Here is a 72089-nt window from a genome sequence, read left to right on the forward strand (position 1 = left end):
AAACAAGCGCCTGAGACGCTTTGCTTCAGCACCTTGTCTTCTGAAGGGCTGCGTCCTTTGGGCGCTTGACACAATTTGCTGTGGGATAGGCATGCTCCTGAACCTTTGAAAGACGTCCGACTTATCTACTACGCCACAAAACTCCGCTCGCTCCGGCCGCCGTTTATTAGGAGAATTGCCGAAAATTGGAGTTAAATGGTCCTCTGTAGGCTCAATTGTATCGCGTTCTTCCGCTCCATTAAATCCGGTTTGTATGCTGGCATGCAAGACCGTTTTCAGTATTGGATTGGATGGGATTGCGAAACCTCATTATTATTGCATCTAGTGAGACCATTGTTGGTGGGTTGATTGATTGATTGATTGTAGCGTTTAACGCGCCGACGCAGCGCAGGCGATGAGGCGCACCGTAGTGGAGGGCTCCGGGTTAATTTTGACCACCTACGGCTCTTTAACGTGCGCCGAAATCTCGAAGGCACGGGCATTTTTGCTTTTCGCATCCATCAGAAAAGCGGCCGCCGCGGCCGGGAATCGATCCCGCGACCCTGTGCTCAGCAGCGCAACGCCTTCCATTGTTGGCGGGTGAACTCCGAGTCCTGTTCACGCTAGGCTGCAGCGGCCCAGGCGCGCGTCAACAGAGACTCCTCATGGGTGAGCTGGCCACTGCCCCATTGGACAACAGACGTCCATCGAACATCCGTCAGACATCCGGTGTCGGACATTTAAACGACCGTCCGATATCCGCAGAAAGCCGGTGGACGTTTTACGGACGTCCGTGGGATGGTCCGAAGGAAAATATTTGCTTATCCTACGAACGTCCGAGTGACGTCCCAGCCGGATTTTTCGACATCCGGCGGATGTTCAAAATCGGACATTTCCAAACCGAAATGTACAGGGGACGTCCAGGGGATAACAAAATGCATATATTGAATGTCCGCCGGACGTCCGTTTGTAGTCCTAAATTTTTTAAATCAGGCAGAACCTGTACTCGCTGTAAACGTCAGTGCTTTGTTGATAACATGCCTTGAAGCACTACTCCTTTTTAAAAATACTTGACATAAAAGCCGCCTCTGTTGCTTGCTTTGGCACAACACTAATTATAAATGCTTGCACCATGCACTCTGTTAAACACCTCCACACCCTATTCATATTTGTCTTGACAAGATTGGGAACAGTGATGTTACAGAAGCATAATACAGTGAATCGTTGCAAGCTTATCGTCGCGACTTTTCAATAAGGACTATGCATACACTGCGGGCTGTTGTCTCAATATAAATATGAATAAGTTGTAGTAGGCAGTTACCACCTCGGTAACAGGATGCTTCAACATGACACCCCGCAGTGTACACGTGGTTGCACATTGAAAAGCGGTTACGACAATAACATCGCAACGTTCCACTGTATTATGTTGCTGAAAACATCATTGCTACCACTCTTGCAAAGAAAGATATGAATAGGGTGTGAAGTTGTCGGTTTACGCAGTGTGTTGTACAAGAATTTATAATTAGGGTTTTGCAAAAACAAGCTGCAGAAGGGGCTTTTGTATCGAGTATAATCAAAGCAGGAGTAGTACTTCAAGGCATGTTATCAATAACATACAGAAATTTACAGCAAGTAGGGGTTCTCTAGTTCACTCGAAAACTGAAACTATTTCTATTAGGTTTAATAATCTACGCCGAGTATGTTTGGGATATTTCCGTTAAATTGTTTCAGACAACACTACCAGCAATGCACGCTAAACAACAAAGAGCTAGAAAAGTGTAGTACTGAACAGTTACGCAGGCTGGTGAAAACAAATATATTGAATGAAATAGATTACATGTTGCAAAGTATGGCATGCAGAACCGGTGAGAAAATGTCGCAATGCTTGAAAATTCTTTATTTAACGATTTATAACCTCCTATTTAAGTACAACATTTCATGTGCCCATCGCGCTTCATGCTAGGAACATCTTGGCTAAAAACGATTCCCCATGCAACTCCTCTGTCAGCACCTGCAAAACCGAAAGCAACAATTACATGTTTCTTTTGGGAGCAACCCTACAGAAGAAGTCAGAGCGGGCCAGGCAGGCGGGCGCTTCACGGTGTCTAACTACTCGCCCATTCAATGCAGGTATTTCGTCCCTACATGCACACCCCTCTCTGGACCATTCTTGGTGCCTCCTGGAGACGCTGACAAGGCAACGCGCAAGCGCACCTACGTCAGCGATTGACAACACGTGGCATCACACGGCATTCCGTGCTCTGGCGCACCTCGCAGCATCCGGTACGTTCGGCTTCGACTGCCTAAGGGGAACTGCATCTACCGAAGACACATCAGAGCGGGCCAGACCGCCGGGCGATTCACGTTGTCTAACTGCTCGCGCATTCAATGCAGGTGGGCTTTTTGGACGCCTGTATTCTTTCATGGTAGTCACTTAAGGGCGCTTGCTGGCCTGCTCTGAAAAACTCTAATGCCTCTGCTGTTGTGAATTGTTCTTGCATTTTAGTTGCTGCCATGGGTGATGCTCTTGCAGATTTTGCTAAGGGTTTGGGAGAAAAAACGCCCGGCAGCATCAAGGAAATAACAAAGGTTTTGGTTGAACTGACAACTCGATTCATGGCACCTTCCAATGTTCCTTCGGAGTCGTTTTTTGTTTGTCTTTCGGCATTGGAGGGAGATGCATAATATTCATATTTGTGAATTTGGCAGATCATTTTGTGAATTTTTTCTCATTTTATCGTTAGCGGTTCTTGAAAGTTCTGTTGGGCACATTATACCCATTTCGCTATTTTAAGGGTTACAAGTGTTTTTTGGGCTAAATCTGCATTTTTGTGGACATGCAGCGCACTACACGTGGTTTTTTGCTTTTTCGCCGTTTCTTATTTCTGTTCCGAACGTCTATTCGGGGTATCTTTTTTGCTTATTCTTCGCTCTTTGAGAGATATATAAGATGCACATTTTTTTTGTCAGAATCTTTTCTGTATACTTTTTTATTTTTGAATTTTTTGAAGTTCTGCTTGACAAATCATCTCCATTTACACTATAATTACTCTCACCAAATCATAGTTTTTGCGGATATAGAGGAAGTTACACGGCTCAGACTGCGGGGATACTCGGCAGAATACTACGCAGTAAGAGAATCCATAACTGTGCGGTCACCATGCCTTTAAGACATGAGCAGATGCACACCCGGATTTTTGTGTTTTAATGGCTCGCGATTCAAATCCACGCAGAGACTCGTGATTGTTTTTAGGAGACAAAAACTACACTCATCTCAGCTATATAAGCTTCACGTACCAGCTTTACTAGGAAAAATGTTATTTCGTGCAATAGTTACACTTGCATAGACATCATTATTACTAAAGCCCGGGGTTTATAATGGTGCCGATTATAGATGCAGTAAATGAACTCGTCGACATACGGCACTTTGTGGGTGGCAATGGTTGTAATTGTGGTATAATGACTCATAATGGCTAGCGAAGAGAGCAATTCTTGAATAGAAGGCGCTTGTAGGAATGGGTCTGGCTCCCTACTGCATCGCTTTTCCGTGGAGCACAGCGGACAAAGATAAAGTTCAGTCGGAAGCTGCAGCTACTACGCCGGTCTGGCCCCACACTGCTACAACAGCGCTTTTGCTCGGCGTCACGGCACTGCATCCGCACCCAGCTGTTCACGGGCGCGCCTCCAAAGCCAACCTTGTGCAAGCAGATTAATTTTCTCAATTAAAATCTTCTTTTTTTAGAATCAGTCACAAAGGATGTATTCTGAAATTAAAAATAAAAAGGAATAAAAATGTACCATCCTCAAAAGAAAACAACGCAATTTTGTTCCGTTTGATTTGCAAAAGCGAACCATAAAGCTTTCTGAAATGAATTTGAATGAGAACGTATCAAAAACACCACAAAAATGTATTTACTGGGTGTATTCTGCAATCATTCTATATCTGTGTGCACAAAGCAGGCCCAAGTACTTTTTAATTATGTGAACGGCATTGGTAAACAACGTGAAAACGCTTGATGATCGTTAGAATGCTCAACCCTCTCCTCGACTAGCGCTTTTTCTTTCATTTCTTCCATGCTTAATTGGTAGTATGTTTGTAACAAAGGCATTTCGTAATTACATTTACGCAGGGTACACTTGAGCAGCAGCCACTTCGGTGACCGCACGCACCCATGACAAACTGTATGGACTATGACTCGCAGATGCCAGGCTAGGTGTGCACGCGAGATCTGGCAATGCTTCTTTGGTTGCCTATTTCTCTCCGACCTCTTTGCAAAGGCTGCACCGGATGCCGACTGATAAATCGACAGTCTCACTTCCAGTTGGCTTGGTCGGCTCCGCAAGCTTGCTGGGTTTCCCCCCGTCGTTATGGAAATGTTTTTTTCTGGATACATTCTACGTGCCTTTTTTAGTGTCTGGGAAGCGAGAGCTTGCACTACTGCTGTGCGCACCCTGTACGCCTAAACTTAGGGTTGTGTTGCTACCGTACCGGGAGTGAACACGTTTATACAACAGCGTGCGAGGGTTCATTCCTTACATACCAGTTTACAGGAACCACCAGCCGCATTGCATTGAAAACGTGCATTAAACATTGCAGGTTGTTGACATCGCAAGCAAAACAGCTGCTTCAAACATGAATCCCCTTGCGGTCGAGCGGTTGGAGCTGTTATGAAAATTTCTGTACACGTGCTACCATCGCTGGCGAAAACTTCCTGTTATTCTAAAATAAATATGCGGCATGAACAGACAAATGGCCCTGTTCGAGCAGCGTGCAGAAAGTTTCATAAGGCCCTCGTTCACTGTCCTAACCAGGCTGTTTATTTTCACTACACGACAACGTTTTAATGCATGGATTTACAAGTTCTCGAACTTGAATACGCCTGAGTTTATTCTTTGCCTTACATTTTATTATCTCACCTATACATCGAATTTATTGTCTCCGTCCAATTCTAGCTCCACATTTCATTCACTAAAGAATTTAACGTGTTTTTCCGCTGCTGTTTCTCCTCAGTGCTAAATGCTTGGCTTATCCACACTTGTATCGCTTAATTTCCCCGAAGCTGGATCACCCAAGGTGGTCGTCTCATCCATGAGGCTGGCTTTATACCTGTAATCATTATTTGCATAGATCATCTCGGCGCAGTTACTTTTCTTTCTAAGTGATGAATAATGCGAACATTTTGTACCTGATAAGTCATCACTCACTGAACGTCGTGGTTAATACCTTTTTTGTGGTAGGAAGAGTAGCCTACTCGCCATTACATCAGAGTAAATTCTGCCTCCGCCGGAGTATTTTTACTTCCAGGCCGCTGTTCTTGATAAACGTGGAATGCGCAAACCGTGTCTAGCGAAAGGAGGTTATATCTTCTACTGGGGGAGCTCTAAAACATTATGTTGAAATTATCTGGTTAACTGAAGTTAGAAGATCAGGAGAACACTTCATGAAGCTTAGTAGCGGGCATATTCTATGCTGCTGAGGGCCTCAAGAAGAGAAAGAGCACGAGCTTGGATCCCTAATCCACAAAATATAGCAGAAAACGGGGAGAAATTTTTGAGCATGAGCAAAAGAGTCGTAGTCACTATGATGAAGCCTATATTCGAAGAGCTAGCTACGAAGATTGGTCCGTAGAAATTTTCTTACAAAGATGTCTTGTGCCATAATGAAAGGAGCAACGCAGTTCCCGACTGTGATAGGAGACTTTAACGTAAAAGTCGGTGAGTGCCAAATAGGAGCGCGGTCATTGGGAAAGTTCAAAATATCCAGTCACAACAGTCGAGGGGTACCTTTTTGAGAATCAAGAAAGGGATAACCTGAGAAAAAGAAACATTTCCGCAAACGAAAGAATAGTAAATTGTTGATGCAATGTAGCAACGCATCAAAAAGTGAAATTGACTTCATTTTAGGACAACGCTTCTTCCGTGCATGCAGTAGAGGGGGAAAGTTTGAAATAAGCAGTCACAACACTCGCGAAGTTACAAGTACACTCCTGGGCTTTTCAGAAAGGAATAACCTGAGAATATTAAACACAGTCTTCCGCCGACGAAATAGCAGGGAATTGACATGAAAATGCAGCAAAATCAAATTGACTCCATTTTAAGTGAGAACCTTTTTATTGCTCTGGATGTACCAGTGCTAGTCGTCATTACAAGCACCGATCATAGCATGGCTAGATGCAAAGTAAGACCTAATTTCAAAAGAGAAAGAAGGAAACTGTGTAAAGTAGAAACCCCCGCTTGACCTCAGTCAGAGACAAGAGGCAGGATTATATAATAGCCTTTCAAATCAAATTTGCACTTCTAAACGAGGACAAGCTAAATTGCAACATAAAAAAATTCACAGCATATCCACGGGGTGAATGATGATGAGTGGGCGAAGCTCCTGGGGGGAAATCATCGGTAAAACCGTGACTCTTCAGTGAAAGTTCGCCCACTACATCTGTGTCCGAACGTAACGTCGAGAAAGTCTCGCTTAAACCGTGCGTCGGCACCTTGGGGCTGAGCTCGCCTGATGAGTTTTGCAGACGCCTCACGAGCTCTCACTGCATAGGGGTCTGCCTGCCGATACGCGCGCTTTCTCACCGCTTCCCGTTCTCTGACGTTTTGGAGATCCTCTTCGCGCCGCAGCCGTGCCGCTTCGCGTACGGCAGGGTCCTCGCGCCGTTGCCGTGACGCTTGGGCCTCTCGTTCTCGAACGCTGGGATCTTGGCGGCGTCGTCGTGCAGCCAGACGACACCCTTCGGCCTCCCGCTCTCGTACGGCAGGATCTTGGCGGCGGCGTCGCGTAGGTTCACGGAGCGCTTTTGCCTCGCGGGCTCGCACATCTGCAGCCTTATCCATCGGGCGACTCCGAGCGCGCACCAACAGCGAACGGATTTTATTGCAACGCTCCCCGCCATCTAGTAAACAATCCAAGAACTAAACTAAAGGTAGCCACGCCATCTAGTAAACAATCCAAGCGCATCTTTTCGTCATATACAAGTACCGCCATCTAGTAAACAATCCAAGAACTAAACTAGAGGTAGCCACGCCATCTAGTAAACAATCCAAGAACTAAACTAGAGGTGGCTACATACATACGTCGAGGATGGACAGACCCACCACTAAAATGGCCATTATAGATTTACCCGCAGCTGTGGAAGAACAAACATTGAGAAAATGAACCGGCAAACTAACTCAGAAAGTGAAGGAAGCAAATGTAAAACGTAGGACCATGAACGTGTCGAGTACGACGGAATAAATAAATAAGCAGAGCTGTCGAAATTGATTAGGAGAATAACGTGCTTAAACATGGCAGTGATGAAGGAAACGCAACAGATAAGAGGAAGTACAAAGTCATCTTAAAGGAAGCTGCCTATCGGCAAGGACAAAACGAATGCACCTAAAGACGATAAACCAAACATTCCGCACAGCATACAGTAGATAATAACCGCACCAGAACGATTCTACACCAGGCAGTACGTAAGCTCAGAAAGCCTATGGGCAACGCCTGAGAGTAAAAGCTTAGCCTGCGATATCCCACTAGTAAATAAAGAGGAAGTCGAAAAGGCTCCCAAGAGCATGAAAACAGAAAAAGCTGCAGGTGACGACGGCATAACCTTAAATCTCTTAAAGGGGGTAGAAGGTATTGTACTGGACATTTTGTTGTACTGTTTTCAGGTGTGCTTAAGAACTCTAAACGGGCCCATATTCTCAAAAAACGCCAATGTAATCCTCATTCGCAAGAAGGGAGGCAATGAAAGCCTTAAGAATTAGAGACCTGTCAGCCTATTTTCAATAGTATGCAAGATGTTTTCCAAAGTAATAAATAAGCGCATAAGTAACAGCCTAGACTCTAATAAAATAGATACCTGCTGGGTATAGGAGAGGATACTCAAAAAGTGATCACATCAATTTTGCCAATATAATGATAGAAAAATGTTCAGAGTAAGCCAAAGCCCTTTAAAATGCATTTGTAGGCTACGACAAGCGTTTGATTAAATACACACCGCAGCAGTGCTGGAAGCATTAAAATACCAGGAAACAGAGGAGACCTACATAAGACTTCTAGGCAACATTGCAACATATAGAAAGGATGTACGGGCAGGGTAACTTCTTCCAAACACAGCGACAAATTCCCCATCCGAGAGGGTGTACGACAGGGAGATACCATCTCGCCTAACTTATTCATACAATGCCTGGAGGAGTTATTCAGGAGACTTGACTGGGAAAACTGAGTATTACAGATAAATAGGAAATGCTTGAGCCACTTAAGTTCTGCAGACTAAATGGTCGTATTAACTGAGTATGGCGAACAACATGAAAAAAAGGTTAGAGAACACCACAAAGAAATGGTGCAGGCCGCTCTTCTTGGAAAGAGAAATCTGAAAAGTCGTCTCTGATGTGATCATCCGCTAAATTAGGCATCCTATACGAAGTATACTGAAACTGATTTGTTCTCCTAATGCAAAACAAGCTAGGGCGACTAATATTGAGATGCCATGAAAAGGCAAAAGGCGCCCACTTAACCAAATACATGGCTGAAACGCAATAAAAATTCAGTCGTTGATGTGACAGATGAAGTTACGGTTTCTTTGCATGTTTTTAACACGTCGTCAACATTGTCTTCATCACAATTTCCGAAGAGCCGGAAAGAAACAAACTTGTTTATTCACAAGAGTTGGCGTTTTATAGCCCTCTTAGCTCTCGTCTGGACGCAGACATTGCTTATTCACTAAAAAATTCGACAAGTATACAAAACATTCAATTTCTTTCCTGTATTGGGCTTTGTTACGTCAGCAAAGCAGGTATATATGTAGGTACCAAAAAGACACACCTAAATAATAGCGTTCATTGCAAATCCAAATGCTCCAAGTTACTATGAATCGGAAGTCAGGCTGAAAGGACATGCTAAGCCCTCTTCCCACCGTCCGCCTTCTTTAGTGGCGCAGCGAGGCCGAAGAGCCCGCGGTGTTTCAATGCCAGAGCCGCCGCCCCGCAGCACAAAAAAGAGTCGTTTGAATTGAGGCGCCCTATGGCCGCGTCTGGGCACCTGAGACCTGTTATTGAGGCCTAAGCTACGCGGTCAGCTCTCTGGTTCTCTTTTACCGTGGTGTATGCCGACGGGGTGCCAGCTCAAAACATCCTTGAATGACGACATCCATCGCAAGCCAATGTCATTGTCATTGTAAATCAATGTCATTCAATATATTCTCTCTCTATCTCTATTTTGTACCGGTTTGTAGGTGAAGTTGTATAGAAGGTTGCATATTCTTTCGCAAACAGCGCCACATAAGTGGAAACTCCGCTTATGCGAGTAGGACGCTCTCATGCTTAACGCGCATACAGCGTCCGGGACTGGGGTGTTTTGCAGTTTCGGTGGGTGGTAGTTTGGCAGGTGGCGCCTGAAGGTATTGTGTTCGTTCCTAATTTGTATTCATTATTCTACTTTTTTAACATCTATTAAAATATACTTGCAGACAGAAAATTCTGTCTGCAAACCTATATTCACTGTTCTCTCTTGATTTTTCCGCATAAGGGTGTCGCACCTCAATATTTCGGGGCAGGAAAGTAGCTGGTAATTTTCCTTCAGTTCTCTGTTTTTTATATTGTGTGGCTCATTTGACCGAATTGCAGACTAACAGTGATGTAAGGGTTACTCCAATGAGGCCACCATTGAAATAAACGTAAACTTGTATTTTTTGTTTATGGCCTAGTTCCGCACATACACATAAAAAAGACTCTTTTGAAACTAAGCATGTTGTGATATTTCCATGTAATCGGCATGCCTCAAAACGTTTGATGTTATTACCATTTATTCACAACCTAGAGGAAACTTGTGGTAAAAGAATGGCAGCATCTCCACTCCATGGATCCTGGCGAGTGTGCGGAGCACGGGGACTTGAAATGACATCCAACCCGCTGCAGTGGCTCAGTGGCTTAGGCGTTGCGCTACTAAGCACAAGGTCGCGGGTTATATTCCCGGCCACGCCGGTCGCTTTTCTGATTGAGGCGAAATGCAAAAACGCTCGTTTGTACGAGATTTCGACTCACGTTAAAGATCTCCAGGTGGTCAAAATAATCCGGAGCCCTCCAGTACGACGCGCCTCAACGCCTGTGTTGCGTGGGCGCGTTAAACCCTACAATCAAATAAAAAAGCAGGTCCTAAGATAATCCGCACTGTTACAGGCGAAGGAGTAAGCCATTCGACTCTCGAGTACTAGCTCACGGTCACAGCCCAATGGGCAATACGATTGACACTGACTCTGTCTGGTCTACCAGACGCAAGCTCGAATTCTGCCGGTGCCTGTGTGATTTTTTGCGATTGTAAATACTATGTGCACGGACGCGAACGGACATTGTGCGGCCTTAGGTACTCCGCACCCAATAACAGTACCTTTTTTTCTTTTAGTAATGTTCGAAGTACAATGGGAATATTTGAAATATTTACTCAAGATTGTAGTCTCTACAAACAAAAATATCTAGATTTGGAGTGTACTAGCAAAAACCCTTATTGTTTTGGAAAACATTTTAGGGGGCTTCGTCTTACCTGTGCCTTCCAAATTTCTTATAATCTCAATGCATGGTTATTATGCTTTCTGTAGGATTTTTCGCTTATCATATTGCTTCAAACAAAAGCGAAGGACAGACGCACATCTGCCTTTTGCGCACACATGATTCTTACGCAGAAACAGGTGGGAAATATGATCGTTTCTTATAAAACCATAGGTATTGCATCACAGACAATGTGAAGCCATGTTCTTGCGCTCAGTTTACAGTGGAACTCACACAACTAAGTTTTTAATTGTATGTGCATGCAAGGAGTCAGACCTTTTGAAGAGCCCACACGTCTAAAATTTTTCTACACACGTCCACTACGCCACACCTCAAAGCCAAGGTATAAGTAATGGAAGGGAAAACGCAGATTTCATCTAGTTCTATCTCTGCACTTTGCGAACGCTTCAGTGGCTCAACCTTCGAACGAGGGATTGGAGCTGTTTTTCCTCAGTTGAAATCTGCCTTTTTGCGGCTGCGAACGCACCTACCTGCTATGAATACTCCGCTGCGTCTCCGCGCATGGTATTCACCACTCTCTCTCTCTCCTTCCGCAGCCTTGGCAAAATGGCGCGGCTTTTTCGTCTATATAACACAGGGAGCATAAGGCACGAGGGGCGGGAGTGCAGGGAGCAATGTCACCAAAGCAGTATATAAGAGGAGTGCAGCTGCTACTCACCCTAAACACAACAAGCTGCGTTCCAACGTCCCGGCGGTAACGGCGGAGGTTGTCCCTACCTTGACAAAACGGAAAAAGCAGGTTTGTGGGAGTATACATCACATTCTAAGATAACGCTCCACGCTATACATCGATCATGTGAATTGCTCTCACTTCCACATAGTGATTTATTTGAAATGTTGTGTTGTTCAAATCTTATGATTCTAAAACACTAAATGAACTACTTCAGCAGGACAGCCGGAGCTGGCGTTGGGGTCAGAGTAAATAACATGTAAATGACTCTATGCTACGGCTAACCATTTTCACGGATAGACGCCCAGGGTTAAGTGGTGGGGAAGATGAACCTAAGTGATAAAGAAATGAATATGTCAGGAACGTCGGCACATTTAGGCGGTACCTAAGAGAAATAGCATAAGCTGCTTACTCGGAACAACACAATGTTTCATTTATTTGAGATGATTTTCAAGAGCGGCTTTTCTGCGTGGAAAAACATTTTTTAAGAGCAATCTTTACTGCACAGAATAACAAGGCCTAAACACTTGGGAAATGGTGCGAAAAAGACATTGTGTTGTCCGAAAACCCAAAGTAACTGAAAAATGTGTTAATGTACTTCCGAAGTGTATGCGAGTAGGTTGAATAGGTTGTAACGCAAAAAACAAATATCCAGGGCACTTCAGCCCTCCTAGGGTGAATCAGCTTACAAGTTGTAATCATTGTGGTAAGTAAACTTGCAATGACTTTATTCCATCCTTTATTGTCACTCAGTAATGGCGGTCACAGTGGCCTTCTTGGCAGAATGATGCTCATTGATTGCCATACGTACACGGCGTGCTTGGCAAATTTCAAATCAAGGTAGGTACGGCGCTGCGATTAGTGTGGTATAGCAAGCCGAATTTCTCAAACGCGAAACGGGAGATGTATAAGATGCATATTTTTATATGGTCAGATTATTTTTGTCAAAATTTCAAGTTTTCTATTTTCTTTTTTGTTATTTTTCAGCACTATGATTGACCAATTCTCTCCCGTTACGCTATTGAGCCGATTAAATCTGTTGCTTCCGCGAAATCTGCATTTGTTTGGAAATGCAGGATGTTACACGGTTCGCCATTTTCGCAATATTTAGTTCGCTATCTGAACGTTCTTTTGCAGAATTTTTTTGTTTACACTTCGGTTTCCGGGGGAGATGTATAAGACGCATATTTTTCACGTTGCACAACATTTCTGAGAAAATTTTGTTTGTTTTTATTTTGTTGTTTTTCACAATTCTGTGCGACCGTTTACCTCCGCTTTAACCAATTATAACGACAAAAGCTGTTACTTTGGACATTTTTTTATTTTGGGGGTAATTGAGGGGGGTACACGTTTCGCATATTTTTGCTATTTTTATTACGTTTTTTAACGTGCTGTTGCGTACACAATTTTTGTTTATTCTTCGGTTTGGGGAGGGAGAAATTGTTAGCAGCATATTCTTGCTTTTGTGAGATCCTGGTTGCGCAATTTGTTTCTTTTTTATTTTTATTTCTTGGTTTTTGAAGTTCTGTTGAAGGAAATATCTCCATCTATGGTGTTGTAACGATGAAGGAAGCTTTTTCTGCTAAATCAGCATTTTGTGAAAATGCCGTGCGCTACACGGTCATGGCTGTGTGGTTACTTTCGCAATGCAAGATACCCATTTAAAATAAAAGTGAACAGGAAGGAAAGCTAACTCCTACTGTGGATCTTCCCGTGATTAAGCAATTATGGCCTGTTAAACTGTATCTCTCTTTTCTCTGTTGGAAAAGAATCCTGGGCAAACAAAAAAGTGAGAGACGATTTGGCTGCAGCGGCCGATAAGGTTGAAAATCTATACATCAATACCCCACTCGGAAAAAAAGCGTGGATGTGTGGTGCTCCGATGTGGTGAACGTAACAAATTGGCCGCGTATCTGCTCACTTCGGTTCAAGTGTCCTCGAAAGAAAGTATGAGACTGCCTCTCAGTCTGTATAAATGCTTCTCTGTCCCTTACTTATCTCTCATGCTCTGCTCCTCCCTTGCGATCCTCCTATGGTAAGCACGGAGGAGGGTTACTAAGGTGAAATCAATGTTCTCGGTTCGCACTGATCACCGCATCTACTCGAACCTTCTCCTACTGTTGAACTGGAGACACTGCTCTGAGTCCCAGGCTCGCGGGAGCTATTTTTTGTATTTTGAAAGGAAAATATTATTTTCATTACTTTGTAGTTACTATAAGAAATATCAAGAACCCATTTATTTTCAAAACAAAAACACTGTCAGTTCCGGGTGCGCATGAATGTTTTTCTTAAATGTGCCTAACGTTTCCTTCTTGCTCAACAATGTTGATAACTACGAACAATGTTTACATATGTTGTGAATCGGAAAGGTTTTGCCTATATATAAACTTTCCATTCAAGAGTTGTTTCAACTTAACGCCGTGTGGCTCAATCGGTGTACATATATACATGCGTACATACGTACATACATACATACATAAATACATACATACATACATACATACATACATACATACATACATACATACATACATACATACATACATACATACATACATACATACATACATACATACATACATACATACATACATACATACATACGAACACAGACACTGCAAAATATTGGGGTGTGTGAAGCCATAAACGAATATTTTTGAACGTTCTGTGGTCGCAGGCAACCACAGAGCTGTGGCATTTTTTTGCGCGGAGTGGAAAGACTCAAATGAGAAATTCTCAGAAGCTGCAAGCACTGCGAGGGATCAGGAGTTGGAATTCCAGTGTCACAAAAATTCATAGTACTGAGCAGAGAAACACAAGCCCGTTTCATAGACCAAGTTAACGGACCAAGGCTGCGTGCTAATCGTGCTTACCCCCCACCATCAAACGTGTCGTGTCGCGCTGTCGCCCTCATTCAAAGTTTTAACTTGCTGCCTGAAATGGTGGCCAATGTGAGGCGGTTCTCGCTCCCGCCAACTGCTACGCTTCCATCGCTAGCTTCGTTTTATTGTATGAACGGGAACTTCTCAATATTTCTGGGGCACCAAATATCAAAATCCTCTTTTTGTCTACAAACCGAATAACCACAGTAGGTAATATAGGGCTACATGATTGTTACATAAATCACTATTGTTGCGGTTCGTAAACTTGTTACGAGCGCGGCTGTTTCCAGGCAGGCACTTACTCTTTCAATACCCGCGTAACCGGCTGCTGAATAGCGTTCACCGTTCTCGCTCGCAGGTATGGCAGTGCGCCGGGAAGACGGCAATAGTTAGGAAAGACTCCAAATGGTCAACTTTTAATAAATCGATTGCTGAAAGAACAATCACAATGCGCGAACGTATCGAAAAGACTACTGGCCAGAAAGAGGACACCTTAAGGCATTTGAGGGGTTCCTAAGGTTCATGCAATAAAGCAATAATCCATCACCCACGCTTACCCAATAGAATACGGGATGCGTCTGCTAAAATCACCCAATATATAGAAAACCAACTAGATTCACGCAGAAGCATCTGCCCTGCCCGTCAAGGTGAGATTGTGCAGGCATTTGTGTGCCGGGCCTGAATTTTAATTACTCGCTTTTTCCTCGCCGATTTTTTTTATCTTTTTAGGAAAGTTGAGATTTAAAAACGTTTTTGGTACGTCGACATTGCTTTAGTGGTTTGTTGGGAGGGTACCTGTTTAACCGTTTTCCCGGGTCTACGCTAGGCTTGATATTCAAACAAAAGACGGGGAAGGAACTGGAGAGAGACAACACAGGAAGGTAGGAGGAGGTGTGAAAGGCGTGGTTCCAACTTTAAATAAATAATTCAGGAGATTTTTTTCTTGAAATAAGACATCCACTAACAGAATTTGGAAAAATAGCGAAATATTTTTCATGGGGACTAACTGCAACGATGGCATATCTATTATGGGATACGTTTTACGTCAGCTAGGAGACGTTTTCGGCCACTAGTATTTAAAGTTGAAGATGTTAGTTATTCATTTTAATTTTAATTTAAATATTTCCTAATATTCTAAATAATAATTAATCATGACTAACCGTCAGAGCTATCAGGCGGCAACTCACAAGAAGGCTGCCATGTAGCTTATATGATGTCCAACCAAGAGCCCACTGGAAGCCGTAAAGTGCAGATGGCTAATTTTAATTCGGCCCACAACAGGATCTGGCTCATGTTACATACAAGATACGATCTGCATACATGTTTGAAGGACGTTATCTGACCGGATTTGTTGCCATCTTTTTTTCTAAAGGAAAGTTGCTGTGCTTCGCTTGTCGCTACAGTTGTATCTGATTTGGCTTCTGTTTCTGGATTTGACTCCTTTCGAAAAAAAAAACAACTCGAAAGTTGAAGAAGTTACAACAGGGAGCGAACGAGAAGTGGTGGGGAGATAGAGGTGAAGGAGTCGGGTCAGTGAAAGAAATTCAGCTGCGGCGGCTGAGTGGCTAAGGCGCTTCGCTGCTAAGCACGAGGCCGCGGATTCGATTCCCGGCAGCGGCTGCCGCTTTTCTGATGGAGGCGAAAAGCAAAAACGCCCGTGTGTACGAGATTTCGGCGCACGTTAAAGTTCTCCAGGTGGTCAAAATTAATCCGGAGCCCTCCACTACGGCGCGCCTCATCGCCTGTGTTGCGTCGGCGCGTTAAACCCTACAATCAATCAATAAAAGAAATTCAGCTCGCCAACAAAAGCATGCCACACAACTTGAGGACTGAGAATAAAACCGCAACGGCACTCATCGGGGACACAGGTTGCATTTTTTGGTGCAAACGTGCAATATCAAACATTGACCCTTCGAGTTATATCTTTACATAGGCAACGTTAATGGTACCAGAAAAAACACAGATATTTTTTTGTTCGTTTCTTGCTCTGTTTTCACACGTCCCAGGATTACTACTGTTCCATGAAAATGGCAGAAGAATCACCGTAACTTAGTTTGATTCTTCTGTTCTGTTAAGTGAAGAACGATCTCCGAATGACCCCTCAGCTATTTTAGGCGGTTTTTTGTTTTTGTGAATGTGCAGCTCTGTGAAACATCCTATCTCCACCTCTCCGTCCAAAATGTTTTTGCCATCTGTGTTATTTCTTTTACGAATTTGTCAAGCTGCTACCGTAATCGGGTTACAACTTCTATGCCTTTCTATGACCACTCTTCCTACCACCGCGTACACAAAAACGTATCCGTGTAAAGTACTTTGCGTTTTAAAGGTTATATCTCAATCTCTCTGTGAACTTACGGGTATAAAAGTACCTCTAAATACATTCCCCACGAAAAGCTCAGCTTGATCCCAGGCTTGAGTGGGACAAAGACAAATTTTCCCTTTTGGCACATATTTCTCTAGGAGGACTGCCTGATGAATAGCAATATTGATAAATGTGTGGAATAGACCTTACTCGAAGAGGCTGCGCCACCGCGTGCTTTAAAACCAACTGGGCCAGTTTTTTTAGTTTATTTAGGCCCTTTAGGACACCATGTAGTGAGCATAAGTTTTTTTAGAAAGCAAGAAAAATGTGTTGGGCCTGTTCACAACCAAAGCATAGACTGTATCGTCGTATTTTTCAGGTTACCAAAAAAATAGAGGCTTGAAAACATGAAAAACATACCCTTGGCTCATGGCTAGCAATGCTGCAAAGCATTGGCATGCTGAACTGTATTCGTGGCACGAATGCGATGCTCTATATAAGCAGCTCCTTTTCTTGTGCACATGTTTGGCGTCCGCCAGTTCGTGATCTTTTGCATTTAGAACCCCTAAGGTGTCCTAATAAAATCCTTAATTTTGCCTATGGCGTCCTACTGATGACTTTGGTGCGATATTTGTCCTTTCGGTGCTGTACACAAAACAGGTTTTCTCAAAAAAAAATTTTGGACGTTGCATACATTTGTTCAAGAATTAAATCGGCGTAGTATTTAAAGTCACATCGGTAAGCAATGCAATGAGTTCGTAAAACCAGCCAAGTTTTATTAAAATATAACTTTTACCTCTTGATGTGAATGACATTTTATGTGTTCACTTGTTTCCAGCTGCTCACGCTGATGGCTCCTCCAGGCGCGTCGTTGCGGACAGCCGACACAAAAACATCTCCTAGCCTCATTGACAAGTGCTGGGAACTGCCGATCGTTGCGGCCTCAGCAACATTCTTGTTCGCAATGCCCCAGACAAACAACGGCATATTCTACGTACTCTTCATAGAAGAGCTGGGTGCCAGTCGGGAGGAGGCTTCTTGGCCGCAGACGACTGTGGCCGCCTCTACAGACATGATGGGTACCAACAACGACCAAGCAGACCTTCTCGTGCCGTCTGTGTTCTACACTAGCTAGCTGGAGTATTTTTAGCTCGCCCAATGACGTACGGGGTAACAGATGGTGAAACCCATCGCAGATATTGACCTATTTATTTGGAATTTTGACTACTTTTATTGCAGTCCACTTGCATCTCCCTATTTTTTATAAGTGTGAGCAGGCCTTGAAAAATGCAAAAAAATGACACAAGTGCCAAGAGTTTGAAGTTTTTACGTGCTTTTTACTTCTTAGTCGGTTTCTCCTTATTTTGCAATGTGTTCAAACATTGAACACACAGCTGTAGAAAATTTATAAATATTTTTGCAGCGTTTTTAATTTGGCCTTGATTAGCACGACAGATTTCGTTTTTCCAATACTGGTCACAACGTCATTAAACAAAAAAGCAGTAGAAAATTTGTAGACTGAGATTTTAGCATTGAAGTCCACAGGTAGTATTTCTTAAAATGCAGTCACTGAACTGCAGAGCGCACTTGCGTATTAAGAAATGACAGACACATTCCTGTCCTAAGCCGCGGTTTACATATTAAGTTTGGAGTAAAAGAAGTACCAGTGTTTTATTTATTTTTTACTTCTAATATTGTGATTCTTTTAATCCTGTTGGCTGCTTTTTCCAAAAAAACACTAAGAAATGATAGATTCCTTAAAGCAGGCCTAAAGAATTCGCGAATACGCAAATAGATCATCATGAAATTAGTCAAATAGGAAGGCTTTGAGAACTATGCATGGTTGAAATATTAGCGATGGAGAAAGCGTTTAATCCATACGAACGTATCTGACAAAGGAATGTTGCAAACATACTGCAGCAGTGATATTCCGAAATGAAAATAGGTTCAGTAAACAACAACAAAAAGCGGTTCCAAAAACGAGGGGGAACGGGTTCTGTTTGGCGGGTGGTTGTCGCAGATGGTGCAGATGCGTACCGCCACGGGAAAAGGTTCGACCCCCAAGCTGCGCTGTTTCATTCTATTGCCCTTTATAATATTCTCCCAAAACCGACTTGTTTCAGTTTTTAAACACAAAATTTATTGCAGGAACGCAACTTCTTTTGCAATAGCATGAATCAAAAACCGAGCATTGGAGCACAGCCGCACATCTTTAAGTGATTCATATTGCTCACTGATGAGCCTGAATTGGTATAAGCAGCCGTGTTAAATCTGCCGCTGGGTACGCACCATTCATCATAATCAGCATCATGGAAAGACCCTGTCAGTAAAGTGATGATCCCCGTAACAGGCAGCCATGGCTTCGGTCTTGCTTCGGTCGTTCTTCCGTTAACATTTTGATGCCGTTAAGCCCGGGAGAATGAACACGTGCGGTAAAAGAGACCGCCGACGTCCCCTTAGTCTTCAGGTTCGTAGAAACCCGTGATTTCACTGCCGTTGACAGCCGTTGCCCTGCCCTCAGCCGGAGGTCGCCATGGCTGGCCCTAACCGCCCACCTACGACTGACCGGAAGCTTCACCGGGACGCAGATACGTACCGTCACGTCCAGGGTACCACGCTTGGGAGCAATTGTAAGTCCCCTGAGTACCAAGCTGGTTACGACCTATACGCCCTGCGTTCGTTGAGGAAGGTTCTGCGCGCTGCTGTTAGAAAGCTGCTAAAGGCAGCGACGGAGATCCGGCAAGTTCCCTCACCGTCTGCGTTGGACTTGGAGTCGGCTATCAACGAGCTCGAACAGTAGGACACTGATCTTAACAAACTGAACAAGGCGATCGGTGAGCTTCTCGAAGGAGATCAGTTTGAACATGATTTTACGACGTAATGCAACACCAGGAAAGAATATGTGGGGCCCTCAGTCGGATGCAAGCCACGTTGAACAACCTGTGGGCACCCGGCATTAAATGTACCGGCAAGGGCACTTAACCCCGTCCAGACTACCCTTCCCACGTCGGCTCACGCACGTCGACATTGCGAGTAGTACGGCCGAAGTTGATCGCGACGGCCTACAGCCACCTGAACGTTCCCCATACAACATACAGAAGCCAGATACGTCGAAGTTCGCGTCTACCACGCTGTCCGCAATGTGGACTTCTGATAGCATGATGCCAGGACGTTCATTCCACTACAACGGCTCTAGGTCGGAGGTGCAAGTAGATCCAGTTCTGTCCAACGCGACGTGTGACCAGAAAAGCTTCTTGGCCCAAGCACAACGAGAGAAGACAATCAAGGCTAATTTTTCTGGAAACAGCTCTCAAGTCTCCGTACAGGATCAAGCCGTCCTTATAGCGCAGGATTCAGAATTTCAAAATGCCAAAGACGAGGCTGAGCGCGAAGACATGCAAGTGGGAGCCAACTACGAGATAGCTTCGAGCATGCCAACGGAAGGCGGGCGTGGAGAACACGAGATTATGCCTGCCGCAGGCCACAACGACGCGTTTGCTGCCTTCCAAGCAGACGACGAAAACCGTGGAGACACCACGGACCTTAAAGAGAAGGCAGAACTACCGCCATGTGAAATCGAATGTATCTTCGCTTCAAACATAGTGAAGAGTGAACGCCTAGTCAACAAAGTGTTGCTAAAGGTTGTACCCAGCCACGAATATGAGTTGCTCCATCTTAGCAAAGTTCGGAAAGGCGAGAAAACTTGCCCAGTCACGTCTGCCGCGTGCGAGGCGGCAGAAAGACATGGTGGAGTACCATCTGAACCATACATTCAGCTTGCAAGAAGCACGAAAACAATCAAGTCAGGAGTGAAAAAACAAACAGAACGCAAGCACAAGGCCGGAAGGAGAACACTACTAGACTCCCTGCACCCCAGTAACTATTTCACCAAGATATTTGGACTTGTACGACATCGCCTTCGCCACAATAACTGCACGGTGAAAGAACTGCAAACTTCTGAGGCAGCTGGACACACAGTCTGGTTGTCGTCCGCATTATCTCGGCGTCTCTTGCCGGTCGTGAGATCTGCATGACGGCGCAAGCACCGGTGGAAACGAAAGCGTGGATAGCATTCCCTCACCGTGTCGCGAAAATTGACCTTATGGACTGAAAAAACAGAGTTTTAGGATTGCGGAATAATTGTGCACCTATCGAGTATCCCGGGCGCGGGAGGATGTTAAATCTGTCGCTGGGTACGCGCCATTCATCATCATCAGCATCATGGCGAGACCGTGTCAGTAACGTGATGATCCCCGTAACGGGCAGCCATGGCTTCGGTCTCACTTCGGTCATTCTTCCGTTAACAATCCGTGTTTGCGTAGGAGCCCTTTGACCTGGGTTTTTTGGTGACACTAATAACGACAAATGTAAGGATCACCTGACCCTGTACGAGAGTTTCAGCTCGCATAGCAGGTGAGAAACAACAATAATGGTTTGCGAAACAGACAAAATGCCGGGAGGATGAGATTTAGGATCAGTACAGATACGATTTCCTGCGGATTATTTGCAAGAATAACGCCCGTGTGCGATTCAGAAAGTCAGTTCATGGCCACTTGACTACAAAGAAGGAACCTGCGAGTTGTTCTCAAAATTGAATTTAGGCTTGCGTATGATGTGCATGAAAGCCGATCCCCCAAAGACCTAGTATAAGTAGCGAACGTTCTGACAGTAATCCCGGACAATCACTATCACCTGATATTATGAATGATTTCACAACTATTGTGATGTATCAAAACAGCATGTTGATTATGGTTCAGGAATATCATGTAAGCTCCCAACTGACAAAGATGCCACACAATACTCCTATTTGTTTTGTATAGCTTGCCTCAGAACCCCATTTCTCCTTTACTAGAGCTAGCGAAACCTCAAATGGCAGCCTCGTGGCGGCCGTATAACGCTAACTAGAGGACAAGTCTTCAGTTGTTTGTCTGCCAAAATCTGCTAAAACTTGCTCCTGAATTCCTGTCATACGGACTGTTACAAGCCACCAGTTTCGAAACTAAACATTCTCTAGTCTGTTTGCTCTGCGCATCATCCGAACTTCTAAGAAACCGCGCTCCTACTTGCAGTCAAGAATATTCGTCTGTAGTAGATTTAGTTGAGCCCTCCTGATGGAGCGGCAAATGTTAATTTGACAAAGTCATTGTTTTTATTCCTTTATTCCTTTTGCCATTTACAGCCCTACTCTAAAATAAGTTTTGGACCAACACTGCAGGCTTTTTAGTATTTTTATTTCCCGATTATATTTTCAGAGCTCGTGATAATTTGAAGTTGTTCCTTAATTGGCTTGTTTTGGAGGGCACTCTTCACTAAGCACTTACACATGCACCTTATTTTTCCACCAGGTTTTTTGGTTGCGGCAATTCAGCATCGGGTGTCAATCCTAAGCATCCTCCTCTTCGGTGCATTACTGTGCCCTCTTTCAATCATCTCTTGTGCCTTTGTTCCAAACATAAAGTGGATGTTGGTTACTTGGGGATTGCTGTACGGTAAGTATAGTTCTCAGTGGTAGGCGTCTGTGAGAGGAATATTGTCGCAGTGATCTATTTTACGCGCAGTACAGGTGAAGCATGAAGTACACTTCAAAATAGTTAGTGTGAAGAAAAAAATTCAGGTAGTCCCATTTGCAAAGATATCACCATCCAAATGAGGAATCGTCACTAATAGAGGATGAGAGTGATCTTATTTATTTATTTATTTATTTATTTATTTATTTATTTATTTATTTATCTATATTATTTATTTATTTATTCATTTATCTATTTATTTATTTACTTATATATTTATTTATTTATTTAATACTCACAGCGCCACGAAGGCATTTCAGCGGGGGGTTGAAGACGTCCATTCATGGGTCGTCGCGACAGGTCAGTTAGGCGTCCGCCAATCGCGTAAACAAGGTTCCGTGACGTCATAGAAAAGTTGCGGGAAATTGGCTAGGGGTCACGACTGCTTCACAGGTTTTTTTCAATATATCCGCTATTTGTTCGAAGATTGCGATGATATTGGTATCATTGTTATCGGGACTTAGCAGACTTTCTAATAAGCCCAACTTGTATTTTGTCTTCATGGCTGCTTTAAGTTAACCCTTGTATCATCATTTCTATTGGATTTAACAAACTGCCAGAGGTGGCGCCGTTTACTGCGCACCTCCTGCGAAAAATCTTCAGATAGGCTAATATCAGTCCCTTTTAACTTCTTGGCATTCAGTAAAATGTCCTGTTTTTCTTTGAAGGACGCAAAATTGGCCATAAGCGGGCGAATTTCACCGGGCCTAAACTTCCCGATTCTGCGCGCTCTTTGTATAGTCTTTGGCGTTATACCAAGTTTACCAGTACATATGTCAACAATGTGCTGTTCTGGCACTGACCAAGATGTAGGACCCTTACGTTCTGGCCCATCAACTGGGTGGCTTTCAGATACGACTTCTGGTACACCATAAAAAATCAGGTTGCAACGCCTTCTGCGGTTTTCGAGGGAGTCAACTTTCGCCAGAAGGGTCTGCACGCTATGTTTCTGCTCATCACATGCTACTTTACACTCAGTTACAGCCGATTCCAGATTAGCTAATGTAGTAATCCTGTTTTCTAACGACGAAATGCGATTGGAGGGTTGCTCAAGGGCTGCTTTTTGAGCTGCTTGATTGGTCTCGATGCTGTCGAGCTTAGCCTTGAAAACCTCTTGCGCATCCAAAATCTTTTGCAGCATTGGTGTATCCATTCCTGGATTCAACTCTACGTCACCACACAAGAGCAATAAAAAATAAAACGCAAAACGCCTCATCAAGCGAAAAATACGCTGTCTACAGGACCGGCGCACAGAGTGTGACGTTACACAATTTAACAGCACTCGGGGTGGAACCGGCAAAACGATAACAAACATTTTCACAGCACATAGCGTTACTAACCTGAGTAACTACTAACTAACTACTAACCATAGCATTACCGGTAAAACGCCCCAACTTGCCAGTGCCGCCGTACGCCTTTTGTAGGGTGTAGTCGCCGAGTGCTATCGCTGGATCGCACCACTGTTCCCAGACTGGAAGCGAGCATCGGTCGAAATCAGCTGCTTGCTGGGCTTGTAGCGCTCCATCCGTCTGATAGTGTCCGCTTTCTTGAGTAGCTCTGGCAGATCCCGTCTTCGCCTTTTTCAATGGGTGACTACGTTAAAGTGGCAATCCAGGAAATAGCCCCCGTAAACAGTAGAAAATGCGTGAAGGGCTGCGCCATAGCATCGCCGGTTCCACCAGTTCCATAAGTTGGACTTCTCCTCTTTCGACTTTATGTACAAATCTGCCTTCAAAATAACGGGCTGGTGTTTATTTATGTTTCAGTAGGGGGAATTTGTCGTTACCAATGCGAAACAGCAATCACCGTTAACATGAGGACCTACGTTTTTACTGTACAGTTAAAGGCCAACTGCACTCAAAATTCACCCTGGCCAAATGCCTTCGAAATGTGTAATAGATACCAAGAGAACCACTGGGACGCGACCGGTAGCTCTGTGCAATGCGTGGTTATTCAGGTTCAGGCACTCAAAATAACGCCCTTGCAGACGACAAAGCACCTGCTGGCGTGTCGAGCAAACAGCCATTTAGAGGAAGTGACATGCCAGCCGTCCAGGCCGATCGGCCTGCCTCGCAGCGGGAGAATCCAGGAAACTCGTATTTCGCGCCACCGGTACGCCTGGCTTTCATGGCAACGAAGCGGCTACGTTAACCGGACGGCTCCCTCCTTTTCGAGTGTCGTCGCGACATAATGCCTGCGCGGTGTGCTCCTGTGTGCTTGCGGGACAAGCGCTCGCTTTTCCGCGCGCCTCCCACACCCCCGCAAGCGCGCGCTCACATTCTCCTCCTGGCTGGCCGAGCCGCCCACGTCGGCCGGTCCGCACAGCTCGCGCCGTCAGGCCAGGCCGTCTGGCCACTCGCGCTGACGGCTGATGCGTCACTTCCGCCTGACCGTTATGGCCGCGTTTTCGCCAGTTTCGTTTTTGAAATCGCTGATTTTTGGTGGCCGCTTGCGGCGTAATTACAAACATTTTAGGCGTCATACTTCGTACATCGCGTCTTTTTAGCCATACTATGCAGGAATAGTCATTTCGCGCGGTCAAAAGTTTGAGTGCAGTTGGCCTTTAAGCGTCATTTTCGTATCTTGTCAACCTCAAGCGGTATACGATCGTTGAATGCACTGACCAAGTTTTACATGCGGCGGACCGTACCTGAATAAACAGGCACCAACAATTAGATTTGGTTCTCACGATTGTATTACTGGAGAATGCTTTATATTAGTCGTGAATGCGAGAATATACACCAGACCTACGGCTTTGATCTTGCCTCTGCCCCGACCCATGGACCATAGTAACCAAAAAAACAATAATAATGATGAGTTAGATACAAACTTGACACTTTGATAATACCAAAATTAACTTTTCTGTTTCTAAATATCCCATATAATAATTGATTTTATTATTTTAAATCAGCCAAGGCTAGCTTAACTTTTGGTCATGAAAAAGATTTGGATAATTAAATTGAGGTCTGTTGTCAATGTTAGATTACTTAAATGGAGTAAAATGCCCCTGACGCTCGAACTGCGCAATTTTCCAGATAATCTTGAAGTTCGTGTACTTGGATGTAATTGCTGAATTCGGGATATTTGTTTCGCATTCTCTGGGATAACGTGCGCAGGAAAAAAGGTTACATTTACAGCTACAATGACCGCCACCTATTTCACATTTTTGCAGGATTTTCTCAGGGGCTTCTTACGATTGGTACTTCCATCGTCATCGTAGAGTACTTCCAAAAGTACAGAAGTGTTTCAACAGGCATGAAATTTGTAGGACGAGCTCTTACTGGCATTGTGGGACCATCGCTGTTGACCTTCTTGAAAACGGCCTACGGATTTAAAGGAACTCTTTTGGTGGTTGGTGGACTCTTACTTAACACTGTGCCTTTGATGCTGCTGCTGCGTCATCCTCGCCCTTTATATTTGCCGGCCTGCCAAGGTTGTCGTGTCGTCAAGCAGCCAGAAAATAAAACATCGGTCTTAGTGGATAGAGCTGCTCCTGACCGAGCGAATGAAAATATTGCAAACACTTCTACCAAGCACCGGGAAGTGGACGTCAGGGAGACGTCGAGTAAACTGATTGATTGCGTCGAGGCAACAGAGGACAACATCAAAACAGCACCCATTTCTGTGGTTTGTAATAAGGGAAGCGACTCTTCTGAACTGCCTTCGCATCTCTATCCGAAAAGCAAAAATGTCAGCAACATTTTTGGTCGAACACTTGTCTTGCTGAAGCTGCCCTGCTTTTACGTTGTTCTTCTCGCTATTACGGCCATAGATTTCACTTTCCCCATACTCAACACTACCGTTGTGGACTATGGCCAAGACAAGGGCTTGCGTGAGGAAGATGCCGCCCAACTGACTTCCCTCCTCTCCTTTGGTGGTCTTTGCGGACACGTACTCATTCCGTTTATTGGGGACATAGTCGTGCGTGCGCGATGCGGTGTAGCAGGATTTACATCAGTCATTGCGGCCGTGTGTTTTCTCTTCATGCCGCACGTTATGAGCTTTGCAAGTGTCAGTGTCGTCACGTTTGTCGCCGGTTTGCAGTTTGGCTATTTGCGCATTGTGAAGGCAGTGCTCGTGGCCGACTATCTTGGTGTGCACAACCTGGCCCTATGTATCGGCCTCATGGGTACAGCGGCACTGCCCCTTCGCCTCGGCGAACCCCCCCTGGTTGGTGAGTTATGAAGTATTATTACTATTCATGCCTCAGCTATTATCTATATTTGCGCTTGAAAGCAGTAGTATTATTCTGAACATTCATGATGATTTGTCCAGCTCTAGTTTTTCCAGCACAACACAGACTACACTAACTGCATCTTCAGGTCTCGCGAAATGTATTACAAGAGAGTGGCTGTTGATATAAATTTAATAATTTTATTTTGAGAGATACTACAAAGAAGCTTTCTCCAACACAAGTATAACGCCACAAATAGCTACATAGTACAGTTGGAAGACGGTTTACGGCTCAAAACGTTTTTGTGAGATACAACATGCGGGAAATGTTTTGCGGCTCCCCACACAGCGCGAAAGAATATAAACAATGTAGCGGCCGTAAAAAGAATTCTTAAGAAAGGTGGTCAGAAGACTTGCAAACCTGCTTTGTGGGCAAATCAGCTGCCACCTTAAATATGTCTACTCAGGGTATAGATGAAGTATACCGCAAAAATTACATTTGCTACAAAAAGCTGTTTCTTGCAAAAGAGTTCTGATTTTCTTGTTTTTGTTGTATATCAGGCCTTGTGCCTTATACAACCCTGTATTCATTGATTATTTTAATTTTAACACAATTCGTTTTGATCTATCTCCTCGAATGCGGGCAACATGACTTCTGAATTAGTGCCTTTTTTTGATTAATCGGCGACAACAAACTTCACCCAAAAGCAGGATCCCGGTCGGAAGGGCTGAAATTGAAGACTTTTGGTCCAATTTTTAAACATACCGAATGCATAATGTGTGGCTTCATTTGTAGTTATTCGGGTAAGATATATGTGCCTCACGAGGAGAAAAACTGGCGTTCTGTGCGGAATTGCCAAAAAGTTTTTGTGTCCTAACATTAAACTCCCGTCGATGACACAAAATCAATTGAATATACACGTACTGAAAGGCACGGGATATAAAACCTACCCTACACTCACGGAAAACAAAACACCGCTTTCCAGGGACACCTAAGTCTGCTTATGTACTTTGAGTCAAACCAATAATGGCTTCCCCGTGACGGTACTTTACAGCTACATTGCGCATGTGTGGGGCCCTGAACCTACCCTAATACTCACTTGTAAATTCTAGGTACCGAGTTCCAAACGGTTTTCGAGAGAGTAAACCAGATTTACGGGTTTTAATTAAAAAACCTGTGCATTTATTTCAATGGGAAGCTTTTAGCTTCTCAAATTTGCCTTTGCAGACCACCTAAAACGCACTGCAGAAAGGCAACCTTTCTCTGATGAGGATAATGATCGTGGGTGAAGTGAATCAGAATAAAACAGCCAACGTGGCCGAATTGAACCTGGGTCCCTTGCACTATGAAGCCGACGTCTATGCGATTGCGTCATTCCGGCATTGTCAAAGCAGTTGTAATGCGAAGGGGAGTACATGCAGGTACAAACTTACAAAATTCACCACTCCGTCTAACGAGGACTATGGTTTAACGCTAGGTAATGCACATGGAATGCTCGTATCACTAGTGAGCGGACCCACATGACACTACGTTACCATACACGTGACGTAGGAGTCACGTTGCAATTATGATAATCAATATCAGTAAATAGGGCCCGCTTGCGTCTGAGTTGGTTGGTTGCGCTGGACGAGATTTGAAAAGCCTGTGCGTTCCGCCGCCGTTGTGGTTTCGACTGAGCTGCAGTTGATTTTCTTGCAACATTTATTTACCAGTATCGCAATACGAAGCAGTAAGTGTTCATTAAACGTGGTCTGTGTTTCGCAGAATAAAGTTTTTCGTGTGAACACAGCCCAATTTCGCAACAGACGACCAGTGTTACGGATGGTTGTACACAGCGCTCAATGAGAAGCATATCTATTCAGCGTATTGGATTTCAGGCAGCCCCCTTAAAGCGTTTCGCTAGGTCTTTCGATTGAAATCGTCTACGGGGACTGATTTGTTCGTGCAGCGGTGGTAGTAAATCATGTTCGCTGCGTGACGGGTATTTCCACGGTGTTTCGGCCCAAATACTCCTAAAATTTTGTTACATCTGCAGAAGCCTAATCGTGCTTCTATATTTACATAAAGCTGTGATTTTTCCTCAATCTATTTTTTCTGACACAGGAATGTTTCGAGACAACGGCGGCTCCTACGACAACCTGTATCGCACCTGTGCAGCGATTGTTCTTGCCGGCGCTTTCCTGCTGTTCGCACAAACTTGCTTGGACGCCAAGAACTCAAAGCGCTACAAGATATCTAGTGCTACGGTTTCCGCGTAAACACCTCTTTCTACCACAGCCTCTATCGTATAATTTTCCATTGCCATTTTAATGGGCCCCAGGCTGAGCAGTGGTGCGGCATGAAGGGCTTTTGGTGTTTTACCAGGTATTTCTCACTACACTTTATATCTATCTATTCGTCCGGATAGGGAACAGAGCATGTGCTGCGTGTCCTGCTTGAAGTTTATACATCAAAATGGTATAAAGGGTTTGTACAAACTCCATTGAATGAAGTCACACAAAACGTTACCTCTAAAAGGTGTTTCTGTCTTACATATCCGTTTGCGCCTAATTTAGTGTATCCTGGCAAACGTGACTGCACATCTTCTAAAATAGGGATGAATAACTTCTCTTGCTTTAGAAACAAACCGTATTCAAACAAGTGCTCAGCAAGTGCTCAAACCACGCTGGCAAAAGAAGACTGTCACATAATGAGCGGTCCAACAGAGCTATAGCCCGTGTTCGCTTCAAATATAAACACAGGGTTGCAGCTGGGTGTTCTAGATATGTCGGGTTCAGTGACACAGTAATAGGCGCTGCGCTCACAGCTCTCGTTTGTCTGCGGTGAGCGAAGCAACTTTGATACGTTACAAGTGATTCAGTCGCGTTTAGTAAATATCATGTAGCTGCATTTACCGTTGTGGTAGCTCAGTAATATTGCCAGAAAAGTGCTCTGGTAAGTTTTTCCTCGCTTCTAAATAGTATATTTGGGGAGACTGTCTAGTAGGAGTATACTTAAAACCATCACTCTTCAAGGCAAGTAATACTCCATCAGTCGATGATATATTAAGCCAAGAAGATCTACAAAAAACTGCTCCACACTCTTTACTGTCCAACATGACATGTTCAGGCAAGTGCGCAACTTTGGTTCAAGGCTGGATGTGTTTCGCTGTATAAAACAACAGCGGGAGCCATGGACTATAAATGGGTCATTAGAGCCAAGAACCGCACACTTTTAGAAAATAACACCCGCCGTTGCGAGGGCTTAGCGAAATAAAGACAAAAATAAATTGCATACAATACACGTAATCCGGGCACATGGTATACTCTTACACTACACTGCACGACTACGACCGTCAAGCTTTAACATTCACTGTACCCGAATTGTTGAACAACTACAAGTAACTCAGTTGAGAACGATGAACTTTGTAAATAGGCAATGAAGGCATAATTTTTGAAACCCGTGTTATGTAACTGTTGTATATATGTTTTTGGGAACACCTATGATATGCACCTGGTGTTCTTTTTGATGCTCCTGTTTCCTGCTAACCATGACTGTTTAGCGCTTTTTGTTACGTTCACTTGATACGAGTTTCATGTTTTTTTTCTATCTACTGAAAATTTTATCTGGTCGACCCAGTTGCTGCCAACCGTTTCTTGTGGCTGTTCCTTTGTCTGCAACTATCTGGAAGGAAAATAAAGTTGACTTGATTGATTGATTGATTGATTGATTGATTGATTGATTGATTGATTGATTGATTGATTGATTGATTGATTGATTGATATACGGCGTGACATGTTGTAGGGCCAGAATTTTCATTCATCGCATTCCAATTGAAGAATATATAACAATATCTTCGGCTACACAGGTGATTCGGCTGAAAATGCATTTGTAAAGAAGCTGCCACGAATGATGATACTGATATCCTATGTAAGTTTTACTTTAAGTCCTCTTCACTTTCCTTGCCTTCAATGGAATCTGCAAGAAATGCTAAACCTAAATCGTTCGTAATGGTACGAAAGATCGCGCGGCTGTAAAAAATGCCTCCCGATATATTTGATATTACGACACAAATAAATGCTCTGCACTTCAGTTATGGTCGAAAGGAAATATATCTGGCTATGCCACCTTCTGAAGCACAAAGGATTGTGTAGAAAGCAAAACGGTCAGCAATAGCCACACCGATTACAGTCGAGTCCTGTTCAATGCGAAGTCCACGAGCACCGCAAGAAAACTTCGAGGTATCTGTACTTCCAATAAAACAAAAAAGCGCAACAACAGCTTTGTTATAAACCCGCAGCACGCCTCGTGGCTTTATTTTGCTCATAATCTCGAGTTCTGTCGCAAGTCGAGAGTACACCCGGGTTACCACGTCAGTTGAGACTTCTCGCTAAAGCCGAAGCGCCATGCAGTCACCACACAAACGCCTCTCATGTTGCAAAGAGCACCAGAGGAGGTTCAGGACCTTAAGGAGATACTGAAGTGGCTTGAAAACTTTGCTTGTTTACTAACGCAAGTTGCATTCTGAAGTTTCTAGACGATATTTCCTCCGCTCTCGCTGCGTGTACGCGACTTTAATCAGTAGCAAAATCAATTCGAAAATGCTGTCCTCCTCTCTGCATCTTCCTTGCCCATTCCCTAAGACGTTTTGTATGACGTTAGAACAAGATTGCTTGGCTTCACTGTGCTACTGCACGGTTCGCCGACCCTGTGACAAGATCAGTCGGCCGAGCCAGTAGTCGGCCGCCCCCCGGCGGGTCGTCGCAGTTCGTCCGCTCAGCTAAAACTAAGCCACGACACAGTCGTGCCTAGAATAATGTGCTTCAAGTTGTTAGTTTTCACACCGTATGAAGCGCTAAGTCGAAGTAGCTCTACACAAACGCTCATGCGACGCTTTGCTGACTAATACGCTTGTACAACAAAGTCAGGCAAAAAAAGACGGCTGATGAGTCAGCGAAGTGAATATAGTTGTGAAAAATATCATCGCCATGGTTTTCCGGAGCATGCACGAAGACAACGAAGACACCTAGATGCGACGGAGATGATGATGGATAGCTCGCGCTTCGAGCTCGCTCTTGCGGCATGGGGCTCGCCCCGCGCGCAATCGAACATCGAACGCTCGTCCTGGGTGCCACGAAAATAAACCCGCTTATTCTATTTCTGCCACGGAGAGCTTCATTACTCGGTTCCCGCAACGCCTTGGTTCAACATAGGTATGAAGGAATTAAAATCAACCAAAACTTTGATCGCACAGGTTAAAACCAGGGTGCGGCCAATACGTTTTGCGTTGTGTGAACTAGCACAGCGGTGAGCAGCTTCACCACACTTACGCGAACGCGTTTCTGCGAACGCCTTTCCGCCAAAGCAATGAGTTATTTATGAGATTTTTGCGGACGCTTACTGCATGAGCGTTATTGAAGAAATGGTCATCACGTCTGCTGGGAATGATAAAACAAAACTTTAAACAGTCACAACACGGAGTTTATAATTGCGGCCCTGACAGCGCTGGCGTAATGCCGAGTGGTCTGCAGCACAAGGAATAATACCTTGGAATTCGCGAGTAGAATTCACAATTTCGTGTGTCTTTAAGTTGCTTTATTCGTTCTTCGGCAATGGTGTCTATACTGAATTCTCCATTTTTGCTGTGTAATGTTCTTTGCTCCAAGGGTGAAATCGCAGATTGCGTGCAGACCTACGCTGACGCGCTAGCGATTTCTCTTTGGCGTGGTGTTGCCATAAGCAACGAGTGCTTGCGGGCACAGTCCCCAATATCAGCCGACCTATGGTCTGGCGCGTTACGATACAGGCACAAGATAGAGAACCTGCAAAACGGGGGGAGAAGCGTCTCCGGTACCCGAAGGCCGTTGAACCACTGCGTAATCATCGGGCAGTGATAGTTATGATTCCAAGCCGGGGTGTAGCTTACCTCATACATTTGGGTTATGGGACGGTTATCTGACGCATCTCGCTTATCTCACGCGGTAGGCTTCTCTGACGCATAAGCGCGGTATTCCGGTTACAGAGATATGAAAAGTACCCAGTCGCTAATCCTGGCGTATGTCCATATTTTTTTTTCTTTTTTAAAAACACGTGAACTTTAATATAACCCAATCACTTTTGCCGGAGACCGATCAATTGAATGATTATAATGGGTGATGACAGCAAAGAATCTGCAGAAATCAAAAGAATTGTCTAGCAATGTGTAACAATAATATCCCACTTACTTGTGCAGAGTGTTATTTCTTTACAGCACTTGTGTAGACTGAGTTCTTTACCGCCAAACATGGGTATGGTTAGAGAAAGACGTTTGTTTATTTTAGTCTGTTTACATTATTCTGTTTTTTTTCGCCAATGATGTAAAGTTGTAGCATTCTACGAAAGAAGCGCCTTTACTCACTAATTAGGATTTTTTTCGAGGTTGCAAGGCGTAGTGCAGACTTGGACCGTTTACGCAATTTTTTATTCGCATTTTTAACGTTCTTTTGTATACTGTTTCAGTTTATTCTTCTTGTTTGGGTAGTAATATATATTGTGCATATTTTTGCTTTTCTGAGACCATTTTTGCGAACATTTTACATTGAATTTTTTTTTCTTTTTTCAGGATGAGATACAAACAATTATCTCCTTTTACGATATTATAACTATTAAATATGGTACATCCGCTTAATCTACATTTTTGCGGAGGAGCACGGCGTTACACAGTCCTGGCTGTGGGAATACTCGGACAAGAAGAAAGCGGTAGTGGTCGCTGGCACTACAAGGCTGCAGATTCGTAGCACAAAGGGAGAGATGGTATTGAAGAGCGTTATCGGATTTCTGTCGCATCAAACCAGTTGACTGCTATTTTTTCTTTCAGTTCAGTTGCTTCATACCATCTTTGAATGAATACAAAATTTGCATTGGGAGAGTGTTTGCTAACTTCAGTGCGAGATGTAAATTTTACACTAGGAACTACAAAACAGCGCAATACGTGCACAGAGAAGGACATTTTATGGCATTTTGGTTCTCGTCGCCCAAAAATTGTTCCAGGTTTTTTGTGTGGAACTAAACTTTCTGATTTATTGAGAAGGAGAGCGACGCAAAATTTGCAAATGCCAAGAACCCCAAACATATTGAGGTTGGTCCGGGCGACCCGCTTATTTTCCCTCCACTCTAACCGTTCACAGAACGGTTTCGCTAACCATCCCCGGAACCCGTTCGCAACGGTACCTTCGATCAGTTCCGGTTTTTGTAGAGTCCCAAAATGGCGGAAAAAATACGTGATGAGTTTGCTTTAGAATCGGGGAAAAAAATCGGGTTCGGTTCCTGTAACGAGTGGTGAGCTGGGCGAGTCTGCTTCCTTCGTCGCCGTCTTTTTTGCGCGGTTGTTAAGATGTCGGTTCCTGTTTTTAATTCGGTTGTGGTTCGGTTAGACATACGGGCCCCAACCGGTGCTAGTGGGCTACTTGCACCCTTGCGACTCTCCCTGACACTTCTTGTCGTAGCATTGTCCCCTTTCCGTCTTGTCAATGGTGATAGTTTTCTGCTAACAACCCCCACGGACAGAGCTGAATTTTAATCTGCTCCCCCGTTAAAACATACAAAACACAAGGCCGTGCCCGAGACGACTCCAATGCCCCAACCGTCACAGCCGAGAGTCGGTCATGTTTTTTGCCGCTCGCGTTGTGACACTTTCCCGAGCGACAGCTGCGAGGTCGGCACGGCGACGCGGCGCCCTCTAACCAAAAAATGTGAAATGACGGGGCGTATACGAGCAACGTTACAATACTCCTATTGCTCCTCTTTGCAGCCGTTGCCATGGCGATTAATGCAACATTTGCTCGAATGCCCAGCACTACCAGGGGGGAAGTTGGCGCGGCTGTCTGAATTACGTGGGACAATGGTAGATGCTACAAAGGTCCCCCAGTGCATAAACTGCGTAACACCTTAAGGCCAATGTGTAGCATATGTGAGAAAATGCTCAATTTCAGTTCACATTGCCCCGTCGTATTATTTCCGAATGTCCCTAAGAATTAACCGTCGGCAAGGATGTAGAGGTCGCTCCCGTCTTTTGCAATCTACAGGGCCCCCAAAAGTAAAAGGAGCACCGGTTGGAGATTTTGAGGGCATTTCTTCGCGATGTGCCCAGCCAGAAACCTCTTAAGTGACTTTTCACGGAAGTCATTCTGAATTAAAATCGGGCAGCACATATTATATTTTTGCTGGCAGCCACACAAAAAAGAAAAGGTTTTCTTTTCACGACGCCATGCTCCGATTACTTTTTGGGGAACCTGCACACTTTAGAAGCTGGAAAGCAACTGTCCGATATCAATTCCACCCGAACGCGCAGCTTGGCGCACCCATTGGCTTCAATGCGCTGTCATGAAGGCGCCGTGTTTATTTTCACAAAACTCAGTGACGAAGATGAATGGCGGCGCGTGTGAGGCGAGGGGTGCGACAGGAAGGGTGAGTAGGGAATGCAGCCGCCACTGGCCATGAAACAGCAGAACTCCTACCGTCGTCACTGATGTAACGACGCGAATTGTTGTTCGAGAGTCGCGACGGAAAGCTCGGGGTTGTTGCAGTACGTATACAACTTTAATGTCATTCTCCACGTCTAGGTGCGGTCATGTCAGTTGCACTGTTCTCCCCGCAGTGATTTGGTTGGAAGGACATTGGGCTGTTTTGTCATGTGGAGGACGTGGTTATTGAAGAAAACACACTTTTACTCTACTAGATAGACTCTCGCTCCTGTTTCTTTTAGTATAACCGATTTTTTATATCTCACTGCTGACTGGTGTGTCGGCATAAAATAAGTGCTTGTGCACAAACTGTATCATTCAGGCACAGGCAGAGCGGACAAAAAAAATTTACAGAAATTTAGGGAATCCTCTAATAGCGCATAGCATTCTCATGCCACTTCTCTAGAGTGTGAGTTGTTTACAGCCAAATATGGGCATGAGAAGCGAAAGACTGAATGATTTTATTGTCTTTAAGTTCACGTATGTTTATTTTCGCCAATAATGTATATTTCTACCATGACAGGTATAAGGTACCTTTACCTACAGAAGCATTTTTTTTTCGAAGATGCAAGGCGTAGTGCAGGGTTGATCTGTTTTTTATCTGATTTCGTAATTCATACGTTCTTCGCGGAACTTTTTTGTTTATTATTCGGTTTTGCGGGAGATGTATAGGATGCATATTTTTGATCTTGTCAGGTGATTGCTGTCAAATTTTAAATTTTTATATTTTTCTTTCTTTTTGGTTTCAAAATTCTGACTGACGAGTTATATCCCGTTGCGCTATTAAACCGATTAAACGTGTTGCTTCCGCCAAATCAGCATTTGTGTGTAAATGCAGGGCGTTACGCAATTCGCCATTTTTGGTACTGTTTATTCGTGTTGTGAACGTTCCTTTTTATACGTTTTTGTAGTCTTCGCTTTCTCAAGGAAGGGTATAAGATGAATAATTTTGATTTTGCCAGAACATTTCTGTGAACATTTTATTTCATCTGTTTTTATGTTGCGGTTTGTCGAAATTCTGTGTTACCGATTATCTCCCGTTCAGCTATTGTACCGACGGAGGTTGCTATTTCCGCCAATTCGGCATTTCGGGGATATTTAGGGCGTAACACTGTTCGCAGAATTTGGCGGCTCCTATTTTGTACTATTGTACGTGCTCTAGAGAACGTTTTTTTTGTTTATTCGGTTTGGGTGGAGGTTTATAAAGAGCATAATTTTGCGGTTGTGAGATCGGTGTTGTATTTTTTTTAGTTTTTATTTTCTATTTTTTTGTTTTTACAATTCTGTTCCGGGAATAATATCCATCCACGGTGTTGTAACGATGAAAGATATTTTTCTGTCAAACCAGCTTTTTTGTCAAAATGCAGCACAATACACGGTCCTGGCTGTGGGGGTACTCGGCAAAGAAAGGTACTCAGTTAAAATCAAGGTGCACAGGAAAAAGCTAACTTCTACTGTGGATCTTCCAGTGAGGAAGCACTTCTGGGCTGTCAAACTGTATCTCGCGTTCCTCTGTTTGAAAAGTATCATGCGCAGACGAAAAAGTTACACGCACTTTGGCTGCCGTGGCAGAATTAGGTTGAAAATCAGCATAGGGCCCTGCTTACAAAACGTCGTCCACGGCACCTATGCCGGTGTGTTTTAATCTGTCATTCTGTGCTTTCCTTCTGAGTAGACAAACAGAATTCTTCTGGTCGACACTCCTATCTCTCACGCACACAGCATAAGCTCTATTTATGAAACCTCTACAAAAAATGATAAGTTCATTTGTTGTTTTATAGAACATTTAACACACCTTAAGTTCATTTCTTGTTTTACAGAAAATGTAATACCCCTGCGTGCGTACGCGAATAAAACGGCGAGGTGTTGTTAGCAGCGGTTGGAGTAAAGGAACGGTTTTTCATATTTTTCAAGCTACCCCTTTGGCATGCCGTATTTATGTAAATGTTATGAACTTAGGAGTCGTTCATCGAATGGCGAACAGGAACTTCTGCGTGTTTGCATTGAAAATGAAAGTGAATCGGAATGTTCAGCGCAACGTTTAAAAAAGTGAATGTCAGTTCAAGCCCAGCGGACGATAATGACCTCTCCAACAAAGACACCTACCCAAATACGTATATACATAATTTATTTAAAACCGTTAACCACCCCTATATTTCAATCGGTGAGGAAGTTGAACCAGGAATTCGACCAATTGAATCACTATTTAGTGTAGAAGCACTTGCAGGGTTGACCACATTCAATGTAAGCGTAAACTCTATTTTGTGCTATTAATATAAGGACTAGCACAACGTGACATACCCGGAGAGTAGAAAAACCGTTCCGGAGTTTGTCGGACTACGGTTTATATAAATAATGTGCACTCAGTATATAAAAAAATTCCTTATTTCAAACAAGAATAATTTTGGTTACTGCAGTCAGACCGTTTCTCATTGTTTTCAGGAGAAGAGGTCATCACGCCATATCTGACTGACACAGCTTCATTAAACAAAACAATTTATAATTAGTTTTTTGTCCCAATGAGCCCGGTCTCTCTTTAAAATACTTGTAATCTTAGAAAACAGTACGAGTGGTCAACAGTTTCACACGGATGGTCACCTAGTCGCTTGTGGATATCCGCACTGGAAAGTCAAGTGAGAAGTGAATCGCGAACACTGCAATTGTCTCGGTGACGTCTAAACAAACCGCCGTTTCAAAAGGCATAAAAAGTGTACAATTTAACCCCCGCCGTTGACAAATGAAAGAAATATACGCAGTGTTGTCTACTTGTCAGACTTTATGCAATGGTCCAAGGTCAATAAAAATCGTTTGGGTTCTTCCGTGCTTGGAGTAAAAGTCAAGGCGGACTCATTTGCATATCGTAAAATCTACACATCAATACCAGACTTGGAAAAACAACCTAGAAGATTGGTGATGCGGTGTGGTGAACGTGAAAAAAATTGGCCCCGTATCTGCTCATTTAGGTTCAAATGCCCTCGAAAGAACATAGTATTCTGCCACTTATGCTACGTAAATCATTCTTTCTCTCTCACCTATCTCTCTTGCTCTGATCCTCCCTTTTGATCCTCCTGCGATAAGCACGGAGGAGGTTTGTTAAAGTTAAATCAATGTTCTCTCTTTGCACTGCTCACGCCATCTGCTGGAACCTTCTGCTACTGTTGAACTTCAAACTTCATTTCTAAATACAAAAACAGCTCCTGCGAGTCTGGGACTTGACTTGTGGGAGCTGTTTTTGTGTGTAGAAATGAAAATATAATTTTCAATGCTTACTTTCCTGCTAAAATAAAAAATATCAAGCACACATTCATTTTCCATGAAAAGCACTGTCAGTTCTGGTTGCGCATGAATGTTTTGCATCAAATACCCCTAACGCTTCATTTTTTCTCAACAATGTTGACAACTATGAATTATATTTCCAGATCTCGTGATTCGGAAAGGTTTTGCCTGTATATAAGCTCCCCATTCAAGAGTTGTCTTAGGTTGACGCCGTATGGCTCAGTTGGTGTACATATATACATACAGACATACATACGCGCGTACCCACATACATACATACATACACACATACACACATACATACGAACATAGGAACACACGCACGCACGCACGCACCAACGCACGCACGCACGCACACACGCACACACACACGCACGCACACACACACACACACACACACACACACACACAGACCGCCAGATAGAGAGAGACAGGACAGGGCAAAATATTCGGGTGCTTGCAGCCAAAGAAAGTCTCGTTTTAAAACATTCTGCGGTCGCACGCAGCCAAATCGCTGCGGCATTTTTTTGCGTGGAGTGGAATGACTCAACTGAAAAATTCGCATCCGCTGCACGCCCTACGAGGAAACAAGGGTTGGAATGTCAGAGCGTGCACAAAACTTTATAATAGTGAGCAGAGAAACACTTTTTCATAGGCCAAGGTTGCGTTCCTATCCTCCATGCCAACCACAATCAACTGTGTACTGTCACCCTGTCACTCTCGATTCGAAGTTTTAACTTCCTGTCTGAAATAGCGGCAATGTGAGGCGGTTCTAACTCCAACCTACTGCTACACCTACTCCGCGCGCTTCGTGTTATTGTATGAACAGAAACTTCATCTCAACATTACTGCGGCACAAAATATTGCAGGGCTAGCCCAAGTATATTTTCTGTAAACACAATCATACTATTTTTGAACTCCTCTCCTTGTCCGCCAGCTGATTATTCTGAATAGTTTATTTTACGGCTGCATGGTTGTTACATAAATCGGTGTTCTTACGGCTTGTAAACGTGTCGTTATGAGCGTGGACATTTCCAGGATGACAATTATTGTTTTTAATACCCGCGTAACTGCCTGCGTTCAGTGTTCTCCGTTGCCGGTATGCGAGTGCGCTGGGAAGGCGGTAATGTGGAAAGGCGGGTCTCCAAATGGCCAACTTTTATTATAATAATTGTTTAAAGAACAATCACGATAGCGCAATCATGTCGAAAAGACTACCGGCCAGAAAGGCGACACCTTAAGGCATCTGAGAGGCTCCTATGGTTCACGCATTAAAGCAGTAATCCACCACAAACGATCACCCAGTAGAATACGCCTTGCGTCTGCTACAATCACCCAATAGGTTCAAAGCCAACTACATCCATGTAGAAGCAATTCCCCTGCCCATCAAGGCGAGGCTGCGCAGGTATCTGTGTGCCGGAGTTGAATTTACATTACTCTTTTTTCCTGTTACAGATTTTTTATGTTTTCAGGATCGTCGATATTTAAAAAGTTTTTCGTACGTCAACATTCCTTTAGTGGTCTGTTGGGACGGTATGTATAACCGTTTTCCCGGCTCTACGATAGACTTGAAATTCAAACAAAACGGGGAAGGATCTGAAGAGAGACAAGAGAGGAAGGTAGAAGGAGATGTGGGAGGAGTGGTTCCACCTTTAAATACAAAATTCAGGAGATTTTGTTCTTCAATATAAGACACATCCACCTAAACAGAATTTGAAAAAAAGTTCTTATTTTACAACGAACCCAAATGCAATGTTGTCAAATATATTGTGTGATAAATTTTACGTCAGCTAGTAGAAGTTTACGGCCACAAGTATATAAAATTGAAGTAGTTAGTAACTAATCTTAAGTTTACTTTAAACATTTTTAATAGCCTAAGTAATAATTATGATTTACTGTCCGAGCTATCAGTCGGCAACTCACATGAAGGCTGCCATGTTGCTTATATGACGTCGAACCAAGAGCTCACTCGAACCGGTAAAATGCACTTGGCGCTGATTTTGATGAGTGCCACAAGAGGATCTGGCTCATTTTACATGGAAGAGCTGCATACACGTTTGAAGGACGTTATCTGACCAGCTTTGATGCCGTCTTTTTTGTAAAGAAAAGTTGCTGAGTTTTGCTTGTCACTAAATCTGTATCTGACTTAGTTTCGGTTTCTCGATTTGGCTTCCTTAAAAAAAACCACTCGAGTGTTGAAGGATCTACAGGGAGCGAAAGAGGAGTGGTGGGGAGATAGAGGTGAAGGAGTTGGGTGAGTGAAGGAAATTCATTTTGCCAACAAATGCCGCCAATTCCCCAGTTCGCCAACAAATGCCGCACAACTAGAGGACTGCAAATCGAACTCTAACGGCAGTCATCGGGGACACAGGTTGAATTTTTGGGTGCAAACCTGCCATGTTAAACTCTGACCCTGCAAGTTATAGTTTTACTTAAGCAATGTAGTGGTACCAGAAAAAAAAAACAAGTAAATTTTTTGTTCGTTTCATTCTCTCATTCTGACAACTCTCCAGCAAACTGTAAAAACGGTGTGAGAATCATCGTGCTTTGTTTGATCCTTCTGTTCGGTCAAGTGATGAACAATATCCAAGTGACCCATAAGTTTTTTAAGGCATTTTTTTGTATATGAAGCTTTGTGAAACATCTTATTTCCACTTCTCTGCCCAAAACGTTTTTGCCATTTTTGTTACTTCTTTTACCTTTTTGGTCAAACTGCTACCGCAGCCCGGTTACAACTTCTAATGCCTTCCTATCACCCCTCTGTATACCACCGCTCACCCAAAAACTAATTCGTATGAAGCACTCTGCATTTTAACGTTTATCTCTCAAGCACTGTTAAACTTACGGGTATAAAAGCACCTCTAAATACATTCAACACAAACAACTCAGCTTGATCTCTAGCCTTAAGTGGGAGAAAGCACGATTGTAACTTTTAGCACATATTTCTCGAGGTGGACTGCCCGATGGAGAGCAGCATTGATAAATATGTGGTATATTTTATTCAAGTAGCAAAAAGTGGTATAGCGAGCAATGATATAACAGGGCAAAGTCCTCGAGTTCTAACATTGTACTGTAATAGACCTTTCGTCGAAAAGGCGGCGCCACTACGTGCTTTAAAAGAAAATCTGACACATTTTTGTTCATTTAAATCCTTCATGACACCATGTAGGGCTCATAACTTTTTAGAAAGCAAGAAAGCATGCTTAGGGCTTGTGCACAACCAAAACACAGACTGTATATTCGTATTCCTCTGGCTACCGAAAAAAGACAGGCTTGAGCACGTCAAAATAGAGCCTTGGCTGCTGGCTAGCAATGCTGCAACGCGGTTGCATGCTCAACTGTATTGCCGTACGAATGTGATGCTCCACATAGGCAGCTTCTTTTGTGCACATATTAGGCGTCCAGAGTTTCGGAACCTTTTGCCTATAACACCTCTAAGGCGTCTTAAGTGTATACCTTAATTCATGCGTCTGACCTCCTGCTCATGGCTTGGGTGAAATATTTCTCCATTCGTTGTTGCACACAAAGTAGGTCCCCCCCCCCCCTCAAAAACAAACTTTTTTTGGACATTGATATATATTTTTGTTTAAGAATTAAAGCGGCGCAGTTTCATCGGTGAGCAATGCAATGGATTAAAAAAACGGCTCAGTTTTGATGCTAGCTTCGTTATATTTGCCTCTTGATGTGTATTACATGCCGTGTGTTCGTTTGTTTCCAGCTCCTCATGCTGATGGCTCCTCCGGGCGCGTCGTTGGGGACAGCCGGCCCTAAAACTTCGGCTAGCCTCATTGACAAGTGCTGGGAACTGCCGGTCTTTTCGGCCTTAGCAGCATTCTTGTTTACAATGCCCCAGGCCAACAACGGCATATTCTACGTATTCTTCATAGAAGAGCTGGGTGCCAGTCGGGAGGAAGCTTCTTGGCCGAAGGCAATTGTGGCCGCCTCTACAGATGTTATGGGTACTAACAAAAATCAAACACAGCTCCTCATGCCGTCTGTGTTCTGTAGAAGCTAGCTCGAGTACGTAAAGCTCACGGTATGAAGTACCGTCATCACAGATGTTGAGACCCATTGGAGATATTGACCTATTGATTTGACAATTTAGTGCTTTTTTTTGCAGTGCACCTCTCTTTGCCTATCTTTTAGAATTGCCAGCAGGCCTTGAAAAATACCAAAACGAGACTTAGGTGCCAAGTTTTTGAAGTTTTTGTGTGTTCTTTTACTTCTTAATCGGTTTCTCCTTGTTCTACTGTGTGTTCAAACGTTGCATAGTTATGCGTAGAACATTTATAAATAAATTTGCAGCGTTTTTAAGTTGGCGCTCTTTTAGTGCGAGAGCTTTTATTTTTTCAATCCTCGTCACCACGTCATATGAGCAAAAAAGAGGTGAAAAATTTGCAGACTGACTTTCTAGCATTGACCTCCGTAGGTAGTATTTCTTAAATTGCAGTCAGTGAACTGCATAGCGCACTTGCGTATGAAGAAAAACTGCACCTAATCCTGTTCTCAGCCGCGATTTACATATTAGGTTAGAAGTGAAGGAAGCAGTAATGTTACATTTATTTTTCACTTCTAATACTCTGATTCTTTGAACCCTGTTGTATCTTTTCCCATCAAAAACACTAAGAAACACATGATTCCTTAAAGCAGGCTGGAAGAATTCCCGAGGACGCAAAAAGATCATCCAGAAGTTGAGCAACTGGGTAGGCTTTGGGAACCATGCACGGTTGAAATATTAACGATGGAAAAAGCGTTTAATCCACTCGCAATTTTTGAGAAAGGAGGGTTGCAAACGTATTCCAGCAGTCATATCCCGACATAAAAATTGGCCCAGGAAGCACAACAAAACACCACTCTGTTTAGCCTAGGGCATGGGCTAGCGGACGCAAAAAAGAAGTTCCGAAAACGAGGAGGCACGGGTTCTGTATAGCAGGTGGTTGTTATAGATAGTCCAGATGCGCACTCCAAAAGAAAAAGTTTTGACCACCGAGCTCCGCTGTTTCATTCTATTGCCCTGTATATTATTTGTAAAAAACATTACTCCTGTAAGTTTTTTACACAAAAATAGATTGCCGAATACGCAATGTCACATTCTTAGATGATTCATCTATGCTCACTGATGAACTTGAGTTCCTATAACCCTTCCTGTTTGCCTGCAATCCCTTCGATCTGGGTTTTCTTAGTGACAATAATGATGAAAAACTTTAGGATTACCAGAACCTCACGACAGTTTCAGCTCCCATAGCAGGTAAGAAAGAATGATGGTGGGCAAAAAAGACAATACATGGGGGGGGGGATCTGACTTAGGACCATTAGAGGCGCGCTCTCCTGTGGGATTGTTTGCAACAATAAGGCGGGTGTGCGATTCATAACGCCAGTACATAGCCACTTGACTACCAATGAGGAGCTTGCGACTTGTTCTCTAAATTGAATTCTGGCTTGGCTATTATGTGCCCGAATGCCGACCCCCGAACATCTCGTCTATGGAGCGAACCTTCGGACAGGAGCCATGAACAATCACTATTACCTACTATTATGCAAAAAATTAGCAACTGTTGCACATCATCACAAAAGCAGCATGTCAACCATAGTGCAGGAATATCGCGTCCGCTAGAAATTGATGAAGATTCCACACACACAACTCCTACTTGTTTGTGTGTAGTTTGCGTCAGCACCCCATCTCTACATTACTAATGCTAGGGAAGCTCAATTAACAGACTTGTGGCAGCCATATGCCGCTAACTAGCAGAGATGTTTCAGTTGTTTGTCGACCGGAATCTGCTAAAATTGCTTCTGAATGTCTTTTACACAGACTGCTATGCGCAGGCAGTTGTAAACCTAAGCGAGTCCTTTTGTCTGGTTGCTCTATGCATCATCCGAACTTATAAGAAACAGCGCGCCTGCTTGCATGCAAGAATATTTACATGTTGTACACTTAGGTTAGCCCTGTTGATGGAATGGTAAAAGTGAAATGGTCAACGCCAGTGTTTTTATTCCTTCGTTTTTCTTTCATCCTTTGCCGCATTACTCAAAAACAAGTTTTGTGCTCCAGATTGCAGAATTTTTAAATCTTTCAAGTTCCCCATTCAGTTTTGGAGAGCTTGTTTTAATGACAACTTCTTCCTTGATTGGGTTGTTCTGGTGGGCACTTTTCACTAAGCATTGACACATGTACTTTATTTTTTCAACCAGGTTTTTTGGTTGCGGCCATTCAGCATCGAGTTTCAATGCTAAGCATTCTCGTCTTCGCTGCTTTACTCTGCCCGGTTTCAATTATCTCTTCCGCCTTCGTTTCAAACATTAATTGGATGATGGTTACTTGGGGAGTGCTCTACGGTAAGTATAGTTCGGAGTTGAAGGTGTCTGTACGAAGAATATTGCCGCGGTGCTCTATTTTACGGGGCGTGCCGCTGAAGTACACAGTACACTTCAAAATAGTCATTGTGAAGGACAAAATTCAGGCATCTCTGTTTCCAAGACTATCGCCGTCCAAATGACGGGTGGTCAGTAATTTAGGATGACAGTGTTTTTGATCAGCTTGACGTATTCTTCTTGAACTTTATGTACAAATTAGCCTGCAAAATGACGGGCTGGGGTTTCTTTATTTTGCAGTTGGGGCACTTGTGTTTACCAATGCGAAATAGCAATCACCTTTACATGAGCACCTATGTTTCTACTGCACAGTTACGCGACATTTTCGTATATTGTCAACCTGAAATGCTATACGGTAATTCAAAGCACTGCCCAATTTTTGCATTCGGTGGACCGCACCTGATGAACCAGGCACCAACAATTAGCTTGGGTGCCCACAAATTTCTTACTGGCGAATGCTTTATAGTAGTAATGAATGCAAGAATACACACCAAACTTGCGGTTTTGATCTTATTTACTATAGCCATAGACTATAGTAAATAAAAACAATAATTAAGGATGTGTTAGTTATAGATATGATAATAACTGCACTTGGATAATGTTTCCAATAGGACACAACTCAAAGGGCTCAACCAGAGAAAAACATTGTTAAAAACTAGAACCAAAAGAAATGTTACGGCATGAGAACTTAAAAGTCTCAACCAAGAAAATATGTTGTTACAAACTAAAACTGAAGGAAATATTAAACTGCGCCAAAATGTTATTCAAATAAACTATTCTTTTTTACAAAGCACAGGTAAGATAGTGTTCGCATCGCACTGATATATGGTGCTTAATAGAAAATGACACTCACAACATAAATACAATCCGCATTGGACAGATTGTCGTTGTACGGAGCAGCCTTTTAAAAGCAACCTCATTTCCCACCTTCAAGCAGTAAACAGTATGCAAACTCATTTCACTGTATGCATGTGCCACGACAGCTATGGCGCCTGACCTTTCTAGAACTGCTATTGTGGTGCACAAAAAAACATTTACACTGTCTGTAAGAATGCTGTACCGTTCCTTTACAATATCTCTCTCATACTCTCATAAAAGAATCACCTGGCATCAAACAATCAAATCCAATTTTTGGGGGGTGCAGTCGTAGCAGACCGTAAATATTTTTAAAAAGACAAAACTGCTGCAAAAATGTTCATGTGATTTACGGCGTGTACTGCTACTACTGTGGCCACCAAGTTACACACCTGTAGTCTCGTGTTGCATAATTTTGAACCGCACTAAATTTGTACACTCACATGTTGCATGCACATTCTACACGAGTGCCGTTCCACATCGCGTTATAAAAAATCGTTTGCACACAAGAACAAAAATGTTGGTCTAAACTTTTGCCGTAGGTAGATAGGAATGTCCAACCAAAATTATGCGCGTGTTCCTCGAATCCTGCCCCCAACTCGTATTCCTGGCTGCATTATTTAGCGGCGAGGATGTTTTTTTTTTCTTTTTTCAGTTTTTGGCCTTCTACAGCATTATTGGCTCTTCTCAACATTCTCGATGAGAGAAAACTGCGCCCATAGCGGACACATTAAGAAATGAGATTTTATTTTCCCGTATGTCTTGGCACGTATCGACTTTTTGGCGACACTCTTGTTATGTTCGTAAAACGCGCTCGCAACGCAGGTATCACCTTGTCGAACTGGGAGCATAAATTCACACCGTAAACAACAAGATCAATCGGAATTTGTCGCGAGAGACGCTCCTCTGCAGCGTACCATTTCTGGGAACAAATGAATGAAATCACCTGAAAGTACTAGAAAAACGACCACTAAATTTTAAACATTCATTAAAAAATTAAACGTAACATTTCATTTCATTTCATTTCATTTTTATTTATCCGTCTTCCGTACAGGATTAATTTTCTGGTCAATCTAAGCACGCAATGCTTGTAAAGAGACCAGGCCGTTGGTGAAAAAACAACACATTTTCATGAAAAGTAACGCAATAATACTTTCGTATATGCACTGAACACTTCGCAGTGCATAAAACAAAACAACACATAAAACTCACAAACGAAAGGAGCGTCTTCTTGATCCCACAAAGTCATCAAACCAAATTAAATGTTGCAGAACTCTCATGAAATGAATATACCAATAGCACACCCACTTACAGGGATACAATTCAATTCGACTTCGAAAGAGTACCGACATAAATTAACATGAATACAAACAAACTGAACACAAGGCGGTAAACAAATCCCCACATGTCAAGTGGCATTACCTACTCAGTGTTTATTAAACCACCACACCATTTTGCAATTGCTTTGTTCAGTTTCCATGTCGTGTTTATCGTGCATAGTTCATCAGTTAATTCATTGAATATTTCCGGAACATAGTAGTTCCGTACTCTTTTTCCGTAGTTAGTGTACACTCCTGGTTTTAAGTACTTTTCGGTTTTTCACAATGCCACACTCTTTCTTACCGCAACAGTTAAAAATCATTTAGACATGACTCTGTTTCGACCAACTAGCTTTTTTTACAACAAAGAGAGTGGAGCCTTCCGACTCCCAAGGTCAAGTTTTTAAAACTTGGCTCAGTAACATGAGTTCGAGTTTGATGGTCGAACATCTGCTTGACATTTCGGTGACTTGAATTTACCGATGTGTGCGCAACAAAATGGGAATTAAAGGTAATAAATTCATCTCCAGGGAACTGCACTGGGACTATTCTATACCACCGCTGAGACACCGCTTAACTAGCATTCCCAAAATTTTAGCACCAAAGATGTGCGCAAAACTTGTTTTCAGCATTTAACATACACTGTGATATTACTAAAAAAATTGACAATTTCAAAATGTCCAAGCTACGAAATGATTTCATTATTTTTAAGTCAGCCTTTGTAAATTTACTATTGGTCATGAAAAAAATTCGAATAATTAAATTGAGTTCTGTTGTCTCATGTTTAATCATTTAAGTGGGGTCAACTACCTCTCACACACGAACTGCACAATTTTCCAGACAATCTCGAAGTTCATGTACTTCGATGTTACTGTGCATTGAAGAATATTTGTTTTGCATTTTCTGCTATAACTTCACAGGAAAAAAGAAGAGGTTCAATGTACAGCTACAACGAACGCAACCTATTTAACTTCTTTGCAGGATTTTCTCAGGGGCTTCTTACGATTGGTACCTCCATCGTCATCGTAGAATTCTTCCACAAGTACAGAAGCATTTCAACAGGAATGAAGTTTGTAGGCCGGGCTCTTTCTGGCATTGTGGGACCATCACTGTTGACGTTCTTGACAACGGCCTACGGATTGAAAGGAACTCTTTTAGTGGTTGGTGGACTCTTACTGAACACAGTGCCATTGATGCTGCTGCTGCGTCATCCCCGCCCCTTAAATTTGCCTACCTGGAAATGTCGTGTCGTCAAGCAGCCAGAAAATAAAACACCGGTCTCAGTGGATGACCCTGCTCCGCACCGAGAAAATGATGACATTGCAAAAACTTCTGCCAAGCACAAGGAAGTGGATGTCAGAGAGACGTCGAGCAAACTGATTGATTGCGTCGAGGAAACGGAGCACAAGACCAAAACAGCACCCATTTCTGTGGTTTGTGTGAAGCGAAGCAACTCTTCTGGACGGCCTCCGCATCTCTCTCGACAAAGCAAAAATGTCAGCAACATTTTTGCTCGAACACTTGCCTTACTGAAGCTGCCTTGCTTTTACATCATTCTTGTAGCTATGGCGGCCTCAGATTTCACTTTCCCTATACTCAACACTACTGTTGTGGACTATGGCCGAGACAAGGGCTTGCGTGCGGAACATGCCGCCCAACTGACTTCACTCCTCTCCTTTGGTAGTCTTTGCGGACACGTACTCATTCCAATAATTGGCGACATAGTCGTGCGTGCGCGATGCGGGGTAGCAGGTTTTACATCTGTCATTGCGGCCGTGTGTTTTCTCTTCATGCCGCACGTTACGAGCTTTTCAAGTGTCAGTGTCGTCACGTTTGTCGCCGGTTTGCAGTTTGGCTATTTGCGCATTGTGAAGGCAGTGCTCGTGGCCGACTATCTTGGTGTGCAGAACCTGGCCCTGTGTATGGGCCTCATGGGTACAGCGGCACTGCCACTTCGCCTCGGCGACCCTCCTCTGGTTGGTGAGTTATGAAGTATTATTACTATTCATGCCACAGCTATTATCTATATTTGCGCTTGAAAGCAGTCATATTATTCTGAACGTTCATGATGATTTGTCCAGCTCTATTTCTTTTCAACACAACACAGACTCCACAAACTGCATTTCCAGGTTTCGCGAAATGTATTACAAGAGAGCGGCTGTTGATATCAATTTGGTGTTTTTTTTTCGCAAAGTTACTACAAGGAAGCTTTCACCAACACATGTACAATGCAACAAATACCTACACAGTATAATTGGGAGACGTATTTACGGCTTAAAACGTTTTTGTGAATTACAACAAGCGCGAACTGTTTTGCGGGTTCCCACACAGCGTGAAATAAGTATAAACAATGTAGCGACCGCAAAAAGAAGTCTAAAGAAAGGTGGTCAAAAAACTTCCACACCTGCTTTGTGGACAAAGAAGCTGCCACCTCATATATGTCTACTCAGGGTGTCGATGAAGTAAACAGCAAAAATTACATTCTCTACAAAAGGTGTTTCTTGCAAAAGAGTTCTGATTCACGTGCTTTTGTTGTATATCACGCCTTGTGCTTTAAACAAAGCCTGTATTCATTATTTGTTTTAATTCTAACACTACGTTTTTATCTACCTCCTCGAATGCGGGCAACATGCTTAACACGAGGTCGCGGGATCGATTCCCGGCAGCGGCGGCCGCTTTTCTGATGGAGGCGAAAAGCACAAACGCCCGTGTGTACGATATTTTGGCGCAAGTTAAAGATCACAAGCTGTTCAAACTTAACCCGGAACCCTCCACTACGGCGCGCCTCATCGCCTGCGTTGCGTAGGGGCGTTACACCCTACAATCAATCAGTCAAATGCAGGCAACATGACTTCTGAATTGGTGTCTTTTTAAGAAATAGGCGACAACAGACTTCACCGCACAGCAGGGTCCCGTCGAAGGTGCTGAAATTAACAGCAATGATTTGCACGAGTTTCCCAGACAAACTTTTGGTACAGTTTTAACATACCGAATCAATCATTTGTGGCGTCGTTTGTAGTAATTCGGGTAAGAAGAGGAGAAAATCTGGCGTTCTGTAAAGTTCTTGTGTCCTTCTAACGTTAAACTCCCGTCGATGAAACAAAATCAATTGAATATACACCCAGGGAAAAGCGCGAGATATAAACCCTACCCTACCCTTACGAAAAAAAAGCACCGCTTTCGAGGTACACCTAAGTCTGCTTATGTACTTTGAGTCAAACCAATATTGGCTTCCCCGTAACAATACTTTATAGTTACATTGCGCATGTGCGGGCCCGTGAACCTAACTAAATACTCACTGGTAAATTCTCGGTACCGAGTTCAAACGGTGTTCGACAGAGGACACCAAATTTACGGTTTTTAATTGAAAAACCTTGGCATTTCTTTTAATGGGAAGCTTGTAGGTGCTCAAAATTGCCTTTGCAGAGCACCTAAAACGCACTACAGGAAATCCGACTTTCTCTGATGATGATAATGATCGTGGGTGAAGTGAAACAAAATAAAACAGCAAACGTTGCCGAACTGAACCTGGGTCCCTTGTATTATGAAGCCGACGTATATACGATTGCGTAATTCCGGCATGGTCAAAGCAGTTGTAATGTGAAGAGGAGTACATGCAGGTGCAAAATTACAAAATGCACCACACCGTCTAACGAGCGCTGTGGTTTAACGCTAGGTAATCGCATGGAATGCCTGTAACACTAGTTAAAATAATTATAATAACTAATTAGAACTGTATCACTAGTTAGAATTACAATTGTATTATTCATCATTAGTAAATAGGGTCCGCTTGCGTCTGAGTTGGTAGGTTGCGTTAGACGAGATTTGGAATGCCTCCGCGTTCCGCCGCTGTTGCGGTTTCGACTGAGCTGTAGTTTATTTTCTTGCCACCTTTATTTACCAGTACCCCAATATGGAGCAGTAGATGTTCATTAAACGCGGGCTGTGTTCAAACATTTCGCAGAATAAAGTTTTTCGTGTGAACACAGCCCAATTTCGCAACAGACGACCAGTGTAACGTATGTTTCTACACAGCGCTGAATGAAAAACATATCTATCCAGCGTATTGCATTTCAGGTAACCCCCTTAATACGTTTCGCTAGTTCTTTCGATTAAAATTGTCTACGCAGACTCATTTGTTCTTGCAGCGGTGGTAGTAAATCATGCGCGCTGCGTGAGGGGTATTTCAACAGTGTTTCAACCCAAATACTGTTAACCTTTTGTTACATCTGCAGATGCTTAATCATGCTTTGATATTTACCTAAAGTTGTAATTCCCCAATTTTTCCTCAACCTATTTTTGCTGACACAGGAATGTTTCGAGACAACGGCGGCTCTTACGACAACCTGTATCGCACCTGCGCAGCGATTGTCCTTGTCGCCGCTCTCCTGCTGTTCGCACAAACTTGCTTGGACGCCAAGAAGTCAAAGCGCTACAAGATATCTAGTGCTGCGGTTTCCGCATAAAAAACCTATTTCTACCACAGTCTCTATCGTTTAATTTTCTATTGCCATTTCAATGGGGCCCAGGCTGAACATTGATGCGGCATGAAAGGATTTTGCTATTTTACCAGGCCTCTCCCACTACACTTCATATCTATCTATTCGTTATATCTATTCTTCCGAATAGGGAGAATAGCACGTGCTTCGTGTCCTGCTTGACGCTTATACATCAAAATGATATACGGGGTTTGTACAAACTCCACTGAATGGAGTCCCACAAAATCTTACCTCTAAAAGCTGTTTCTCTCTTACAAATCCGTTTGCGCCTAATTTGGTGTATCGTGGCAAACGTGGCTGCACATGTTCAAAAACAGGGATGAATGACCTCTCTTGGTATAGAAACAAACCGTATTTAAACAAGTGCTCAGCAAGTGCTCAAACCACGCTGGCAAAAGAAGACTGTCACATAATGAACAGAGCAAAAGAGCTATAGCCCGTTTTCGCTTGAAATATAAACACAGGGTTGCAGCTGGGTGTTCTACATATGTCGGGTTCAATGACAGAGTAATACCCGTTGCACTCGCAGCTCTCGTTTGTCTGCGGCGGGCGAAGCAACTTTGATGCGTTACAAGGGATTCAGTTGCGTTTAGTAAATATCATGTAGCTGCTTTCAACACCGTGGCAGCTCAGCAATTTTGCCGGAAAAGTGCCCTGGTAAGTTTTTCCTCGCTTCTCAGTTATATTTTGGGGAGGCTGTCTAGTAGGAGTATACTTAAAACCATCACTCTTCAAGGCAAGCAATACTTCATTAGTCGATGTTATATTAAGCCAAGAAGATGTACGACAAACTGCTCCACACTCTTTACTGTCCAACACGACACGTTCAGGCAGGTGCGCAACTTTGATTCAACGCTGGATGTGTTTGGCTGTATGAAGCAATAGCGTGAGCCATGGACTGACTATAAAAGGGCCATTAGGGGAAAGCATCGCACACTTTTAAAAAATAACACCCGCAGTTACGAGGGCTTAGCGAAATTAAAGAAAAATATTACTGCATACAACACAGGCACTCCAGGCACATGGTATACTCCTACACTACACTACGCAACTACCACCATCAATCTGTAACATTTACTTTATTCATCAACTACAACTAACTCAGTTGGGATCGGTAAACTTTCCAAATCGGCATTGAAGGTATATTTTTTTGTAACGCGTGTTATATATCTGTTGTATATTTGTTGCAAACACCTGTTTTATGCAACGGTTGTTCATTTTTCGCTCCTGTTTGCCCCCAATTGACATTCACTTTACCCAAATTGTTGAACAACTTTGAGAAGTAACTCAGTTGTGATCGTTAAACTTTCTAAATCGGCAGCGAAGGTATATTTTTTGTAACGGGTACGATAAATCTGTGGTACATTTGTCGCTGTAAGCACCTATGATATACACCTCTTGTTCATTTTGCTGTTCCTATTTCCGTGCTAACCATGACTCTTTTGCGCTTTTTGTTACGTTTACTTGATACGGGTTTTAAGTTTTTTTCTCTCTAACGGGCGTTTTGATCTGGTCGACTGCGTTACTGCCAACCACGTGGGGGCCGGCGGCTCGCCAAGCTTTTCCGCGCAGTTTTATTTGGCTGCTCCTTTCGGTGTACCCATCTGTAAGGAAAATACAGTTGACTTGATTGATCGATTGAATAATTTATCGATTGATTGATTGATTGATTGATTGATTGATTGATTGATTGATTGATTGATTGATTGATTGATTGATTGATTGATTGATTGATTGATTGATTGATTGATTGATTGATTGATTGATATATACGCCGTAGCATGTTGTAAGGCCGGAATTTTCATTAATCGCCTTCCAATTGAAGCATATATGACACAGTCTTCGGCTACACAGGTGGTTCGGCTGAGAATGCATCCGTAAAGAAGCTGCCACGAACAATGGCACTACTATCCTATGAACGTTTTACTTTGAAATCCTCTTGCACTTTGCTGATTTCAAAGGAATCTGTTGGAAATGCAAACTCTGAATCATTCTCAATGGTACTAAAGATCGTGCAGCGGTTATCATGATATGATATCATGAGTTTCGTGATTCGATATCACGAAACAGGTAAATTCGGCGCATTTCACTTGTAGCCGAGATAAACTAAATCTGTCTGTACCAGCTTCTGAAACACAGAGGATTATGTGGAAAGCGAAATGGTCAGCAGTAGCCACACCGAGTCAGTCGGCTCCCCTAAATAAGAAGCCGAAGTGCACCGCAATACACTTCGAAATATCCGAGCATTTAATTAAACAAAAAAACGCGAGAGCATGTTTATTATAAGACCACACCACGTCTCCCTGCTTGATTTTGCTCATAATCTCGACTTCCGTCGCCAAGTCGAACGCACTACCCGGGTTACCTTATCCGTTGAGATTTCTCGCAAAAACCGAAGCCTGATGCAACCACCACTCAAACGACTCCGATGTCGGTATGAGCATCAAAGATGGTTGATGACTTTTAGGAAATACTGAAGTGATTTATAAAGTTTGCGTGGTTATAGTGCAGATTGTAGTGTGGGATATCTAGAGCATGTTTCCACCGCTCTCGCTGCGTGTACGCGACTTTAGTCAATTCGAAAAATAAATTCCAAAATGCTGTCCTCGTTTGGGCATCCTCTTTGCCGATTACCTGTGACGTTTGGTATGACGTTCAAACAAGATGGCTTGGCTTGACTGCCGTACTGCACGGCTGCACGACCCTGCAACAGAATCAGTCGGCTCAGCCTACGGTAGGCCAGCCGGCGAGGGTTCGCCGCAGTTTTAAGTCGCAAATTTAAGTAACGACACGTTTTGGGCTGGAAGAATGAGCCTTTAGTGATTAGTTTGTAGACTGTATCAAGCTCTAAGACGAAGTATCATCCCACAGAAGCACATGCGACGTTCGGTAACCGGTAGGCTAGTACAAAAATGTAAGGCTAATTAAAGAGGGGGGAAGAGTCAGCGAAGTTATTATAGGTAATGAGGAATTAAACTTTGCCAATTATGTCTAAGGTGCACATTTTTTATTTTATGAGGTCATTTTTGGAAAAATCTTGTTATTTTCTATTCTATTATTTTTTGGTTTTTCGAAATTCATTTAGACAAATTATCTCAATTTGCGGCACTATAAAAATTACATACGTTACATCCACCTAGTATAAATTTTTGCGAAAATGCAGCGTGCTACACGGTCCTGGCTGTGGAAGTACTTGGCAAAAATTGTTACGCAATAAATTTTTGACACAGAAGGGTGCATAGGTTTTACTTTCGGCAAAGCGATTAAGTTTGGCGTAGGTAGAGATGACGGTTGTACGCTTTCCCCTACGAAGGATGCCTACCTGTAAGAGAACTGCAATATTTCAGGGAACTGTTCCGGAGCAGCTTTTGTAATTTTCTTTTGCTTCTCGTAGTTGCACTCGGAAGAAAATACCCCGATGGCCTCGTTTGACAAGCTTTCATGGAATGCCCGCCATTTTGCGTAACCTTCCTAACCTACCTCCATTTTTGGTTTGAAGAAAAAAATAAGTGGAGGGAAGGAACATCGGACCATGCAGGCTTTTTAGCCGCAAACGTGTCTCAATTCACCCACATATCCAGGCTGCTACTGAGATCTTGTAAGATCGTATCGCAGGCACCATCATTTATTTTTTTTCCAAGGATTAATCCACAGAAAGCATGACGGCTTCTGCCGTTTTAAGAAAAAATGGTGCAGGGGTCACCCCATTACCCGAAAGTTTTCGTTGGAGCATGGAAATGTCCTTGTTGGAGCATGGAATATTGGCTTGCTCATCCTAATGACGACCGAGAGTTGTTCTTCTCTTGAAAGCGATGCAACAAAAGAGGGTTTAGACTCCTACTTTTGCAACGGTTTGATCAGTTATCATAAAAAAATGTACGTGTTAGCGGCGCAAAGACATCGGCGCTCCAAGAGCGTCTATCAAACAATCCTAGTTAAGAAAAACAACATGTAAAGCGATTTTGACTTGAAGTGCACACCGACTGTATACCGAAGTTATTTTGATTTCCTTAAAGCAAATGCCATCGATGTCTTTGTGGTTAATGTGTTGGTGTGAAGATTAAAAAAAGGAAGATTTCACCCCTGGCGGTACTGGCATTTTCTTAACACGTTTGAAAACATTTTGCCCAGGGCCTCCAGCGTATAAAGCTCGGTACACAGGAACGGGTAGAATAGAGCTACATACATAATTATAGAATTTCCTCCGTGCAACTCCAGTCAAATACTCCTTTAAAAATGGCATGCTCAGAAACCTCACTGCGTTGGCAACTTCCTTGCCGTGGAGGCCGCCGCTCCTGCGGCCTCTGGTCACAACAAAGTCGGGCAAATGTCGTCCGAGTCTAAGTTGACATACAGCCCTCAAAAAAGGATCACATACTTCGCGAAAAAAACTAATACCTACACTCCAAGAAATCGGGTGAGTAATTGAAGAGTCCAACAGTCATTGTAATCTCTTAAGCACACCCCCCTCGAAAGCTGCGGGGAGTTGGATGAAATGTCGCTCCCCATGAGGAGGAAGAGCAAAAGTGACCGCGTACTCTTCTCGGGTGGGGCGGAGTGCTGCCCCAGTTCCGCTCCCGCACCAGATAAGAATACGCCCATGCATTGTCTCACTCTCTTCAGTACGAAGAGTAAAATGCAATTTCATTCTTGTCCATTGCGGGGTAAGCATGGAGATGTATTGCTACCATTTACGCACACCAATTCATCAGCGATGTTTTACTTTCACACGTACATATCAAATAAAGCAGTTGTCTAAAAAGAGTCTGATTACTTCTGCCGCGCCTTCTCAACGTGCAAGAATATAAATTTGTGTAACGATTGCTCGCATCGCTCAGTGACATGAATGGAGCAAGCTTAACAAAATTCACAAAACGCATGTCTCGATTTGGTTTTTTTTCGTCGTTTTGTTTTTCCTCTGTCATTGCTTCGTTATGGACATGTAAAAAGTTTGCAGACTATGCATCATAGAAGGTCCCCAGCACGGAGGAAAAAACACTGCGTGCCGATTTGAGAGGAGCTGCCGGCAATTTAGACTCCCGCTGCGCGCGGCACCATGCCAAACATGCATGCGTGCGTAAAGGCCAGAATACATGGAGCGAACGTACGACACAAAGACGACGAACAACGTCTGGCGACGCGCGCCCGACGCCCGGCGCCGAAAAATACGTCGTCCGCCGCCTATGTAGCTGGGTCAGAAAAGTTCGCCGGCGGCGGAGCCGCGGCGAGCGGCAAACCGCAGGAACCAATCTGCGGGCCGCTGCATACGACCGCTATGGACGAGTTTCATAGATGTACGCTTGTCCCGCGCCTAGTCCAGCTAAAAAGAAATTGATTGTAAATCTGAGATCGATTGAGGAAAATGCTGTTGCAGTAAGTGAAATCCGCGCTCTTCTGATAGCTCAGGCCACAAGCGCAACATGGTCCCGACCCAACTACCGTGGCTTGTGTCGCCGAGATAGGCATGTACGATAGCTTTTATTAGGTTAAATAAAGGAAATCGGGCTACGTAACTTGTATTAACAGCTACATGGGGCCCGTCTGCAAGATCGGCGTGTGAGGAACAGGCGATATCACTGCGAGGGCATTTCAAATACAGCAAAATAGCAGCAGCCAGTAGTATGTATCCAGTTCCAGGTTTGACATGCCCTAATTGATTGATGATTGATTGATTGCTATTGGTTTTCCCTTTGTAGCGGGATGATGACATGTCATCTTACCAAAAAGGACTAATATAACTATGTTTTATACTCTTGGTTTAATACTAGCGATGCTTAGGGCAGGCACAAAAAGCTCATTAGGCACAACATACTTTTTTTTCCTGTTACAGGTGGTAACTGTCCTAGGTAATATTCCCCTCTTTGCTTTTCGTCCACCAGCATTCTAATCTTCTTTTCGTCCCGTCGACAGCCTTGAAGTTAACTTCCTCTGTGCAGCCCTTAAATCCTAGGGCTTCTGGAAGCCGAATATTTCCCTCATGTAGATTTGGATGGATACCCTTACATTCTAACACTATGTGCGCATATTTTCCGTTTCTTTTCCGCAGACCACGCATACCCCAACATATTGTGAATACTTCCCCAGAAAGCTCTTAGTTAGCAAGCTGCTCTAGCCTCAAAAAGCAGAGCACGGCCCTCAGAATTATCGTAGAAATTTTCCTTTTTGATGTTCAATTTCTCAACCTTGTACATGTCTAACGGACGTTTTAGCTTCCATTTTTTCTCTCCTTTCGTTCGTTTCAATTTGCCTTGCCTCTGTTTTGGTTACCTTGGCTGTTTTGGATTCTCCGTTGTTCTCCACTGTCCCGATTTCACTCTGGCGAGGCGGAGTAGAGGTAGAGCGCGGATTCTATGTTCTGAGAGTCGCTGGTTCCAATCCCCCAGGGAACGATCGTTTTTTCATTTCATTTTACTGTCTTAAGCTCGTTTTGAGAACTGAAAACGCATATTTTAGGAGAAGACATGCCTCCGAGTCACGCACAATCGTCAAACGACATACAACCCAAGCAGGAAGCTCCTTCACTGGGTCTGTTTAATGAACGCCAACGTTGATTATGGGCATTGAGTTAGTCACACTGAGGGCATCCCGCCGTGTCTTCGTAGTTCAGCACGACGAACATACGGCGTCCTGCCCCGGCGGATTTCCCACCGCGCAAACTTCGTCGTGAAAGTTCGCAATATGTATTCTGGCCTTAAGACGTCGGCGGCGATCGCGACGATCTATCGCGTCTACGCTGAAAACCGACGCAGGCGATGTACCCGTGAAGACCGGGGGTGCGACTGGCTGATCGCGTCAGGCCATGATGTCCGGCCAGCGTGGAGTACAGGGCTGCGCTTTGTAAACAATGTGCCACGCATGAAGTGGACTTTCATACAGACGCTTCATACAACACGGGAAGGTGGACCTGCCCTTATCGTCATACTTGCTTCTACACAGTACGACGCATGCTCGCTAACTGTTTGCATGCCTGTGCCACCTGTCCGTCAGCGCTACATCACGAACACGCGAGAAAGCCGTATATTTGTTCGTTCGTGTGTGCGTGCATGTAACTAGTTTTTCTTTCGGTCGAACATCACAGCGGCGGCGGTGCGAAGGCCGATGCTGGACCTATGTGCACTGCGTAGCGATGTGCGTGCAATTGGGCGGAGTGCATTCGCGGCCTCCGCAGACTTCGCGCCGTATGCTTGAGATCTTTCGCTGCTATGACGACCTTGGATATATCTACAGGACGAAGAAACGCTGCCGGGAATTACAGGTAAGCAGTTAGTTAACCTCGTCTTTTTGTCTTATGTATTTAACGAAGCAAATTTGTTGTCTAACTTCGCTCCGCGGAAGAGCTTAGACCTGACGTTTTCGTGACCCATTTAGACCCTTTTGTAGATTTGAAAGGCTGGTTTTGTACCCTTGTGCAAACAGCATCAATTCTTGCGTCATTTCAATCCCTTCGTTTCGTGAAGTGTTCGTATTTTAGCGGGATGTTTTTGCTATCTGAATTTTTTTCACAAGAAGCATGGTCGCGCGAATAGTGGCAGCGCTGTCCTGTACTTTTAGCTCGGCGGCTAGGGTTAGAGTGGCTGCCGTACAGTGGCTGGCTACCTGCACGGCTCCAAAGAATTGTGTACTATAGGCTGAGTGATAGTAGCGCGTATAGCGCGTGGCAGTCACTAAAATGGCAAAAGTTTTAGTGACCGCCGCACGTCAAGCAGCAGACTGAAATTATGTCGAGAGTTTCTTTTACGTTTTGATTGAGGGCACGATGGACGGAAACGGGAATTTTCGGGGCGTACTCGCCGCACTAATCAGGGGTCTTCGGCGATGAGCGGCGCGAGAAACCTCACTCAAAGGGTACAGCAAACAGATATTGTGGCTGTCAGAGACAAGCAAAAAATTTTTACTCAGGCCGCCGGCGGCGGTAACTGCGGCAGGCGACGGGCGGTCGCCGTCGCGGGCTTTTTCCCGGCCAGAAGCAGCCCACAACTGAGCGGCAGCAACGACAACTGAGGGCGTTGGCGGCAATGCATTACTTTTTTGCTTGTCGCTGTAGCCGACACTGCTTTTTGTACCCATTACGTCACGTTTTTCGTGTCGCTTGTCGCCGTCGCTGCATGTGGTTACCCCCTTTATGTTCGAGCGTTCTAACCTTCAATAACGAGCCTATTGGTTTTCATCAAATATTGGGATCTGCAGCGGGTATGCAACTAAGCGTATTCTAGAATGAAAAAAAAAAACAGTAGCTATGTGACCCACTAGCAACTTAGGAACGTGTAATGGGCCGTGCGTTGCAGTCGGCTGAGGAGGAAATAATCCAATGGAATATAATGAGGGATTATAACCTTACACAAAGAGTTATCCGTACCTAAAGTTTGTGCAATGTTTTTATGCGGGGAACGATAGCGGGATAAACAATGGAAGCTACGAACTTGTAAACACACAAGCACAAATGGGTTTGGCGCGCAGTGCGTAGGTAGACAGAGCTGTAGAGCGCACTGTCTGACATAACACTGACCAACTGGCACAAGGAGGGTAGTTGCATCTAAGGACACCGCACATTCACATATATACTAGTGACTGCGCCATGCAGTAATGCATTCCAATACGGGTTCACGGCCTGCTCTCGGTGCAAAGACTAAGCTATGAGCAAATAAACTTGATTTAACGTTGTTCACCCTCGTCAATTTTTATTTATTGTAGAACTTATGTTTGCTGTTCCCCTCTATCTCCTGCGATACTTTTGTGGTGCAGGCTAGGAACCCCTTTCCATCTCACACTCTGTCCCCCTCCATCGGCCGATGTAGGAACCAGGGGAATATGCTACTTGCCGGAAGATTTTTCTTTTGAGAGAGAGAGAGAGAGAGTCCCGAGGCGTCAGCAGGAGTGGCCGTCGCATTCGAGACACTTCTCCTCATAGCCTTGGACATCGTGGGTGGGTTCGCACTGCTGTTGTTTGTGTTTTGGCTGTTCACTGTGTAATATGCTTCAAAGACGAAGCGCACCTTCTTGCTTCTGGAGTGGTTTTTTCCACTCAATTCCAGTGTCCTGGTCCGTACAGTTCTGATGGCTGCCACCAGCATTATGAAGCAGTGAGATCGAACATGGTTGTTTTAATACCACGTTTGCCTCATTTGAGAACCGCCCGTATTAAAAACCCAGTGCAATGTTTCCTGCGGTTTCCTATTGTTCCAGCAACATATATATGTTGCATGGTTTGTGTCAATGTCTTTTTATCTTTTTGTTGATGGCATCTTTTGATGCGTCAAAAGTAATCCAAGCTGAATTATTTTATTCCCACATTTTTGTTTCACAAAACTTATTTGTAAATGTCTTAATGTGTCCAAAATGAGAGCTGGCTTGCTGGATTGAAGCACTCACTTGTGTACTACAGCCATTTTGTTTTCTTATAATACTGCTAACTATTCTCCCACTGCTGCATTTCTACTGATGCGTTTAGTGCTAATGCCAGTATCTTTTTATTCTTGGGTGTTAATATCCTTTTTATTGTCTAAATTTAATGTTTGTACATTCAGTGTTTTGAGTTGCTTAGCTGCAATTTATTTGTGAATTTTTCTTTAATGTGTCCTAATTTTGAGCTACGTCTCCTCTGTGTGGATGTGGAGTAGGAACTGTTTTTTATGCTGTGATATTCTAATATCACATAAATTGCTTTTGTGTGAAATTGCAGAAAGGAACTATTGTTGCTATCTTTTTTTTATATAAAGTCTGAGCTCGTTTTGTTTTGTTTTCTATGTTTCAAAATAGCTTGTCCTTTTCTGTTTGCTTGAACTGCCTACAGTACAATCGTGGGGAGGAGGGTGTAGTAGCAGGCGAAGCGGCGAAAACACGCTGCCTCACGGGGAATAGCAGAACCCTCCTGGGGCGTAACGGGACGCTTTGCAATAGACAGTAGTAGTATTCTTCTGCAGTAGCTGGTAACGCCGGAGCCAAAAGATGTTATTCACGCCTAAAGGAAGTGACGGAACGCTCCCTTGGAGATAGTATTGCAATTCCCATACAGGGTTAAAGTACTCCGCCTAGAAAGCAGGAAGTAAATCCCACGAGGAGTATTTCGCCTCTCGATTTGACGGCCACGCGCCACTCCTGGGAAGTGCAGCCCAGTGCTTCAAAAGGGAGTGAAATATGGGACAAAAGGTTTTGCTCCTAGGCAGAGTGCACAGCACTCCTCGACTTCTTAGAGTGTACTAACAAGCTGTAGCACGAACAAGTGGATCAGCCCTAGCCCACTCTCTTGAACTCGACTAAAAAGATTTGTTTGGCTAACTCTCTCCAAACTTGAGGCCCACACATCTACCGCGAACAGGCGTGAAGTTTCTGCACATTCACTCGACAACAATGTAAAACTTGCATCACATACCACAATTTGCTGGCAACGAAAACGTTGCATGCGTTTGCCCATGCGAACATAGATAAGATAGAGCCCCTCCAATTGTCAGCCTTCTAGCGCAGCTCTGGAGCTTCCACACGCCGATAGACCTTACAGTTTCTGTAATACTGCAGTGGAGTGCCCAATTACTTGACTGAATGAGTTACACAATTGGTGTTGGCGAAAGTCGCTAGGGTGGTTGCTGAGTCGCCGTGCCAGAACTTGACACACCTTCCCAGGTTCATCGAGATTCCGGTGGCATGGCCAAACAGCTTCCCGATTTCGACTACGTGGATTGATCTACGAGTGCACGCCAGCGAAGGGGGAAACAGGCGGTGTACTTGCCGGGCACAGCTGTCGGTTCACACCCTGCGCGCTCACTCAATGCCACGTGATATCGTCACGCGACGTTTCGCGCCACTGGGTGCTCCACCCACGGCACGTGTAGCAGCCGTGTGCGCGACTTACACGTGCGCTAGGAATTTATAAAAATTAAAGGAACCTCACACTAACGCGTGGCATCTCATTTCACCTCTGTGTCTGCCGCCGATCTCCTCGCCTCTGTCGGCGGAGTGATATTGTCTAACACCGGGATTGAGCTTCCTTTAATTTTATTTCTACTCATGGGATTCACGAATGTAACTGAACCGAGCACAATTCATGGATCATACAATGATTTAAGATTAGCGAAGAATATCTCTTTGCAGTAATCAAGGGTGTGATTGAGTACATTTCACTGGTTTCTGGTTTCACTCTTTGTAAAGCCACGTGTGTGTATTCAAGTGACATTGCACGGAAAATCGTCATGGGTGTCGTTTACAGCTTTACTTTCGAGCCACCTACACAGGGTTGATTTCGTAAATTTTTTAGGTCGAGTTTTTTTTGTTGACTATTTTGTTTTATGCTCTGAATATACAGCTGAATATACAGCTGAATACACCTGAATATAGCTGAATATAACTGCAATATATGAGTTTATTCATCATCATGCTCTGAATCACCTTTTATGCAGGACACATTGATTGCGGCCCGAGTTCTCGAAATATTCTCTTTTGCCTTACACTTCCAAATGCATTCGATCCGTCTCCTACGCGTTACAAAGCTGTTTGTTTCCTTAAGCTATTACCAAATTAAAGCGCGTGTTTTAGAATTCTTCGCGTTTCAAACACATTTGGAGTCCCTGGATCCGCTATAAGCCCACACGCAAACAAAGAAATGGTCGCGTAGTTACTCCCTTCATTGCAAATGTCGACGAAAGACGATAGTCGACTGGCGCCCCTGCAAGGAAAATGCCTCCCTTCTCTTTCCCGCTCACCTCTCATGCTGTTCCATTCCCATTTCATTCCTCCCAAGGTAGCACGCGAGAGGTTTGCTCAAGTCAATTTAAATTTACCGCTTTCCACTGCTCCAGATCGGGTGCCTCGACGCCAGGGCGGCCGTAAGGCGGAGACGCGCTGGCATCGAGACGTCCTACTTCAACGTTTATAGTACCCCAGGACATCCAGTGCCCGCGACGAAGGGCATCGGAAAATGTATGTATTCCTACTTAAAGCAGCCATGAAGAGAAAACACAAGTTTGGTTCATTCGAAAGATTGCCTCGTTAGAACCATACTGACACCAATTTTAAAGAAAACTTCGCTCAAATAAGCTACATAATTAGGAAAAAAGGGAATGACCATGCGACCCACCACCTTATTTCCCGCAACAGAACCTATGATGTCACATTAGAATGCTCTGCGATTGGAGGAGGCCGGCAAAAGCAAACGCAAGTTAGGCAGGGCTTACCAGTTTGCATAGTGAGGTATATGCCCGTTAAACATACTCACCATTCGTTTTATGACACTAATAACGGTGGAGTGAACGGTTGAAATTCCGAACAAACACGCAAACGTGTACGCCAATGTGTACGAAACTACCGCAGGCCGAGCTCGACATCTCGCCGTCGCGCAGACGAATTTCCGGGTTCGAGGCTCTTCGGGGCCAACCAACCGTTCCAGCACGCACAGCCGCGACCTTGCTTGGTATCTTAATCCTTTGACAGGAGGTTGGCCATCATATCGTCAACCAGCAAAGGTAAAAATAGAAGCGAGGGGAGTAAGGAACAGCAAGCAGCGACGAAATTGTGCCAGTTGTCGCAGAAGTTTCGGAATGGTGTTGGCTGTTGGCTTGCTGCTGTCGTTACGAGCTCGTTTCCAGTTAACAACCACTGAAAACTTCATTTTGTTCGAGTAGTTTACTATGAAATTTCGTTGCTGCGTCCTGAAATGCCCATGGAGTACCGGCCAATCGTCGAGGGAGTGCGACATGCCCTCCGGTGAAGAGATCTCTCATCTGCTGCCCAACGACGAACCTCGACGAAGCAGGTCGCTACGTTTTGTGAACTTTGCAAGCGGAGGAGAAAGGGAGCTAAAGGAAGTACGAGTGTGCTCGCTTCATTTCCGATGAAGTAATTAAGGCAGTGACCCTTGCGTTGGCTCACTCCTTGGATATGCCGCCGCTCGTCGCCGACTTCGTGAAATCGCCGTCAAAGCGCTCTGAGTTTGAAAAAAAAATACCGTACCCACCGCGCATTGACGCTCGTATCTTTCTGGTCGGAGCAGAGAGCTCGCGCGAACGGCTTTCCATACACGACACCGCCAACTGGTATAAGCGATACTGCTACTGAAATTGAACTGTTATTAGCCGTAATAAAAATACGGCACATACGTACCAGTCTGTATTCGTCCGTCACGACGGGGCTGACGAGGCAGCGGTGCCGACGGCTTGGAGTTCGTCTGTTGTGAGTATCGCGGAATGGTCGCTTTCCGGTCCATCCGTGTATCCCACAACTTCTGCCGCTCGTGCAATTAGAAGCATTGAGCGTTCAAGTGGTGTGAGGTTGTTAAATGCAAGCCCGAGCTCCTCGGCGAGAGTTTTGTGTTCCCGATTAGGCGATTCCATGACTAGGGCTGCGGGTGCCCTAGGTTTTACTAGAATTTTTAAATGGCCGCCGTCTCGGTTTCGGCATGAGTTCCGGTTCCTGTCTGACTCCCGCGTGTGGGTGCTATATGGAGTCGACATACAAAGTATCTGTTTCATGAACCGGCTCGTATGACGCCATTGTTCACGTCACCAAATCTGCAATTTAGCCGGAGATTTAAAATTTTGGCCTAAATTGCCTTATTTCTCTGTGAATAAAGCATCATTTGCTTCCGGGAAAGCGCTTGGGGTACTATGAAACAGTTAATCTTTGGAATAAAACAAACTTTTATTATCTCTTCATGCCTCCTTTAATACATTTTCGCTTTAAAACAATACATATCCTGACCGACAGTGTCCTTTAAGCAAATAGGTTGTCCCCATGCATATGAACAACAAAATTATTATATGCCAAGATTCGTACTCAGTAATGCCGTAGGGAAGGCGGACATTCTATCCACTACACTACGGCCCTTCTGGTGATGATTACAGGCTTTCCCTTTGTATTTCACTGAATATAATTGAACTGTTAAAATTTTCTTCTTGTGTTGTTTTTAGACGCCAATGAGTTCATCTTTACAGTGTGATTCCTTTGTGGTCGTCCTTTCTTCGCTTCTTGGTAACCAATTGTCTAGTCAAATGTTGGCGATAAACGGAATTATGGGAGCCCGGAAGTCCACGGAGTTTCCGTATTCAGGCGTAATTAGTGCGAATAATATTTAAAACCAAAGAATGAAATTATTTTTCAGAACAGAGAGGTTTAACGCAGTTTTCAAGTTTGTCTTCACTGAACAGTAAAGTACGACATCACATGTTTTTAGTATACTCCGTCTATACGGAATTCATAACGACCATGATTTTGCGTTTCTTGCGGTCGTGTGTATTTTTAATGTTCTACCGTACTTTATTATTATCCGTTATCTTGTGTTGCGGACACATATACTTCTTTTTGCATCAGGAGAGGATAACATTTTGTGTTCCCATAACTCCGGGAACACAGGACATTTTAGATGGAATGCTACTTCGATTTTATAAAAATTGTGATGTGATTTTTTTATTTTGTAATGCATGTACGATTTTTTTTTTGCATTGTTTGAAATGTACGCTGCCGCATAATGTAGGGCTCACAAACCTTGTCAAGCTACAGAAGTGCAGGTACCGAAAATAAAAGGATGTTTGGGAATGCGGTTACACCACAATCTGCCATTGCTGGACAGGGGTTCTGGTTAGTCCGCCATAAGTTAATTACGCATTATATGGAATAGAGAAAGTGGGACTCCTACCTCATTCGCCCTGTGTCACGCCTAACCCGAGGTTATTTGTTTCGCCCTTACGAGTCCTTAACAATGACTTTACTTAGTAGACAAAAACTTTACATGTATCGCTCTAGGGAAGAGCCCTCCGCTTGATGTGAGATAAGGACTCTGAATAAACGTTTGGAGTTGGCACGCCACGTCTCTACATTGACCGAAAGAGTACCAAGCCACCTTTATAAGGATACCAAGCCACCTTTATAAGGGTACCAAGCCACCTTTATGGCCGAGCTCTAAATGGCTTCGGCAAACGGACCACCCTATACGTTTAGTTTTATGAACCACCAGGTCCGAGCTACCGAAGGCCTGTTTCCAGAGGTGGGTATGGGATAGGGGAAAAGGGTGTTGTGGACACTCACAGAGCAAATGAACGTGAGTATCACGTTGGTGGAAATGAGGACAGTTTTGTGGTGGGAACTTGTGCGTGTGCGTGTGTGGCCGTGGTTCTGTGGGGGAAGCAGTGAGTTTGCAGGAGCGCCACGTGTTGGCGGCCGCGTGACCTGGCGACAGGTGCAGTGGGTGATAGTTCCAGCGGAGAAGTCGGTAGTGCGAGATGTTAAAATTGCATAGCGAGAAACAGTTGGGGCACCGTGGTTAGCCGTAAAAGGGCGGCCGTTCGGGTGCTTAATGCCCGAACTTGGTTTTGGGCCGCCTCATTACGGCCGGGATCTATCGCAGCGACACAGCTTGGGTGGGGGGCTCCTTCCGCAACACTTGCGCGATGCGGAGAGCGGGAAGAGATACCCGGCAGGGGTCGAATAGGGCAATTGTCGTTCGAGGCCATTTGGAGTGAACCGACTTTTCACTTAAACTACTGCCAAAAAAGAGCATTGGGTGATAGTAGCGGGGTATCTAGTTTCATTTGAACGTATCACTTGAACGCTAACGTGCACTTAACACAATGATAATTTTCTTTTCAGTTTTCGGCATTTTTACAGCAGTCCTGCCAATATATCGTCACTGCAGCTCAAACTTTAGTCGATCAGATTTACGGGAAACGGACACGGTGGAGTAGGTCACTCCGAAGGAAAATTTGGAATCCAACTGAACTTCAGCCATATCGCTACAAAACCACGCTTTCTCAGAAACTTCGGAGTTGAAGATAAATTCGTCCTTGTCTAAGTCTCTAACCCAGGACCACCACCTATCGATGGAATTCGCTTTACCTACTGAGATAAGCAGGATTCTATCTGTTTGTAGCGCGAGTGCGAATTGATCAACGATTCGAAGTGAGGAACAGGTGTTTTTCGACATGTCGAACAGGTCGAATTTGGTCGACTTTGGCCTCGTCGATGTTTGTCGACCACAAAGGATTTGTCGTCAACTGCGAAGTTTCTGAAAAAGCAGTATGACGTTCCTTAGAGCCGCAGAACTGCATTTCAGGCGGATGTCAAGTTTTTCTCAGTAGGGGGAATACGGAACGTTTCGCCACTTCTGGGGGTTTTCTCGTTAAAAAACTCCTTTTCTTGCTGCAGTTTCCCTGAGTCAACTTCTCCCACTATGTTGTATATGGTCTTGATTTTCGTTTTAAAATACAAACGATTTCGTCAGCGACAATGGTGGCCATTTTTTTCCAAGGTTTTATTTCATGATTGTGTTGTGATGCCGCCGCAATTGTATCTGGGCTTTGCGGTGTTCTTCCAAAAACTAAGCATCAGTTTTTGTAGTCGTCAATCGGATTCCCATACCCACCATGCCGGGAACGTTTAGCAAAGCTCAAATCTGTTCTTGAAGTCAACTCAACTCTATCCTTGATATTAGAAAAACGACGAATTCAAAGCCAACAATGCCATTTTCTTTCATGTTGAGCGCACGGCCAATTTCCTCGTAAACACACGGATTTAGGTATTCATGCAGTTTATTAAGGCGTTTCGTGGTCACCGTTTTTTTGTCAGCGTCAGCCAACCGGCCTAATATTTGTTTGCACCGAGTAATTCGTTATTTTTTATGTCTTTTTTCAGACGGCTTCACTATGAGCGCCCCAGCCGCTTCCTTGTCGACACAGCGCGGTGCACGTGCATCCGTCCTCGTCGACAAGTGCTGGACGGTCCCTATTGCGGCAGCATTGGCGGAATTTCTATTCACATTCATCCATACTAACGGCGGCATCATCTACGTTCTCTTCATCGACGAACTGGGCGCCACCCGCGAGGAGGCTTCATGGCCCAAGTCCATCACACTGGCCATGACACATCTCATGGGTATTAGCAGTTACCAAACACTACTTTTGAGAGGGACAGTAAAGATGATACTTCAACTGGCTTCGACAGCTGGCGATGCGCTTTTTAATTTATTCTGCGCTTTTGTGGGCTTTTTCCACAGGCATAATTTTTTTCACAAAAGCAGCATCCTTTCAACAACATTCTGGGCCCGTTTGGTTATTGGTGAAGATTCGCGGGTTACGTCTGACTTCCGTGAAGGAGTGACGGAGCTGTCGTTTTGGACAGAAAGACGACGTCTCAGTTCGAGCCCTTGTGAGAACAGTCCCGACATGTTAAACAAGCGAGAAGCGATCAAGCGTTCTTTAACATGTTAAACATCGAATGTGTAGAACACACACCACATTTACAGCTTAAGCCGAATAGAGAAAATAGAACTTAAATTGACACTTGGTAGTATAGGGGCGTGCTCTTTGCACTAAAAATATTTCGCCAGATACCATAAGACCTCTCTTGGCCGAAACTGTGGCAGATTGATTGAAAGCTGCTCGTACAGGTGCATTGTGGCACCCACCATATTTAGCTGCTTTCGAGCAGCATCCGCTTTAACTTAAAGCAAAACCTTATGCCACATGCAAAGCTTTCAATTAAATGCTGTGCAAAGCACCATAGTAGCTGTGTATCATTCAGCCTGACGTATTTCAAATAAAAGTTATGATATAGCAAAATTCACACCCAGTATATCACGGTAAGTTTTTAGTTAACTTACGGAGACGCCGCGGCGGGATATTAGTTTGAGCTAAAAAGCAATATCTAGGTTAGTTGCAAAGCTAGGGGTTTACTAAGAGGCGTTATCCCACTCTCTTTAAACATCAACACTTCCGACGTTCACCTAAAACTCTTCAGAATCCCTTTTTGTCCGTTCATTTTGTCTGGGACAGTGTTATGGGATGCACATCATGCCGCGCAGAAAAGCAACTGCAGATGGCATTCCATATAACAGTCATGTGTGGTTCAAAATTTTAAGCTTAACGAGGCCCGGCTACTTCTGGCTACCATAATAAAACCCTACGGAATTATGAGGAATACCTGTTGGCCTCGAAAGCGCACTGAAATCCCGACACACTCATGTTGTCGGTTTTCCCCTTCGCTAACAAAACGGCCGTTGGGGCTTGGAGCCAACTAACACCTTCGTGCTCAGCAGAAAAGCTCCTTCGCTACAGAGCCACCCGGGCCGGTATTTCTATTCAGTAATACACATATGAAAATACCATATCCTGGTGAAGAAATGAATACCCCTTTCATCTGGCTTGCGTCGGTCAAGGAAAACGTCCCTTGTTTTGACTCTCCGAAGCTATGCCGGCACTATAGAGGCTGGAATGAAAGCAATTAGCAGTTGTAAATTGGGCTACGTAGTGCCAATCTGTACAAGAAAGCGAAGCGTTTCTTTTATCCAGCAAGCGGGGAAACATTCTTTCCAAACAAAGCGTTGAAGAGCGTTGTCAGGTAGGCGGGAGCACTGAAAAACTATCATAATAATAAAGTCCATTCGAGAGAACAGCTCTGCAAACAACCTTAAGAAAGAAAATTCCAAAAAGATAACAAAGCGATCTACGCCGCCTCGAGTGAATTAGGGGAAAGTCGTCGCGTTTTCCGCATGTATTTCTCTTGATGCGCGGGACTTTTCAGAAACATCAACGCAAATCGATAACACGCCGATAAAACAACAGCAGTCTACGTGGGCGGCGAATGAGGTGCACTTTTTTTACATAACCGATGTAGTCTGGCGCGGGCTGGCGCCAGATGATAATCAAACGGAGGCTACGACTTTAGAACGGCATTAGAAACCCCTGAGTGGTCAGACCATGGCAACAAATTTACAACGCGATTCCAAGAACACAGTTTGCGACCATATATAACATATTTTTTACTATTAGCGCTTTTCAATTAGCCAAATATGAGTGTTTTGTTTGACTAGAACACCTTATTTATACTGTTGCAGTTCCTGCTGAGTATGCTACGTGCTTGTATATATTTTTAGTGTCTTGTGGAACCGAGGCACCAGCGTGCTACGCCGCGCGCCCTGCTAGAGGGAGCGGATTAATTTTAACCACCTGGTGGTCTTCAAGAGCCCCGAAATATCGACACAGTGGCTTAGTTTTGCGCCTCTGAGAAGTGGATCAAGTGGACTGCGTAAAATTCTTGCCATTGTACTCAGCAGCACAAATACTTAGCCGCTGAGCCAGTGCGACGGGTATGCTACTGGTTTAGAGTTTGTACCTGAGTAATTATGTGCCCGACGCAAATAAATACAGAAGGTTCTTCAAGCTGAGTAGTTCAGGAGTAGCTCTAGTAGCTTGTTTTCGCTTAGCTCATTTTGTTGTTTCATTTGAGTTCTTTCATTCTGGCAACACATGTTATCCAATTTTCTAGGTTTTCTTGTCGGAGCTCTTGAACATCGAGTGCCCATTACAACCATGCTTCTCTTCGGCGGCATCATTTGTCCTTTGTCAATCATGGCTTCTGCCTTTGTTCCCAATATGATATGGATGTCGGTTACGTTGGGAGTTTTCTATGGTGAGTTCAATTCTTTCTTACTGCTCGCGTTTAAAAAGGCTTAAAACCTCATCTAGAAGCATTTTAAAGCGCCGATAAACCTGAAAATCTAAAGGTATCCGCAAATCACCAAAACATTTTGTTTTCTAGGTTTGGGAGGTGTAGAGGCCGATATTATTCGCTCCCTTACAGCAAACGGTTCGTCCGGGGCCATCATGTTCGGGCACGGAAGCGCTAATAGCCACGATTTCGATAAACACAACGACAACTGAAACTGACATAATAATGCAGAATATTTTACCAACAAGCGCGTTGCCATGTGTGTCGCTCTTAGAGAGGAGCTATATTAGATTAGGCTTTTATCATACATTTTTTTCTGTTCTGATATCAGTACACCCCCGGTTCCTGGAGTCTTTTATGGTGGGGTGTGTTCGAGACTGGGAGGGATTTTATACCAGGCGGTTTAGCTCAGCAGTTAGGAAAAAACATGAGAAGCGGGGCAAAGCGGAGGAGGCAATGAAGAAAAGAGGGGAGTGACTTTACTCACGCCTCGGTTAGGAGGAGTGGGTGGAGAGAAGGGGCCGAGAAGGCATCGCCGACCTTCGCAGTGTTATAGATGATGATTTCTGGGGCCAGATTTAGTGAGTGGGTTGTGTGGAGAGGGAAGGAAAGGTGGGGCATGTGCAGTTGCAGTGGGAGTGGATGTGGCTGTCAAGGGCGACACAGAACGCGAAAAGGAGGCCGCAGCCATTCCAATACACAAACATAAGGACCAAGCGGATGGGCAAAGAAATTTGTGTTAGGCGTAAAGATGGAGCGCTGTGTCAACATTGGCCAGAACGTAAGTGTCTAATTTCGTTGTTACACGGTAACCTTAACGGCCGTTAAAGAAAGCGGCAGTTGGCCTTTACGGCTAGTAGGCGGAGAGACACAGAAGACAGACAAAATGGCTGTCCCCAGCAAAAAGGTGTCCCCGCTGCAGGCGACCCGGTGCAGCAAACATGCTTCATGTGGACACCCTCGCTGCCGGATATGCTAATAAACTTGTGGCAGGACAGTGTTGCTGCGTTTAGTACAAGAGATGGATAGTAAAGGGGGGTTGGGGGGGGGGGGGGGGGCTTCCCAACGCCGAAATAATAAAAACAAAAGCAGCCATTTGAAACGTCATGAATCGGGTAGGATCGGATAAATTTGGCTTTCAAATACGGTTGCAAAAAACGATGTTAAGAGCAAAAGAATACAGCGCGGAGAATGCAGCGCCGGAAATAATTAGAGAAAAACAATTTTTGGAGTTCGCGAGGAAAAATGTTACGTGTCCCTTGACGAATCAGTCATACGGTGCTGAACATGTACTGAACGTTACTGAGTAGTGGTGCCGTGTCACCACAGCCGCCACCGCTCAGTTCCTACGGCCGTTACGGCGTACAACTGCCGTTTGCGTTAACAGCCGTTGCAAGTGCTCGTGGAATAACCGGCGTTCAATTTTTCTCTTTTGGTTTCGAAAACACGAACCGTAAGTAGTACTTAAGTGCTCTTTGACTGTTCTCGCTCCGTGGGTTAGAGTCGATGACCCTACCTTTTAATGGTAGTCGGTGATTTCAATACGGAGATGTTGGGACTGATTTTGGAGAGGTTGCTTTCAACTCCTCCCCGAGCCCCAAGATCAATCACCCAGCTGTGTACGTGCACCATTGATTGATTGCAGGGTGTAACGCACCAACGCAGCACAGGTGATGAGGCACGCCGCAGTGAGGGGCTCGGGATTAATTTTGACCACCTGGGGATCTTTAACGTGCGC

The 72089-nt window shown here is 44.1% G+C and overlaps 2 protein-coding genes across 2 annotated transcripts; both read left to right on the forward strand.

Moving 5' to 3' along the window:
- Positions 1-11179: 11179 nt before the first annotated feature.
- Positions 11180-29743, forward strand: LOC144144708 (monocarboxylate transporter 14-like). The gene is made up of 5 exons (XM_077676237.1): positions 11180-11269; positions 17223-17463; positions 21730-21873; positions 25124-26125; positions 28229-29743. The coding sequence occupies exons 2-5, from the start codon at positions 17235-17237 to the stop codon at positions 28381-28383; spliced, it is 1530 nt and encodes a 509-aa protein (XP_077532363.1). The 5' UTR covers positions 11180-11269; positions 17223-17234; the 3' UTR covers positions 28384-29743.
- Positions 29744-34586: 4843 nt separating this feature from the next.
- On the forward strand, positions 34587-50912 carry LOC144146479 (monocarboxylate transporter 14-like). The gene is made up of 5 exons (XM_077678427.1): positions 34587-34667; positions 41600-41840; positions 44074-44217; positions 47409-48407; positions 50739-50912. Exons 2-5 carry the CDS (start codon positions 41606-41608, stop codon positions 50891-50893), a joined length of 1533 nt encoding a protein of 510 aa, XP_077534553.1. The 5' UTR covers positions 34587-34667; positions 41600-41605; the 3' UTR covers positions 50894-50912.
- Positions 50913-72089: the final 21177 nt, after the last annotated feature.

Source organism: Haemaphysalis longicornis, unplaced genomic scaffold (assembly GCF_048455015.1).
Source record: "Haemaphysalis longicornis isolate Haplotype H1 unplaced genomic scaffold, Haemaphysalis longicornis Haplotype H1 scaffold_7, whole genome shotgun sequence".
Classification (NCBI taxonomy): domain Eukaryota; kingdom Metazoa; phylum Arthropoda; class Arachnida; order Ixodida; family Ixodidae; genus Haemaphysalis; species Haemaphysalis longicornis.

What these genes read in the sequence shown, in the direction of transcription:
- LOC144144708 (XM_077676237.1), top strand. Translation starts at nt 17,235, where the DNA reads ATGGCTCCTCCAGGCGCGTCGTTGCGGACAGCCGACACAAAAACATCT. An exon ending in CGCCTCTACAGACATGATGG is followed by an intron (nt 17,464 to 21,729) that starts GTACCAACAACG and finishes TTTTTCCACCAG; the next exon opens with GTTTTTTGGTTGCGGCAATT. An exon ending in CGGCGAACCCCCCCTGGTTG is followed by an intron (nt 26,126 to 28,228) that starts GTGAGTTATGAA and finishes TTTCTGACACAG; the next exon opens with GAATGTTTCGAGACAACGGC.
- LOC144146479 (XM_077678427.1), top strand. Translation starts at nt 41,606, where the DNA reads ATGCTGATGGCTCCTCCGGGCGCGTCGTTGGGGACAGCCGGCCCTAAA. An exon ending in TACTTGGGGAGTGCTCTACG is followed by an intron (nt 44,218 to 47,408) that starts GTAAGTATAGTT and finishes ACTTCTTTGCAG; the next exon opens with GATTTTCTCAGGGGCTTCTT. An exon ending in CGGCGACCCTCCTCTGGTTG is followed by an intron (nt 48,408 to 50,738) that starts GTGAGTTATGAA and finishes TTGCTGACACAG; the next exon opens with GAATGTTTCGAGACAACGGC.